Here is a 72,089-nt window from a genome sequence, read left to right as displayed (position 1 = left end):
AGTGGGATTGGGGTACTGATCATTACCTGAAAGTGTCATCAAGTTTGGGTCAAAAAATGTGTGCTGAGATATCAGGAAACTCGTAGTTTTTTGGAAGCTTGGCAACCCCTTTCCATTCAAGTGATTTGCGCCGGTCTCTGCTTATGGCTACATGAATAGGAAACAAACCATAGAGATAGAACTTGGAACTACTTTATTGTGTCAAGTTTCAAAGAGCTAGCACAAACCGTGTTTTATTTAGAGTTCCAACTACGTGTATCCATATCGGAGAAAACAGAGTGAAACCTAAAAATTCAAACTGTTACTGCCATCGAACTGTTTAACCTAGAAGAACGAAATTTGGTGAGCCAAGTTGGATTGGCATACTGATAATTACCTGAAAGTGTCATCAAGATTGGGTGAAAAAATGTATGCTGAGATTTCAGGAAACTCGTAGTTTTTTGGAAGCTTGGCAACCCCTTTCCATGTAGTGATTTGCGCCGGTCTCTGCTTAGGGCTACATCAATAGGAAACAAACCATAGAGATAGAACTTGGAACTACTTTATTGTGTCAAGTTTCAAAGAGCTAGCACAAACCGTGTTTGATTTAGAGTTCCAACTACATGTATCCATATTGGAGAAAACAGAGTGAAACCTAAAAATTAAAACTGTTACTGCCAACGAACGGTTTAACCTAGAAGAACGAAATTTGGTGAGCCAAGTTGGATTGGCATACTGATCATTACCTGAAACTGTCATCAAGTTTGGGTGAAAAAATGTGTGCTGAGATTTCAGGAAACTCGTAGTTTTTTGGAAGCTTGGCAACCCATTTCCATGCAAGTGATTTGCCCTGCTCTCTGCTTAGGGCTACATCAATAGGAAACAAACCATAGAGATAGAACTTGGAACTACTTTATTGTGTCAAGTTTCAAAGAGCTAGCACAAACCGTGTTTGATTTAGAGTTCCAACTACATGTATCCATATAGGAGAAAACAGAGTGAAACCTAAAAATTAAAACTGTTACTGCCAACGAACGGTTTTTACTAGAAGAACAAAATTTGGTGAGCCAAGTGGGATTGGGGTACTGATCATTACCTGAAAGTGTCATCAAGATTGGTTGAAAAAATGTATGCTGAGATTTCACGAAACTCGTTTTTTGGAAGCTTGGCAACCCCTTTCCATGAAAGTGATTTGCGCCGGAATCTGGTTAGGCCTACATCCATAGGAAACAAACCATAGAGATAGAACTTGGAACTACTTTATTGTGTCAAGTTTCAAAGAGCTAGCACAAACCGTTTTTGATTTAGAGTTCCAACTACATGTATCCATATAGGAGAAAACAGAGTGAAACCTAAAAATTAAAACTGTTACTGCCACCCAACGGTTTAACCTAGAGGAACGAAATTTGGTGAGCCAAGTGGGATTGCAGTACTGATCATTACCTGAAAGTGTCATCAAGATTGGGTGAAAAATGTGTGCTGAGATTTCACGAAACTCGTAGTTTTTTGGAAGCTTGGCAACCCCTTTACATATAAGTGATTTGCGCCGGTATCTGCTTTGGGCTACATCAATAGGAAACAAACCATAGAGATAGAACTTGGAACTACTATATTGTGTCAAGTTTGAAAGAGCTAGCACAAACCGTGTTTGATTTAGAGTTCCAACTACATGTATCCATATAGGAGAAAACAGAGTGAAAGATAAAAATTAAAACTGTTACTGCCAACGAACGGTTTAACCTAGAAGAACGAAATTTGGTGAGCCAATTGGGATTGGGGTACTGATCATTACCTGAAAGTGTCATCAAGATTGGGTGAAAAAATGTATGCTGAGATATCAGGAAACTCGTAGTTTTTTGGAAGCTTGGCAACCCCTTTCCATTTAAGTGATTTGCGCCGGTCTCTGCTTAGGGCTACATCAATAGGAAACAATCCATAGAGATAGAACTTGGAACTACTTTATTGTGTCAAGTTTCAGAGAGCTAGCACAAACCGTTTTTGATTTAGAGTTCCAACTACATGTGTCCATATAGGAGAAAACAGAGTGAAAGATAAAAATTAAAACTGTTACTGCCACCCAACGGTTTAACCTAGAGGAACGAAATTTGGTGAGCCAAGTGGGATTGGGGTACTGATCATTAAGTGAAAGTGTCATCAAGATTGGGTGAAAAAATGTATGCTGAGATTTCAGGAAACTCGTTTTTTGGAAGCTTGGCAACCCGTTTCCATGAAAGTGATTTGCGCCGGAATCTGCTTAGGCCTACATCAATAGGAAACAAACCATAGAGATAGAACTTGGAACTACTTTATTGTGTCAAGTTTCAAAGAGCTAGCACAAACCGTGTTTGATTTAGAGTTCCAAATACATGTATCATTATTGTAGAAAACAGAGTGAAAGATAATAATTAAAACTGTTACTGCCAACGAACGGTTTAACCTAGAAGAACGAAATTTGGTGAGCCAAGTGGGATTGGGGTACTGATCATTACCTGAAAGTGTCATCAAGTTTGGGTCAAAAAATGTGTGCTGAGATATCAGGAAACTCGTAGTTTTTTGGAAGCTTGGCAACCCCTTTCCATTCAAGTGATTTGCGCCGGTCTCTGCTTATGGCTACATGAATAGGAAACAAACCATAGAGATAGAACTTGGAACTACTTTATTGTGTCAAGTTTCAAAGAGCTAGCACAAACCGTGTTTGATTTAGAGTTCCAACTACGTGTATCCATATCGGAGAAAACAGAGTGAAACCTAAAAATTCAAACTGTTACTGCCATCGAACTGTTTAACCTAGAAGAACGAAATTTGGTGAGCCAAGTTGGATTGGCATACTGATAATTACCTGAAAGTGTCATCAAGATTGGGTGAAAAAATGTATGCTGAGATTTCAGGAAACTCGTAGTTTTTTGGAAGCTTGGCAACCCCTTTCCATGTAGTGATTTGCGCCGGTCTCTGCTTAGGGCTACATCAATAGGAAACAAACCATAGAGATAGAACTTGGAACTACTTTATTGTGTCAAGTTTCAAAGAGCTAGCACAAACCGTGTTTGATTTAGAGTTCCAACTACATGTATCCATATTGGAGAAAACAGAATGAAACCTAAAAATTAAAACTGTTACTGCCAACGAACGGTTTAACCTAGAAGAACGAAATTTGGTGAGCCAAGTTGGATTGGCATACTGATCATTACCTGAAAGTGTCATCAAGTTTGGGTGAAAAAATGTGTGCTGAGATTTCAGGAAACTCGTAGTTTTTTGGAAGCTTGGCAACCCATTTCCATGCAAGTGATTTGCCCCGCTCTCTGCTTAGGGCTACATCAATAGGAAACAAACCATAGAGATAGAACTTGGAACTACTTTATTGTGTCAAGTTTCAAAGAGCTAGCACAAACCGTGTTTGATTTAGAGTTCCAACTACATGTATCCATATAGGAGAAAACAGAGTGAAACCTAAAAATTAAAACTGTTACTGCCAACGAACGGTTTTTACTAGAAGAACAAAATTTGGTGAGCCAAGTGGGATTGGGGTACTGATCATTACCTGAAAGTGTCATCAAGATTGGTTGAAAAAATGTATGCTGAGATTTCACGAAACTCGTTTTTTGGAAGCTTGGCAACCCCTTTCCATGAAAGTGATTTCCGCCGGAATCTGGTTAGGCCTACATCCATAGGAAACAAACCATAGAGATAGAACTTGGAACTACTTTATTGTGTCAAGTTTCAAAGAGCTAGCACAAACCGTTTTTGATTTAGAGTTCCAACTACATGTATCCATATAGGAGAAAACAGAGTGAAACCTAAAAATTAAAACTGTTACTGCCACCCAACGGTTTAACCTAGAGGAACGAAATTTGGTGAGCCAAGTGGGATTGCAGTACTGATCATTACCTGAAAGTGTCATCAAGATTGGGTGAAAAATGTGTGCTGAGATTTCACGAAACTCGTAGTATTTTGGAAGCTTGGCAACCCCTTTACATATAAGTGATTTGCGCCGGTATCTGCTTTGGGCTACATCAATAGGAAACAAACCATAGAGATAGAACTTGGAACTACTATATTGTGTCAAGTTTGAAAGAGCTAGCACAAACCATGTTTGATTTAGAGTTCCAACTATATGTATCCATATTGGAGAAAACAGAGTGAAAGATAATAATTAAAACTCTTACTGCCAACGAACGGTTTAACCTAGAAGAACGAAATTTGGTAAGCCAAGTGGGATTGGTGTACTGATCATTACCTGAAAGTCTCATCAAGATTGGGTGAAAAAATGTATGCTGAGATTTCAGGAAACTCGTTTTTTGGAAGCTTGGCAACCCCTTTCCATGAAAGTGATTTGCGCCGGAATCTGCTTAGGCCTACATCAATAGGAAACAAACCATAGAGATAGAACTTGGAACTACTTTATTGTGTCAAGTTTCATAGAGCTAGCACAAACGGTTTTTGATTTAGAGTTCCAACTACATGTATCCATATAGGAGAAAACAGAGTGAAACCTAAAAATTAAAACTGTTACTGCCAACGAACGGTTTAACCTAGAAGAACGAAATTTGGTGAGCCAAGTGGGATTGGGGTACTGATCATTACCTGAAAGTGTCATCAAGATGGGTGAAAAAAGTGTGCTGAGATTTCAGGAAACTCGTAGTTTTTTGGAAGCTTGGCAACCCTTTTCCATGCAAGTGATTTGCGCCGGTCTCTGCTTAGGGCTACATCAATAGGAAACAAACTATAGAGATAGAACTTGGAACTAATTTATTGTGTCAAGTTTCAAAGAGCTAGCACAAACCGTGTTTGATTTAGAGTTCCAACTACATGTATCCATATAGGAGAAAACAGAGTGAAACCTAAAAATTAAAACTGTTACTGCCAATGAACGGTTTAACCTAGAAGAAGGAAATTTGGTGAGCCAAGTGGGATTGCAGTACTGATCATTACCTGAAAGTGTCATCAAAATTGGGTGAAAAAATCTGTGCTGAGATTTCAGGAAACTTGTAGTTTTTTGGAAGCTTGGCAACCCCTTTCCATGAAAGTGATTTGCGCCGGTCTCTGCTTAGGGCTATATCAATAGGAAACAAACCATAGAGATAGAACTTGGAACTACTTTATTGTGTCAAGTTTCAAAGAGCTAGCACAAACCGTTTTTGATTTAGAGTTCCAAATTCATGTATCCATATAGGAGAAAACAGAGTGAAACCTAAAAATTAAAACTGTTACTGCCACCCAACGGTTAAACCTAGAGGAACGAAATTTGGTGAGCCAAGTGGGATTGTGGTACTGATCATTACCTGAAAGTGTCATCAAGATTGGTGTAAAATATGTGCTGAGATTTCAGGAAATTCGTAGTTTTTTGGAAGCTTGGCAACCCCTTTCCATATAAGTGATTTGCGCTGGTCTCTGCTTAGGGCTACATCAATAGGAAACAAACCATAGAGAAAGAACTTGGAACTACTTTATTGTGTCAAGTTTCAAAGAGCTAGCACAAACCGTGTTTGATTTAGAGTTCCAAATACATGTATCCATATAGGAGAAAATAGAGTGAAACCTAAAAATTAAAACTGTTACTGCCAACGAACGGTTTAACCTAGAAGAACGAAATTTGGTGAGCAAAGTGGGATTGGGGTTCTGATCATTACCTGAAAGTGTCATCAAGTTTGGGTGAAAAAATGTGTGCTGACATTTCAGGAAACTCGTAGTTTTTTGGAAGCTTGGCAACCCCTTTCCATATGAGTGATTTGCGCAGGTCTCTGCTTAGGGCTACATCAATAGGAAACAAACCATAGAGAAAGAACTTGGAACTACTTTATTGTGTCAAGTTTCAAAGAGCTAGCACAAACCGTGTTTGATTTAGAGTTCCAACTACATGTATCCATATAGGAGAAAACAGAGTGAAACCTAAAAATTAAAACTGTTACTGCCAACGAACGGTTTAAACTAGAAGAACGAAATTTGGTAAGCCAAGTGGGATTGGGGTACTGATCATTACGTGAAAGTGTCCTCAAGATTGGGTGAAAAAATGTGTGCTGAGATTTCAGGAAACTCGTTGTTTTTTGGAAGCTTGGCAACCCCTTTCCATGAAAGTGATTTGCGCAGGTCTCTGCTTAGGGCTACATCCATAGGATTCAAACCATAGAGATAGAACTTGGAACTACTTTATTGTGTCAAGTTTCAAAGAGCTAGCACAAACCGTTTTTGATTTAGAGTTCCAACTACATGTATCCATATAGGAGAAAACAGAGTGAAACCTAAAAATTAAAACTGTTACTGCCACACAACGGTTTAACCTAGAGGAACTAAATTTGGTGAGCCAAGTGGGATTGTGGTACTGATCATTACCTGAAAGTGTCATCAAGATTGGGTGAAAAATGTGTGCTGAGATTTCACGAAACTCGTAGTTTTTTGGAAGCTTGGCAACCCCTTTCCATATAAGTGATTTGCGCCGGTCTCTGCTTAGGGCTACATCAATAGGAAACAAACCATAGAGATAGAACTTGGAACTACTTTATTGTGTCAAGTTTCAAAGAGCTAGCACAAACCGTGTTTGATTTAGAGTTCCAACTACATGTATCCATATAGGAGAAAATAGTGTGAAACCTAAAAATTAAAACTGTTACTGCCAACGGACGGTTTAACCTAGAAGAACGAAATTTGGTGAGCCAAGTGGGATTGGGGTACTGATCATTCCCTGAAAGTGTCATCAATTTTGGGTGAAAAAATGTGTGCTGAGATTTCAGGAAACTCGTAGTTTTTTGGAAGCTTGGCAACCCCTTTCTATGCAAGTGATTTGCCGCGCTCTCTGCTTAGGGCTACATCAATAGGAAACAAACCATAGAGATAGAACTTGGAACTACTTTATTGTGTCAAGTTTCAAAGAGCTAGCACAAACCGTGTTTGATTTAGAGTTCCAACTACATGTATCCATATAGGAGAAAACAGAGTGAAACCTAAAAATTAAAACTGTTACTGCCAACGAACGGTTTAAACTAGAAGAACGAAATTTGGTGAGCCAAGTGGGATTGGGGTATTGATCATTACCTGAAAGTGTCATCAAGATTGGGTGAAAAAATGTATGCTGAGATTTCAGGAAACTCGTTGTTTTTTGGAAGCTTGGCAATCCCTTTCCATATAAGTGATTTGCGCCGGTCTCTGCTTAGGGCTACATCAATAGGAAACAAACCATAGAGATAGAACTTGGAACTACTTTATTGTGTCAAGTTTCAAAGAGCTAGCACAAACCGTGTTTGATTTAGAGTTCCAACTACATGTATCCATATTGGAGAAAACAGAGTGAAAGATAAAAATTAAAACTCTTACTGCCAACGAACGGTTTAACCTAGAAGAACGAAATTTGGAGAGCCAAGTGGGATTGGGGTACTGATCATTACCTGAAAGTGTCATCAATATTGGGTGAAAAAATGTGTGCTGAGATATCAGGAAACTCGTAGTTTTTTGGAAGCTTGGCAATCTTTTTCCATGCAAGTGAATTGCGCCAGTCTCTGCTTAGGGCTACATCAATAGGAAACAAACCATAGAGATAGAACTTGGAACTACTTTATTGTGTCAAGTTTCAAAGAGCTAGCACAAACCGTGTTTGATTTAGAGTTCCAACTACATGTATCCATATAGGAGAAAACAGAGTGAAACCTAAAAATTAAAACTGTTACTGCCAACGACGGTTTAACCTAGAAGAATGAAATTTGGTGAGCCAAGTGGGATTGGGGTACTGATCATTACCTGAAAGTGTCATCAAGATTGGGTGAAAAAATGTGTGCTGAGATTTCAGGAAACTCGTAGTTTTTTGGAAGCTTGGCAACCCCTTTCCATAAAAGTGATTTGTGCCGGTCTCTGCTTAGGGCTACATCAATAGGAAACAAACCATAGAGATAGAACTTGGAACTACTTTATTGTGTCAAGTTTCAAAGAGCTTGCACAAACCGTGTTTGATTTAGAGTTCCAACTACATGTATCCATATTGGAGAAAACAGAGTGAAAGATAAAAATTAAAACTCTTACTGCCAACGAACGGTTTAACCTAGAAGAATGAAATTTGGAGAGCCAAGTGGGATTGGGGTACTGATCATTACCTGAAAGTGTCATCAAGATTGGGTGAAAAAATGTGTGCTGAGATTTCAGGAAACTCGTAGTTTTTTGAAGCTTGGCAACCCCTTTCCATGCAAGTGATTTGCGCCGGTCTCTCCTTAGGGCTACATCAATAGGAAACAAACCATAGAGATAGAACTTGGAACTACTTTATTGTGTCAAGTTTCAAAGAGCTAGCACAAACCGTGTTTGATTTAGAGTTCCAACTACATGTATCCATATTGGAGAAAACAGAGTGAAAGATAAAAATTAAAACTCTTACTGCCAACGAACGGTTTAACCTAGAAGTACGAAATTTGGTGAGCCAAGTGGGATTGGGGTACTGATCATTACCTGAAAGTGTCACCAAGATTGGGTGAAAAAATGTGTGCTGAGATATCAGGAAACTCGTAGTTTTTTGGAAGCTTGGCAACCCCTTTCCATGCAAGTGATTTGCGCCGGTCTCTGCTTAGGGCTACATCAATAGGAAACAAACCATAGAGATAGAACATGGAACTACTTTATTGTGTCAAGTTTCAAAGAGCTAGCACAAACCGTGTTTGATTTAGAGTTCCAACTACATGTATCCATATAGTAGAAAACACAGTGGAACCTAAAAATTAAAACTGTTACTGCCAACGAACGGTTTAACCTAGAAGAACGAAATTTGTTGAGCCAAGTGGGATTGGGGTACTGATCATTACCTGAAAGTGTCATCAAGATTGGGTGAAAAAATGTATGCTGAGATTTCAGGAAACTCGTTTTTTGGAAGCTTGGCAACCCCTTTCCATGAAAGTGATTTGCGCCGGAATCTGCTTAGGCCTACATCAATAGGAAATAAACCATAGAGATAGAACTTGGAACTACTTTATGGTGTCAAGTTTCAAAGAGCTAGCACAAACCGTGTTTGATTTAGTTTTCCAACTACATGTATCCATATAGGAGAAAACAGAGTGAAACCTAAAAATTAAAACTGTTACTGCCAACGAACGGTTTAACCTAGAAGAACGAAATTTGGTGAGCCAAGTGTGATTGGGGTACTGATCATTACCTGAAAGTGTCATCAAGATTGGGTGAAAAAATGTATGCTGAGATTTCAGGGAACTCGTTGTTTTTTGGAAGATTGGCAACCCCTTTCCATGAAACTGATTTGCGCCGAAATCTGCTTAGGCCTACATCAATAGGAAACAAACCATAGAGATAGAACATGGAACTACTTTATTGTGTCAAGTTTCAAAGAGCTAGCACAAACCGTGTTTGATTTAGAGTTCCAACTACATGTATCCATATAGGAGAAAACAGAGTGAAACCTAAAAATTAAAACTGTTACTGCCAACGAACGGTTTAACCTAGAAGAACGAAATTTGGTGAGCCAAGTAGGATTGCAGTACTGATCATTACCTGAACGTGTCATCAAGATTGGGTGAAAAAATGTATGCTGAGATTTCAGGAAACTCGTTGTTTTTTGGAAGCTTGGCAACCCCTTTCCTTGAAAGTGATTTGCGCCGGAATCTGCTTAGGCCTACATCAATAGGAAACAAACCATAGAGATAGAACTTGGAACTACTTTATTGTGTCAAGTTTCAAAGAGCTAGCACAAACCGTGTTTGATTTAGAGTTCCAACTACATGTATCCATATAGGAGAAAACAGAGAGAAACCTAAAAATTAAAACTGTTACTGACAACGAAAGGTTTAAAATAGAAGAACGAAATTTGGTAAGCCAAGTGGGATTGGGGTACTGATCATTACCTGAAAGTGTCATCAAGATTGGGTGAAAAAATGTGTGCTGAGATTTCAGGAAACTCGTTGTTTTTTGGAAGCTTGGCAACCACTTTCCTTGAAAGTGATTTGAGCCGGTCTCTGCTTAGGGCTACATCAATAGGAAACAAACCATAGAGATAGAACTTTGGACTACATTATTGTGTCAAGTTTGAAAGAGCTAGCAAAACCGTGTTTGATTTAGAGTTCCAAGTACATGTTTCCATATAGGAGAAAACAGAGTGAAAGATAAAAATTAAAACTGTTACTGCCAACGAACGGTTTAACAAGAAGAACGAAATTTGGTGAGCCAAGTGGGATTGGGGTACTGATCATTACCTGAAAGTGTCATCAAGTTTGGGTGAAAAAATCTGTGCTGAGATATCAGGAAACTCGTAGTTTTTTGGAAGCTTGGCAACCCCTTTCCATGCAAGTGATTTGCGCCGGTCTCTGCTTAGGGCTACATCAATAGGAAAAAAACCATAGAGATAGAACTTGGAACTACTTTATTGTGTCAAGTTTCAAAGAGCTAGCACAAACCGTGTTTGATTTAGAGTTCCAACTACATGTATCCATATCAGAGAAAACAGAGTGAAACCTAAAACTTCAAACTGTTACTGCCAACGAACGGTTTAACCTAGAAGAACGAAATTTGGTGAGCCAAGTGGGATTGGCATACTGATCATTACCTGAAAGTGTCATCAAGATTGGTTGAAAAAATGTGTGCTGAGATTTCACGAAACTCGTAGTTTTTTGGAAGCTTGGCAACCCCTTTCCTTGTAAGTGATTTGCGCCGGTCTCTGCTTAGGGCTACATCAATAGGAAACAAACCATAGAGATAGAACTTGGAACTACTTTATGGTGACAAGTTTCAAAGAGCTAGCACAAACCGTGTTTGATTTAGAGTTCCAACTACATGTATCCATATAGGAGAAAACAGAGTGAAACCTAAAAATTAAAACTGTTACTGCCAACGAACGGTTTAACCTAGAAGAACGAAATTTGGTGAGCCAAGTGGGATTGGGGTACTGATCATTACCTGAAAGTGTCATCAATTTTGGGTGAAAAAATGTGTGCTGAGATTTCAGGAAACTCGTAGTTTTTTGGAAGCTTGGCAACCCCTTTCCATGCAAGTGATTTGCCGCGCTCTCTGCTTAGGGCTACATCAATAGGAAACAAACCATAGAGATAGAACTTGGAACTACTTTATTGTGTCAAGTTTCAAAGAGCTAGCACAAACCGTGTTTGATTTAGAGTTCCAACTACATGTATCCATATAGGAGAAAACAGAGTGAAACCTAAAAATTAAAACTGTTACTGCTAACGAATGGTTTAAACTAGAAGAACGAAATTTGGTAAGCCAAGTGGGATTGGGGTACTGATCATTACCTGAAAGTGTCATCAAGATTGGGTGAAAAAATGTGTGCTGAGAATTCAGGAAACTCGTTTTTTGTAAGCTTGGCAACCCCTTTCCATGAAAGTGATTTGCAACGGTCTCTGCTTAGGGCTACATCAATAGGAAACAAACCATAGAGATAGAACTTGGAACTACTTTATTGTGTCAAGTTTGAAAGAGCTAGCACAAACCGTGTTTGATTTAGAGTTCCAACTACATGTATCCATATAGGAGAAAACAGAGTGAAAGATAAAAATTAAAACTGTTACTGCCAACGAACGGTTTAACCTAGAAGAACGAAATTTGGTTAGCCAAGTGGGATTGGGGTACTGATCATTACCTGAAAGTGTCATCAAGATTGGGTGAAAAAATGTATGCTGAGATTTCAGGAAACTCATTGTTTTTTGGAAGCTTGGCAACCCCTTTCCATGAAAGTGATTTGCGCTGGAATCTGCTTAGGCCTACATCAAAAGGAAACAAACCATAGAGATAGAACTTGGAACTACTTTATTGTGTCAAGTTTCAAAGAGCTAGCACAAACCGTGTTTAATTTAGAGTTCCAACTACATGTATCCATATTGGAGAAAACAGAGTGAAAGATAATAATTTAAACACTTTCTGCCAACGAACGGTTTAACCTAGAAGAACGAAATTTGGTGAGCCAAGTGGGATTGGGGTACTGATCATTACCTGAAAGTCTCATCAAGATTGGGTGAAAAAATGTATGCTGAGATTTCAGGAAACTCGTTTTTTGGAAGCTTGGCAACCCCTTTCCATGAAAGTGATTTGCGACAGTCTCTGCTTAGGGCTACATCAATAGGAAACAAACCATAGAGATAGAACTTGGAACTACTTTATTGTGTCAAGTTTCAAAGAGCTAGCACAAACCGTGTTTGATTTAGAGTTCGAACTACATGTATCCATATAGGAGAAAACAGAGTGAAACCTAAAAATTAAAACTGTTACTGCCAACGAACGGTTTAACCTAGAAGAACTAAATTTGGTGAGCCAAGTGGGATTGGGGTACTGATCATTACCTGAAAGTGTCATCAAGTTTGGGTGAAAAAATGTGTGCTGAGATTTCAGGAAACTCGTAGTTTTTTGGAAGCTTGGCAACCCCTTTCCATGCAAGTGATTTGCCGCGCTCTCTGCTTAGGGCTACATCAATAGGAAACAAACCATAGAGATAGAACTTGGAACTACTTTATTGTGTCAAGTTTCAAAGAGCTAGCACAAACCGTTTTTGATTTAGAGTTCCAACTACATGTATCCATATAGGAGAAAACAGAGTGAAACCTAAAAATTAAAACTGTTACTGCCAACGAACGGTTTAACCTAGAAGAAGGAAATTTGGTGAGCCAAGTGGGATTGGGGTACTGATCATTACCCGAAAGTGTCATCAAGATTGGGTGAAAAAATGTGTGCTGAGATTTCAGGAACCTCGTAGTTTTTTGGAAGCTTGGCAACCCCTTTCCATGAAAGTGATTTGCGCCGGTCTCTGCTTAGGGCTATATCAATTTGAAACAAACCATAGAGATAGAACTTGGAACTACTATATTGTGTCAAGTTTCAAAGAGCTAGCACAAACCGTTTTTGATTTAGAGTTCCAACTTCATGTATCCATATAGGAGAAAACAGAGTGAAACCTAAAAATTAAAACTGTTACTGCCACCCAACGGTTAAACCTAGAGGAACGAAATTTGGTGAGCCAAGTGGGATTGTGGTACTGATCATTACCTGAAAGTGTCATCAAGATTGGGTGAAAAATATGTGCTGTGATTTCAGGAAACTCGTAGTTTTTTGGAAGCTTGGCAACCCCTTTCCATATAAGTGATTTGCGCCGGTCTCTGCTTAGGGCTACATCAATAGGAAACAAACCATAGAAAAAGAACTTGGAACTACTTTATTGTGTCAAGTTTCAAAGAGCTAGCACAAACCGTGTTTGATTTAGAGTTCCAACTACATGTATCCATATAGGAGAAAATAGAGTGAAACCTAAAAATTAAAACTGTTACTGCCAATGAACGGTTTAAACTAGAAGAACGAAATTTGGTAAGCCAAGTGGGATTGGGGTACTGATCATTACCTGAAAGTGTCCTCAAGATTGGGTGAAAAAATGTGTGCTGAGATTTCAGGAAACTCGTTGTATTTTGGAAGCTTGGCAACCCCTTTCCATAAAAGTGATTTGCGCAGGTCTCTGCTTAGGGCTACATCAATAGGAAACACACCATAGAGATAGAACTTGGAACTACTTTATTGTGTCAAGTTTGAAAGAGCTAGCACAAACCGTGTTTGATTTAGAGTTCCAACTACATGTATCCATATTGGAGAAAACAGAGTGAAAGATAAAAATTAAAACTGTTACTGCCAACGAACGGTTTAACCTAGAAGAACGAACTTTGGTGAGCTAAGTGGGACTGGGGTACTGATCATTACCTGAAAGTCTCATCAAGATTGGGTGAAAAAATGTATGCTGAGATTTCAGGAAACTCGTTTTTTGGAAGCTTGGCAACCCCTTTCCATGAAAGTGATTTGCGCCGGAATCTGCTTAGGCCTACATCAATAGGAAACAAACCATAGAGATAGAACTTGGAACTACTTTATTGTGTCAAGTTTCAAAGAGCTAGCACAAACCGTTTTTGATTTAGAGTTCCAACTACATGTATCCATATAGGAGAAAACCGAGTGAAACCTAAAAATTAAAACTGTTACTGCCACACAACGGTTTAACCTAGAGCAACGAAATTTGGTGAGCCAAGTGGGATTGTGGTACTGATCATTACCTGAAAGTGTCATCAATATTGGGTGAAAAATGTGTGCTGAGATTTCACGAAACTCGTAGTTTTTTGGAAGCTTGGCAACCCCTTTCCATATAAGTGATTTGCGCCGGTCTCTGCTTAGGGCTACATCAATAGGAAACAAACCATAGAGAAAGAACTTGGAACTACTTTATTGTGTCAAGTTTCAAAGAGCTAGCACAAACCCTGTTTGATTTAGAGTTCCAACTACATGTATCCATATAGGAGAAAATAGAGTGAAACCTAAAAATTAAAACTGTTACTGCGAACGAACGGTTTAAACTAGAAGAACGAAATTTGGTAAGCCAAGTGGGATTGGGTTACTGATCATTACCTGAAAGTGTCCTCAAGATTGGGTGAAAAAATGTGTGCTGAGATTTCAGGAAACTCGTTGTTTTTTGGAAGCTTGGCAACCCCTTTCCATGAAAGTGATTTGCGCAGGTCTCTGCTTAGGGCTACATCGATAGGAAACAAACCATAGAGATAGAACTTGGAACTACTTTATTGTGTCAAGTTTGAAAGAGCTAGCACAAACCGTGTTTGATTTAGAGTTCCAACTACATGTATCCATATTGGAGTAAACAGAGTGAAAGATAAAAATTAAAACTGTTACTGCCAACGAACGGTTTAACCTAGAATAACGAACTTTGGTGAGCTAAGTGGGACTGGGGTACTGATCATTACCTGAAAGTCTCATCAAGATTGGGTGAAAAAATGTATGCTGAGATTTCAGGAAACTCGTTTTTTGGAAGCTTGGCAACCCCTTTCCATGAAAGTGATTTGCGCCGGAATCTGCTTAGGCCTACATCAATAGGAAACAAACCATAGAGATAGAACTTGGAACTACTTTATTGTGTCAAGTTTCAAAGAGCTAGCACAAACCGTTTTGATTTAGAGTTCCAACTACATGTATCCATATAGGAGAAAACCGAGTGAAACCTAAAAATTAAAACTGTTACTGCCACAAAACAGTTTAACCTAGAGGAACGAAATTTGGTGAGCCAAGTGGGATTGGGGTACTGATCATTACCTGAAAGTGTCATCAAGATTGGGTGAAAAATGTGTGCTGAGATTTCATGAAACTCGTAGTTTTTTGGAAGCTTGGCAACCCCTTTCCATATAAGTGATTTGCGCCGGTCTCTGCTTAGGGCTACATCAATAGGAAACAAACCATAGAGATAGAACTTGGAACTACTTTATTGTGTCAAGTTTCAAAGAGCTAGCACAAACCGTGTTTGATTTAGAGTTCCAACTACATGTATCCATATAGGAGAAAACAGAGTGAAACCTAAAAATTAAAACTGTTACTGCCAACGAACGGTTTAACCTAGAAGAACGAAATTTGGTGAGCCAAGTGGGATTGGGGTACTGATCATTACCTGAAAGTGTCATCAAGATTGGGTGAAAAAATGTATGCTGAGATTTCAGGAAACTCATTGTTTTTTGGAAGCTTGGCAACCCCTTTCCATGAAAGTGATTTGCGCCGGAATCTGCTTATGCCTACATCAAAAGGAAACAAACCATAGAGATAGAACTTGGAACTACTTTATTGTGTCAAGTTTCAAAGAGCTAGCACAAACCGTGTTTGATTTAGAGTTCCAACTACATGTATCCATATAGGAGAAAACAGAGTGAAACCTAAAAATTAAAACTGTTACTGCCACCCAACGGTTTAACCTAGAGGAACGAAATTTGGTGAGCCAAGTGGGATTGTGGTACTGATCATTACCTGAAAGCGACATCAAGATTGGGTGAAAAATGTGTGCTGAGATATCAGGAAACTCGTAGTTTTTTGGAAGCTTGGCAACCATTTTCCATGAAAGTGATTTGCGCCAGTCTCTGCTTAGGGCTACATCAATAGGAAACAAACCATAGAGATAGAACTTGGAACTACTTTATTTTGTCAAGTTTCAAAGAGCTAGCACAAACCGTGTTTGATTTAGAGTTCCAACTACATGTATCCATATAGGAGAAAACAGAGTGAAACCTAAAAATTAAAACTGTTACTGCCAACGACGGTTTAAACTAGAAGAATGAAATTTGGTGAGCCAAGTGGGATTGGGGTACTGATGATTACCTGAAAGTGTCATCAAGATTGGGTGAAAAAATGTGTGCTGAGATTTCAGGAAACTCGTAGTTTTTTGGAAGCTTGGCAACCCCTTTCCATGAAAGTGATTTGCGCCGGTCTCTGCTTAGGGCTACAGCAATAGGAAACAAACCATAGAGATAGAACTTGGAACTACTTTATTGTGTCAAGTTTCAAAGAGCTAGCACAAACCGTGTTTGATTTAGAGTTCCAACTACATGTATCCATATAGGAGAAAACAGAGTGAAAGATAAAAATTAAAACTCTTACTGCCAACGAACGGTTTAACCTAGAAGAACGAAATTTGGAGAACCAAGTGGGATTGGGGTACTGATCATTACCTGAAAGTGTCATCAAGATTGGGTGAAAAAATGTGTGCTGAGATTTCAGGAAACTCGTAGTTTTTTGAAGCTTGGCAACCCCTTTCCATGCAAGTGATTTGCGCCGGTCTCTGCTTAGGGCTACATCAATAGGAAACAAACCATAGAGATAGAACATGGAACTACTTTATTGTGTCAAGTTTCAAAGAGCTAGCACAAACCGTGTTTGATTTACAGTTCCAACTACATGTATCCATATTGGAGAAAACAGAGTGAAAGATAAAAATTAAAACTGTTACTGCCAACGAACGGTTTAAGCTAGAAGAACGAAATTTGGTGAGCCAAGTGGGATTGGGGTACTGATCATTACCTGAAAGTGTCATCAAGATTGGGTGAAAAAATGTGTGCTGAGATTTCAGGAAACTCGTAGTTTTTTGGAAGCTTGGCAACCCCTTTCCATGAAAGTGATTTGCCCCGCTCTCTGTTTAGGGCTACATCAATAGGAAACAAACCATAGAGATAGAACTTGGAACTACTTTATTGTGTCAAGTTTCAAAGAGCTAGCACAAACCGTGTTTGATTTAGAGTTCCAACTACATGTATCCATATAGGAGAAAACAGAGTGAAACCTAAAAATTAAAACTGTTACTGCCAACGAACGGTTTAACTTAGAAGATCGAAATTTGGTGAGCCAAGTGGGATTTCTGTACTGATCATTACCTGAAAGTGTCATCAAGATTGGGTGAAAAAATGTGTGCTGAGATATCAGGAAACTCGTAGTTTTTTGGAAGCTTGGCAACCCCTTTCCATGCAAGTGATTTGCGCCGGTCTCTGCTTAGGGCTACATCAATAGGAAACAAACCATAGAGATAGAACTTGGAACTACTTTATTGTGTCAAGTTTCAAAGAGCTAGCACAAACCGTGTTTGATTTAGAGTTCCAACTACATGTATCCATATAGGAGAAAACAGAGTGAAACCTAAAAATTAAAACTATTCCTGCCAAGGAACGGTTATTACTAGAAGAACGAAATTTGGTGAGCCAAGTGGGATTGGGGTACTGATCATTACCTGAAAGTGTCATCAAGATTGGGTGAAAAAATGTATGCTGAGATTTCAGGAAACTCGTTTTTTGGAAGCTTGGTAACCCCTTTCCATGAAAGTGATTTGCGCCGGAATCTGCTTAGGCCTACATCCATAGGAAACAAACCATAGAGATAGAACTTGGAACTACTTTATTGTGTCAAGTTTCAAAGAGCTAGCACAAACCGTTTTTGATTTAGAGTTCCAACTACATGTATCCATATAGGAGAAAACAGAGTGAAACCTAAAAATTAAAACTGTTACTGCCACCCAACGGTTTAACCTAGAGGTACGAAATTTGGTGAGCCAAGTGGGATTGCAGTACTGATCATTACCTGAAAGTGTCATCAAGATTGGGTGAAAAAAGTGTGCTGAGATTTCAGGAAACTCGTAGTTTTTTGGAAGCTTGGCAACCCATTTCCATGAAAGTGATTTGCGCCGGTGTCTGCTTAGGGCTACATCAATAGGAAACAAACCATAGTGATAGAACTTGGAACTACTTTATTGTGTCAAGTTTCAAAGAGCTAGCACAAACCGTGTTTGATTTAGAGTTCCAACTACATGTATTTATATTGGAGAAAACAGAGTGAAAGATAAAAATTAAAACTGTTACTGCCAACGAACGGTTTAACCTAGAAGAACGAACTTTGGTGAGCTAAGTGGGACTGGGGTACTGATCATTACCTGAAAGTCTCATCAAGATTGGGTGAAAAAATGTATGCTGAGATTTCAGGAAACTCGTTTTTTGGAAGCTTGGCAACCCCTTTCCATGAAAGTGATTTGCGCCGGAATCTGCTTAGGCCTACTACAATAGGAAACAAACCATAGAGATAGAACTTGGAACTACTTTATTGTGTCAAGTTTCAAAGAGCTAGCACAAACCGTGTTTGATTTAGAGTTCCAACTACATGTATCCATATAGGAGAAAACAGAGTGAATCCTAAAAATTAAAACTGTTACTGCCACACAACAGTTTAACCTAGAGGAACGAAATTTGGTGAGCCAAGTGGGATTGTTGTACTGATCATTACCTGAAAGTGTCATCAAGATTGGGTGAAAAATGTGTGCTGAGATTTCACGAAACTCGCAGTTTTTTGGAAGCTTGGCAACCCCTTTCCATATAAGTGATTTGCGCCGGTCTCTGCTTAGGGCTACATCAATAGGAAACAAACCATAGAGATAGAACTTGGAACTACTTTATTGTGTCAAGTTTCAAAGAGCTAGCACAAACCGTGTTTGATTTAGAGTTCCAACTACATGTATCCATATAGGAGAAAATAGAGTGAAACCTAAAAATTAAAACTGTTACTGCCAATGGACGGTTTAACCTAGAAGAACGAAATTTGGTGAGACAAGTGGGATTGGGGTAATGATCATTACTTGAAAGTGTCATCAATTTTGGGTGAAAAAATGTGTGCTGAGATTTCAGGAAACTCGTAGTTTTTTGGAAGCTTGGCAACCCCTTTCTATGCAAGTGATTTGCCGCGCTCTCTGCTTAGGGCTACATCAATAGGAAACAAACCATAGAGATAGAACTTGGAACTACTTTATTGTGTCAAGTTTCAAAGAGCTAGCACAAACCGTGTTTGATTTAGAGTTCCAACTACATGTATCCCTATAGGAGAAAACAGAGTGAAACCTAAAAATTAAAACTGTTACTGCCAACGAACGGTTTAACCTAGAAGAACGAAATTTGTTGAGCCAAGTAGGATGCAGTAGTGATCATTACCTGAACGTGTCATCAAGATTGGGTGAAAAAATGTATGCTGAGATTTCAGGAAACTCGTTGTTTTTTGGAAGCTTGGCAACCCCTTTCCTTGAAAGTGATTTGCGCCGGAATCTGCTTATGCCTACATCAAAAGGAAACAAACCATAGAGATAGAACTTGGAACTACTTTATTGTGTCAAGTTTCAAAGAGCTAGCACAAACCGTGTTTGATTTAGAGTTCCAACTACATGTATCCATATAGGAGAAAACAGAGTGAAACCTAAAAATTAAAACTGTTACTGCCACCCAACGGTTTAACTTAGAGGAACGAAATTTGGTGAGCCAAGTGGGATTGTGGTACTGATCATTACCTGAAAGCATCATCAAGATTGGGTGAAAAATGTGTGCTGAGATTTCACAAAAATCGTAGTTTTTTGGAAGCTTGGCAACCCCTTTCCATGTAAGTGATTTGCGCCGGTCTCTGCTTAGGGCTACATCAATAGGAAACAAACCATAGAGATAGAACTTGGAACTACTTTATTTTGTCAAGTTTCAAAGAGCTAGCACAAACCGTGTTTGATTTACAGTTCCAACTACATGTATCCATATTGGAGAAAACAGAGTGAAAGATAAAAATTAAAACTCTTACTGCCAACGAACGGTTTAACCAAGAAGAACGAAATTTGGAGAGCCAAGTGGGATTGGGGTACTGATCATTACCTGAAAGTGTCATCAAGATTGGGTGAAAAAATGTGTGCTGAGATTTCAGGAAACTCGTAGTTTTTTGAAGCTTGGCAACCCCTTTCCATGCAAGTGATTTGCGCCGGTCTCTGCTTAGGGCTACATCAATAGGAAACAAACCATAGAGATAGAACTTGGAACTACTTTATTGTGTCAAGTTTCAAAGAGCTAGCACAAACCGTGTTTGAATTAGAGTTCCAACTATATGTATCCATATTGGAGAAAACAGAGTGAAAGATAAAAATTAAAACTCTTACTGCCAACGAACGGTTTAACCTAGAAGAACGAAATTTGGTGAGCCAAGTGGGATTGGGGTACTGATCATTACCTGAAAGTGTCATCAAGATTGGGTGAAAAAATGTATGCTGATATTTCAGGAAACTCGTTGTTTTTTGGAAGCTTGGCAACCCCTTTCCTTGAAAGTGATTTGCGCCGGAAGCTGCTTAGGCCTACATCAATAGGAAACAAACCATAGAGATAGAACTTAGAACTATTTATTGTGTCACGTTTCAAAGAGCTAGCACAAACCGTGTTTGATTTAGAGTTCCAACTACATGTATCCGTATAGGAGAAAACAGAGTGAAACCTAAAAATTTAAACTGTTACTGCCAACGAACGGTTTAAGCTAGAAGAACGAAATTTGGTGAGCCAAGTGGGATTGGGGTACTGATCATTACCTGAAAGTGTCATCAAGATTGGGTGAAAAAATGTGTGCTGAGATTTCAGGAAACTCGTAGTTTTTTGGAAGCTTGGCAACCCCTTTCCATGAAAGTGATTTGCCCAGCTCTCTGTTTAGGGCTACATCAATAGGAAACAAACCATAGAGATAGAACTGGGAACTACTTTATTGTGTCAAGTTTCAAAGAGCTAGCACAAACCGTGTTTCATTTAGAGTTCCAACTACATGTATCCATATAGGAGAAAACAGAGTGAAACCTAAAAATTAAAACTGTTACTGCCAACGAACGGTTTAACCTAGAAGAACGAAATTTGGTGAGCCAAGTAGGATTGCAGTACTGATCATTACCTGAACGTGTCATCAAGATTGGGTGAAAAAATGTATGCTGAGATTTCAGGAAACTCGTTGTTTTTTGGAAGCTTGGCAACCCCTTTCCTTGAAAGTGATTTGCGCCAGTCTCTGCTTAGGCCTACATCAATAGGAAACAAACCATAGAGATAGAACTTGGAACTACTTTATTGTGTCAAGTTTCAAAGAGCTAGCACAAACCGTGTTTGATTTAGAGTTCCAACTACATGTATTCATATAGGAGAAAACAGAGTGAAACCTAAAAATTAAAACTGTTACTGCCACCCAACAGTTTAACCTAGAAGATCGAAATTTGGTGAGCCAAGTGGGATTTCTGTACTGATCATTACCTGAAAGTGTCATCAAGATTGGGTGAAAAAATGTGTGCTGAGATATCAGGAAACTCCTAGTTTTTTGGAAGCTTGGCAACCCCTTTCCATGCAAGTGATTTGCGCCGGTCTCTGCTTAGGGCTACATCAATAGGAAACAAACCATAGAGATAGAACTTGGAACTACTTTATTGTGTCAAGTTTCAAAGAGCTAGCACTAACCGTGTTTGATATAGAGTTCCAACTACATGTATCCATATCGGAGAAAACAGAGTGGAACCTAAAAATTAAAACTGTTACTGCCAACGAACGGTTTAACCTAGAAGAACGAAATTTGGTGAGCCAAGTGGGATTGGGGTACTGATCATTACCTGAAAGTGTCATCAAGATTGGGTGAAAATATGTGTGCTGAGATATCAGGAAATTCGTAGTATTTTGGAAGCTTGGCAACTCCTATCCATGAAAGTGATTTGCGCGGGTCTCTGCTTAGGGCTACATCAATAGGAAACAAACCATAGAGATAGAACTTGGAACTACATTATTGTGTCAATTTTGAAAGAGCTAGCACAAATCCGGTTTGATTTAGAGTTCCAACTACATGTATCCATATAGGAGAAAACAGAGTGAAACCTAAAAATTAAAACTGTTACTGCCAAGGAACGGATTTACTAGAAGAACGAAATTTGGTGAGCCAAGTGGGATTGGGGTACTGATCATTACCTGAAAGTGTCATCAAGATTGGGTGAAAAAATGTATGCTGAGATTTCAGGAAACTCGTTTTTTGGAAGCTTGGCAACCCCTTTCCATGAAAGTGATTTGCGCCGGAATCTGCTTATGCCTACATCCATAGGAAACAAACCATAGAGATAGAACTTGGAACTACTTTATTGTGTCAAGTTTCAAAGAGCTAGCACAAACCGTTTTTGATTTAGAGTTCCAACTACATGTATCCATATAGGAGAAAACAGAGTGAAACCTAAAAATTAAAACTGTTACTGCCACCCAACGGTTTAACCTAGAGGAACGAAATTTGGTGAGCCAAGTGGAATTGCAGTAGTGATCATTACCTGAAAGTGTCATCAAGATTGGGTGAAAAAAGTGTGCTGAGATTTCAGGAAACTCGTAGTTTTTTGGAAGCTTGGCAACCCATTTCCATGAAAGTGATTTGTGCTGGTGTCTGCTTAGGGCTACATCAATAGGAAACAAACCATAGTGATAGAACTTGGAACTACTTTATTATGTCAAGTTTCAAAGAGCTAGCACAAACCGTGTTTGATTTAGAGTTCCAACTACATGTATCCATATAGGAGAAAACAGAGTGAAACCTAAAAATTAAAACTGTTACTGCCAACGAACGGTTTAACCTAGAAGAACGAAATTTGGTGAGCCAAGTGGGATTGGGGTACTGATCATTACCTGAAAGTGTCATCAAGTTTGGGTGAAAAAATGTGTGCTGACATTTCAGGAAACTCGTAGTTTTTTGGAAGCTTGGCAACCCCTTTCCATGCAAGGGATTTGCCGCGCTCTCTGCTTAGGGCTACATCAATAGGAAACAAACCATAGAGATAGAACTTGGAACTACTTTATTGTGTCAAGTTTCAAAGAGCTAGCACAAACCGTGTTTGATTTAGAGTTCCAACTACATGTATCCATATAGGAGAAAACAGAGTGAAACCTAAAAATTAAAACTGTTACTGCCACCCAACGGTTTAACCTAGATGAACGAAATTTGGTGAGCCAAGTGGGATTGCAGTACTGATCATTACCTGAAAGTGTCATCAAAATTGGGTGAAAATATCTGTGCTGAGATTTCAGGAAACTTGTAGTTTTTTGGAAGCTTGGCAACCCCTTTCCATGAAAGTGATTTGCGCCGGTCTCTGCTTAGGGCTATATCAATAGGAAACAAACCATAGAGATAGAATTTGGAACTACTTTATTGTGTCAAGTTTCAAAGAGCTAGCACAAACCGTGTTTAATTTAGAGTTCCAACTACATGTATCCATACAGGAGAAAACAGAGTGAAAGATAATAATTAAAACTGTTACTGTCAACGAACGGTTTAACCTAGAAAAACGAAATTTGGTGAGCCAAGTGGGATTGGGGTACTGTTCATTACATGAAAGTCTCATCAAGATTGGGTGAAAAAATGTATGCTGAGATTTCAGGAAACTCGTTGTTTTTTGGAAGCTTGGCAACCCCTTTCCATGAAAGTGATTTGAGCAGGTCTCTGCTTAGGGCTACATCCATAGGAAACAAACCATAGAGATAGAACTTGGAACTACTTTATTGTGTCAAGTTTGAAAGAGCTAGCACAAACCGTGTTTGATTTAGAGTTCCAACTACATGTATCCATATTGGAGAAAACAGAGTGAAAGATAAAAATTAAAACTGTTACTGCCACCCAACGGTTTAACCTAGAGGAACGAAATTTGGTGACCCAAGTGGGATTGTGTTACTGATCATTACCTGAAAGTGTCATCAAGATTGGGTGAAAAATGTGTGATGAGATTTCATGAAACTCGTAGTTTTTTGGAAGCTTGGCAACCCCTTTCCATATAAGTGATTTGCGCCGGTCTCTGCTTAGGGCTACATCAATAGGAAACAAACCGTAGAGATAGAACTTGGAACTACTTTATTGTGTCAAGTTTCAAAGAGCTAGCACAAACCGTGTTTGATTTAGAGTTCCAACTACATGTATCCATATAGGAGAAAACAGAATGAAACCTAAAAATTAAAACTGTTACTGCCAACGACGGTTTAACCTAGAAGAATGAAATTTGGTGAGCCAAGTGGGATTGGGGTACTGATCATTAACTGAAAGTGTCATCAAGATTGGCTGAAAAAATGTGTGCTGAGATTTCAGGAAACTCGTAGTCTTTTGAAGCTTGGCAACCCCTTTCCATGCAAGTGATTTGCTCCGGTCTCTGCTTAGGGGTACATCAATAGGAAACAAACCATAGAGATAGAACTTGGAACTACTTTATTGTGTCAAGTTTGAAAGAGCTAGCACAAACCGTGTTTGATTTAGAGTTCCAACTACTTGTATCCATATAGGAGAAAATAGAGTGAAAGATAAAAATTAAAACTGTTACTGCCAACGGACGGTTTAACCTAGAAGAAGGAAATTTGGTGAGCCAAGTGGGATTTGGGTACTGATCATTACCTGAAAGTGTCATCAAGATTGGGTGAAAAAATGTATGCTGAGATATCAGGAAACTCGTAGTTTTCTGGAAGCTTGGCAACCCCTTTCCATGCAAGTGATTTGCGCCGGTCTCTGCTTAGGGCTACATCAATAGGAAACAAACCATAGAGATAGAACCTGGAACTACTTTATTGTGTCAAGTTTCAAAGAGCTAGCACACACCGTGTTTGATTTAGAGTTCCAAATACATGTATCCATATAGTACAAAACAGAGTGGAACCTAAAAATTAAAACTGTTACTGCCAACGAACGGTTTAACCTAGAAGAACGAAATTTGGTGAGCCAAGTGGGATTGGGGTACTGATCATTACCTGAAAGTGTCATCAATATTGGGTGAAAAAATGTATGCTGAGATTTAGGGAAACTCATTGTTTTTTGGAAGCTTGGCAACCCCTTTCCATGAAAGTGATTTGCGCCGGAATCTGCTTAGGACTACATCAAAAGGAAACAAACCATAGAGATAGAACTTGGAACTACTTTATTGTGTCAAGTTTCAAAGAGCTAGCACAAAACGTGTTTAATTTAGAGTTCCAACTACATGTATCCATATTGGAGAAAACAGAGTGAAAGATAATAATTAAAACTCTTACTGCCAACGAACGGTTTAACCTAGAAGAACAAAATTTGGTGAGCCAAGTGGGATTGGTGTACTGATCATTACCTGAAAGTCTCATCAAGATTGGGTGAAAAATGTGTGCTGAGATTTCATGAAACTCGTAGTTTTTTGGAAGCTTGGCAACCCCTTTCCATATAAGTGATTTGCGCCGGTCTCTGCTTAGGGCTACATCAATAGGAAACAAACCATAGAGATAGAACTTGGAACTACTTTATTGTGTCAAGTTTCAAAGAGCTAGCACAAACCGTGTTTGATTTAGAGTTCCAACTACATGTATCCATATAGGAGAAAATAGAGTGAAACCTAAAAATTCAAACTGTTACTGCCAACGGACGGTTTAACCTAGAAGAACGAAATTTGGTGAGCCAAGTGGGATTGGGGTACTGATCATTACCTGAAAGTGTCATCAATTTTGGGTGAAAAAATGTGTGCTGAGATTTCAGGAAACTCGTAGTTTTTTGGAAGCTTGGCAACCCCTTTCTATGCAAGTGATTTGCCGCGCTCTCTGCTTAGGGCTACATCAATAGGAAACAAACCATAGAGATAGAACTTGGAACTACTTTATTGTGTCAAGTTTGAAAGAGCTAGCACAAACCGTGTTTGATTTAGAGTTCCAAATACATGTATCCATATAGGAGAAAACAGAGTGAAACCTAAAAATTAAAACTGTTACTGCCAACGAACGGATTAAACTAGAAGAACGAAATTTGGTGAGCCAAGTGGGATTGGGGTACTGATCATTACGTGAAAGTGTCATCAAGATTGGGTGAAAAAATGTATGCTGAGATTTCAGGAAACTCATTGTTTTTTGGAAGCTTGGCAACCCCTTTCCATGAAAGTGATTTGCGCCGGAATCTGCTTAGGCCTACATCAAAAGGAAACAAACCATAGAGATAGAACTTGGAACTACTTTATTGTGTCAAGTTTCAAAGAGCTAGCACAAACCGTGTTTGATTTAGAGTTCCAACTACATGTATCCATATAGGAGAAAACAGAGTGAAACCTAAAAATTAAAACTGTTACTGCCACCCAACGGTTTAACCTAGAGGAACGAAATTTGGTGAGCCAAGTGGGATTGTGGTACTGATCATTACCTCAAAGCGTCATCAAGATTGGGTGAAAAATGTGTGCTGAGATTTCACGAAACTCGTAGTTTTTTGGAAGCTTGGCAACCCCTTTCCATATCTTTCCATATAAGTGATTTGCGCCGGTCTCTGCTTAGGGCTACATCAATAGGAAACAAACCATAGAGATAGAACTTGGAACTACTTTATTGTGTCAAGTTTCAAAGAGCTAGCACAAACCGTGTTTGATTTAGAGTTCCAACTACATGTATCCATATTGGAGAAAACAGAGTGAAAGATAAAAATTAAAACTCTTACTGCCAATGAACGGTTTAACCTAGAAGAACGAAATTTGGTGAGCCAAGTGGGATTGGGGTACTGATCATTACCTGAAAGTGTCATCAAGATTGGGTGAAAAAATGTGTGCTGAGATATCAGGAAACTCGTAGTTTTTTGGAAGCTTGGCAACCCCTTTCCATGCAAGTGATTTGCGCCGGTCTCTGCTTAGGGCTACATCAATAGGAAACAAACCATAGAGATAGAACATGGAACTACTTTATTGTGTCAAGTTTCAAAGAGCTAGCACAAACCGTGTTTGATTTAGAGTTCCAACAACATGTATCCATATAGTAGAAAACAGAGTGGAACCTAAAAATTAAAACTGTTACTGCCAACGAACGGTTTAACCTAGAAGAACGAAATTTGTTGAGCCAAGTGGGATTGGGGTACTTATCAATACTTGAAAGTGTCATCAAGATTGGGTGAAAAAATGTATGCTGAGATTTCAAGAAACTCGTTTTTTGGAAGCTTGGCAACCCCTTTCCATGAAAGTGATTTGCGCCGGAATCTGCTTAGGCCTACATCAATAGGAAATAAACCATAGAGATAGAACTTGGAACTACTTTATTGTGTCAAGTTTCAAAGAGCTAGCACAAACCGTGTTTGATTTAGTTTTCCAACTACATGTATCCATATAGGAGAAAACAGAGTGAAACCTAAAAATTAAAACTGTTACTGCCACCCAACGGTTTAACCTAGAGAAACGAAATTTGGTGAGCCAAGTGGGATTGGGGTACTGATCATTACCTGAAAGTGTCATCAAGATTGGGTAAAAAATGTGTGCTGAGATTTCACGAAACTCGTAGTTTTTTGGAAGCTTGGCAACCCCTTTCCATGCAAGTGATTTGCCCCGCTCTCTGCTTAGGGCTACATCAATAGGAAACAAACCATAGAGATAGAACGTGGAACTACTGTATTGTGTCAAGTTTCAAAGAGCTAGCACAAACCGTGTTTGATTTAGAGTTCCAACTACATGTATCCATATAGGAGAAAACAGAGTGAAAGATAAAAATTAAAACTCTTACTGTCAACGAACGGTTTAACCTAGAAGAATGAAATTTGGAGAGCCAAGTGGGATTGGGGTACTGATCATTACCTAAAAGTGTCATCAAGATTGGGTGAAAAAATGTGTGCTGAGATATCAGGAAACTCGTAGTTTTTTGGAAGCTTGGCAACCCCTTTCCACGCAAGTGATTGCGCCAGTCTCTGCTTAGGGCTATATCAATAGGAAACAAACCATAGAGATAGAACTTGGAACTACTTTATTGTGTCAAGTTTCAAAGAGCTAGCAGAAATCGTGTTTGATTTAGAGTTCCAACTACATGTATCCATATAGTAGAAAACAGAGTGGAACCTAAAAATTAAAACTGTTACTGCCAACGAACGGTTTAACCTAGAAGAACGAAATTTGTTGAGCCAAGTGGGATTGGGGTACTGATCATTACCTGAAAGTGTCATCAAGATTGGGTGAAAAAATGTATGCTGAGATTTCAGGAAACTCGTTTTTTGGAAGCTTGGCAACCCCTTTACATGAAAGTGATTTGCGCCGGAATCTGCTTAGGCCTACATCAATAGGAAATAAACCATAGAGATAGAACTTGGAACTACTTTATTGTGTCAAGTTTCAAAGAGCTAGCACAAACCGTGTTTGATTTAGTTTTCCAACTACATGTATCCATATAGGAGAAAACAGAGTGAAACCTAAAAATTAAAACTGTTACTGCCACCCAACGGTTTAACCTAGAGGAACGAAATTTGGTGATCCAAGTGGGATTGGGGTACTGATCATTACCTGAAAGTGTCATCAAGATTGGGTGAAAAATGTATGCTGAGATTTCACGAAACTCGTAGTTTTTTGGAAGCTTGGCAACCCCTTTCCATGAAAGTGATTTGTGCTGGTCTCTGCTTAGGGCTACATCAATAGGAAACAAACCATAGAGATTCAACTTGGAACTACTTTATTGTGTCAAGTTTCAAAGAGCTAGCACAAACCGTGTTTGATTTAGAGTTCCAACTACATGTATCCTTATAGGAGAAAACAGAGTGAAACCTAAAAATTAAAACTGTTACTGCCAACGAACGGTTTAAACCAGAAGAACGAAATTTGGTGAGCCATGTGGGATTGGGGTACTGATCATTATCTGAAAGTGTCCTCAATATTGGGTGAAAAAATGTGTGCTGAGATTTCAGTAAACACGTAGTTTTTTGGAAGCTTGGCAACCCCTTTCCATGAAAGTGATTTGCGCTGGTCTCTGCTTAGGGCTACATCAATAGAAAAAAAACCATAGAGATAGAACTTGGAACTACTTTATTGTGTCAAGTTTCAAAGAGCTAGCACAAACCGTTTTTGATTTAGAGTTCCAACTACATGTATCCATATAGGAGAAAACAGAATGAAACCTAAAAATTTAAACTATTACTGCCAACGAACGGTTTAACCTAGAAGAACAAAATTTGGTAAGCCAAGTGGGATTGGGGTACTGATCAATACCTGAAAGTGTCATCCAGATTTGGTGAAAAAATGTGTGCTGAGATTTCAGGAAACTCGTAGTTTTTTGGAAGCTTGGCAACCCCTTTCCATGAAAGTGATTTGCGCTGGTCTCTGCTTAGGGCTACATCAATAGGAAACAAAACATAGGGATAGAACTAGGAATTATTTTATTGTGTCAAGTTTCAAAGAGCTAGCACAAACCGTGTTTGATTTAGAGTTCCAACTACATGTATCCATATAGGAGAAAAAAGAGTGAAACCTAAAAATTTCAACTGTTACTGCCAACGAACGGTTTAACCTAGAAGAACGATATTTGGTAAGCCAAGTGGGATTGGGGTACTGATCAATACATGAAAGTGTCATCCAGATTTGGTGAAAAAATGTGTGCTGAGATTTCAGGAAACTCGTAGTTTTTTGGAAGCTTGGCAACCCCTTTCCATGAAAGTGATTTGCGCCAGTCTCTGCTTAGGGCTACATCAATAAGAAAAAAACCATAGAGATAGAACTTGGAACTACTTTATTGTGTCAAGTTTCAAAGAGCTACCACAAACCGTGTTTGATTTAGAGTTCCAAATACATGTATCCATATAGGAGAAAACAGAGTGAAACCTAAAAATTTAAACTGTTACTGCCAACGAACGGTTTAACCTAGAAGAACGAAATTTGGTGAGCCACGTAAGATTGGGGTACTGATCATTACCTGAAAGTTTCATCAATATTGGGTGAAAAAATGTGTGCTGAGATTTCAGGAAACTCGGAGTTTTTTGGAAGCTCTGCAACCCTTTCCATGAAAGTGATTTGCGCCGGTCTCTTTTTAGGGCTACATCAATAGGAAACAAACCATAGAGATAGAACATGGAACTACTTTATTGTGTCAAGTTTCAAAGAGCTACCACAAACCGTGTTTGATTTAGAGTTCCAACTACATGTATCAATATAGAAGAAGACAGAGTGAAACCTAAAAATTTCAACTGTTACTGCCAACGAACGGTTTAACCTAGAAGAACGAAATTTGGTGAGCCACGTAAGATTGGGGTACTGATCATTACCTGAAAGTTTCATCAAGATTGGGTGAAAAAATGTGTGCTGAGATTTCAGGAAACTCGGAGTTTTTTGGAAGCTTGGCAACCCTTTCCATGAAAGTGATTTGCGCCGGTCTCTGCTTAAGGCTACATGAATAGGAAACAAACCATAGAGATAGAACTTGGAACTACTTTATTGTGTCAAGTTTCAAAGACCTAGCACAAACCATGTTTGATTTCGTGTTCCAACTACATTTTTACATATAGCAGAAAACAGAGTGAAATCTAAAATTTAAAACTGTCACAGCCACCTAACGCTTTAACCTAGAAGAATGAAATTTGGTGAACCAAGTGGGATTGGGGTACTGATCATTACCTGAAAGTGTCATCAAGATTGGGTGAAAAAATGTGTGCTGAGATTTCAGAAAATTCGTAGTTTTTTGGAAGCTTGGCAACCCCTTTCCATGAAAGTGATTTGCGCCGGTCTCTGCTTAGGCTACATCAATAGGAAACAAACCATAGAGATAGAACTTGGAACGACTTTATTATATCAAGTTTCAAAGAGCTAGCACAAAACGTGTTTGATTTAGAGTTCCAACTACATGTATCCATATAGGAGAAAACAGAGTGAAACCTAAAAATTAAAACTGTTCCTGCCAACGAACGGTCTAACCTAGAAGAAGGAAATTTGGTGAGCCAAGTGGGATTGGGGTACTGATCATTACCTGAAAGTGTCATCAAGATTGGGTGAAAAAATGTGTGCTGAGATTTCAGGAAACTCGTAGTTTTTTGGAAGCTTGGCAACCCCTTTCCTAGAAAGTGATTTGTGCCGGTCTCTGTTTAGGGCTACATCAATAGGAAACAAACCATAGAGATGGAACTGGGAACTACTTTATTGTGTCAAGTTTCAAAGAGCTAGCACAAACCGTCTTTGATTTAGAGTTCCAAATACATGTATCCATATAGGAGAAAACAGAGTGAAACCTAAAAATTAAAACTGTTACTGCTAACGAACGGTTTAAACTAGAAGAACGAAATTTGGTGAGCCATGTGGGATTGGGGTACGGATCATTACCTGAAAGTGTAATCAAGATTGGGAAAAAAATGTGTGCTGAGATTTCAGGAAACTCGTAGTTTTTTGGAAGCTTGGCAACCCCTTTCCATGAAAGTGATTTGCGCCACTCTCTGCTTAGGGCTACATCAATAGGAAACAAACCATAGAGATAGAACTTGGAACTACTTTATTGTGTCAAGTTTCAAAGAGCTAGCACAAACCGTGTTTGATTTAGAGTTCCAACTACATGTATCCATATTGGATAAAACAGTGAAACCTAAAAATTAAAACTGTTACTGCCACCCAACGGTTTAACCTAGAAGAATGAAATTTGGTGAGCCAAGTGGGATTGGGGTACTGATCATTACCTGAAAATGTCATCAAGATTGGGTGAAAAAATGTGTGCTGAGATTTCAGAAAATTCGTAGTTTTTTGGAAGCTTGGCAACCCCTTTCCATGAAAGTGATTTGCGCTGGTCTCTGCTTAGGGCTACAACAATATGAAACAAACCATAGAGATAGAACTTGGAACGACTTTATTGTGTCAAGCTTCTAAGAGTTAGCACAAACCATGTTTGATTTAGAGTTCCAACTACATGTATCCATATAGGAGAAAACAGAGTGAAACCTAAAAATTAAAACTGTTACTGCCAATGAACGGTTTAACCTATATGAACGAAATTTGGTGAGCCAAGTGGGATTGGGGTACTGATCATTACCTGAAAGTGTCATCAAGATTGGGTGAATAAATGTATGCTGAGATTTCAGGAAACTCGTAGTTTTTTGGAAGCTTGGCAACCCCTTTCCATGAAAGTGATTTGCGCCTGTCTCTGCTTAGGGCTACATCAATAGGAAACAAACCATAGAGATAGAACTTGGAACTACATTATTGTGTCAAGTTTGAAAGATCTAGCCCAATCCGTGTTTGATTTCGTGTTCCAACTACATGTATCCATATTGGAGAAAACAGAGTGAAAGATAAAAATTAAAACTGTTACAGCCAACGAACGGTTTAACCTAGAAGAACGAAATTTGGTGAGCCAAGTGGGATTGGGGTACTGATCATTACCTGAAAGTGTCATCAAGATTGGGTGAACAAATGTATGCTGAGATTTCAGGAAACTCGTTTTTTGGAAGCCTGGCAACCCCTTTCCATGAAAGTGATTTGCGCCGGAATCTGCTTAGGCCTACATCAATAGGAAACAAACCATAGAGATAGAACTTGGACCTACTTTATTGTGTCAAGTTTCAAAGAGCTAGCACAAACCGTGTTTGATTTAGAGTTCCAACTACATGTATCCATATAGGAGAAAACAGAGTGAAACCTAAAAATTAAAACTGTTACTGCCACCCAACGGTTTAACCTAGAAGAACGAAATTTGGTGAGCCAAGTGGGATTGCGGTACTGATCATTACCTGAAAGTGTCATCAAGATTCGGTGAAAAAATCTGTGCTGAGATTTCAGGAAACTCGTAGTTTTTTGGAAGCTTGGCAACCCATTTCCATGAAAGTGATTTGCGTCGGTCTCTGCTTAGCGCTACATCAATAGGAAACAAACCATAGAGAAAGAACTTGGAACTACTTTATTGTGTCAAGTTTCAAAGAGCTAGCACAAACCGTGTTTGATTTAGAGTTCCAACTACATGTATCCATATAGGAGAAAACAGAGTGAAACCTAAAAATTAAAACAGTCACTGCCAAGGAACGGTTTAACTTAGAAGAACGAAATTTGGTGAGCCAAGTGGGATTGGGGTACTGATCATTACCTGAAAGTGTCATCAAGATTGGGTGAAAAAATATGTGCTGAGATTTCAGGAAACTCGTAGTTTTATGGAAGCTTGGCAACCCCTTTCCATGAAAGTGATTTGCGCCAATCTCTGTTAGGGCTACATCAATAGGAAACAAACCATAGAGATAGAACTTGGAACTACTTTATTGTGCCAAGTTTCAAAGAGCTAACACAAACCGTGTTTGATTTAGAGTTCCAACTACATGTATCCTTATAGGAGAAAACAGAGTGAAACTTAAAAATTAAAACTGTTACTGCCAACGAACGGCTTAACCTAGAAGAACGAAATTTGGTGAGCCATGTGGGATTGGGGTACTGATCATTACCTGAAAGTGTCATCAAGATTGGGTGAAAAAATGTGTGCTGAGATTTCAGGAAACTCGTAGTTTTTTGGAAGCTTTTCAACCCCTTTCCATGAAAGTGATTTGCGCCAGTCTCTGCTTAGGGCTACATCATTAGGAAACAAACCATAGTGATAGGACATGGAACTACTTTATTGTGTCAAGTTTGAAAGAGCTAGCACAAACCGTCTTTGATTTAGAGTTCCAACTACATGTATCCATATAGGAGAAAACAGAGTGAAACCTAAAAATTTAAACTGTTACTGCCAACGAATGGTTTAACCTAGAAGAACGAAATTTGGTAAGCCAAGTGGATTGGGGTACTGATCAATACCTGAAAGTGTCATCCATATTTGGTGAAAAAATGTGTGCCTACATTTCAGGAAACTCGTAGTTTTTTGGAAGCTTGGCAACCCCTTTCCATGAAAGTGATTTGTGCTGGTCTCTGCTTAGGGCTACATCAATAGGAAACAAAACATAGGGATAGAACTTGCAATTATTTTATTGTGTCAAGTTTCAAAGAGCTAGCACAAACCGTGTTTGATTTAGAGTTCCAACTACATGTATCCATATAGGAGAAAACAGAGTGAAACCTAAAAATTAAAACTATTACTGCCAACGCACGGTTTAACCTAGAAGAACGAAATTTGGTGAGCCAAGTGGGATTGGTGTACTGAGCATTACCTGAAAGTGTCATCAAGATTGGGTGAAAAAATGTGTGCTGAGATTTCAGGAAACTCATAGTTTTATGGAAGCTTGGCAACCCCTTTCCATGAAAGTGATTTGCGCTGGTCTCTGCTTAGGGCTACATCAATAGGAAACACACCATAGAGATAGAACTTGGAACTACTTTAGTTGTCAAGTTTCAAAGAGCTAGCACAAACCGTGTTTGATTTAGAGTTCCAACTACATGTATTCATATAGGAGAAAACAGAAAGAAACCTAAAAATTAAAACTGTTACTGCCAACGAACGGTTTAACCTAGAAGAACAAAATTTGGTAAGCCAAGTGGGATTGGGGTACTGATCAATACCTGAAAGTGTCATCCAGCTTTGGTGAAAAAATGTGTGCTGAGATTTCAGGAAACTCGTAGTTTTATGGAAGCTTGGCAACCCCTTTCCATGAAAGTGATTTGTGCTGGTCTCTGCTTAGGGCTACATCAATAGGAAACAAACCATAGAGATTCAACTTGGAACTACTTTATTGTGTCAAGTTTCAAAGAGCTAGCACAAACCGTGTTTGATTTAGAGTTCCAACTACATGTATCCTTATAGGAGAAAACAGAGTGAAACCTAAAAATTAAAACTGTTACTGCCAACGAACGGTTTAAACCAGAAGAACGAAATTTGGTGAGCCATGTGGGATTGGGGTACTGATCATTATCTGAAAGTGTCCTCAATATTGGGTGAAAAAATGTGTGCTGAGATTTCAGTAAACACTTAGTTTTTTGGAAGCTTGGCAACCCCTTTCCATGAACGTGATTTGCGCTGTTCTCTGCTTAGGGCTACATCAATAGAAAAAAAACCATAGAGATAGAACTTGGAACTACTTTATTGTGTCAAGTTTCAAAGAGCTAGCACAAACCGTTTTTGATTTAGAGTTCCAACTACATGTATCCATATAGGAGAAAACAGAATGAAACCTAAAAATTTCAACTATTACTGCCAACGAACGGTTTAACCTAGAAGAACAAAATTTGGTAAGCCAAGTGGGATTGGGGTACTGATCAATACCTGAAAGTGTCATCCAGATTTGGTGAAAAAATGTGTGCTGAGATTTCTGGAAACTCGTAGTTTTTTGGAAGCTTGGCAACCCCTTTCCATGAAAGTGATTTGCGCTGGTCTCTGCTTAGGGCTACATCAATAGGAAACAAAACATAGGGATAGAACTAGGAATTATTTTATTGTGTCAAGTTTCAAAGAGCTAGCACAAACCGTGTTTGATTTAGAGTTCCAACTACATGTATCCATATAGGAGAAAAAAGAGTGAAACCTAAAAATTTAAACTGTTACTGCCAACGAACGGTTTAACCTAGAAGAATGAAATTTGGTGAGCCAAGTGGGATTGGGATACTGATCATTACCTGAAAGTGTCATCAAGCTTGGGTGAAAAAATGTGTGCTGAGATTTCAGGAAACTTGTAGTTTTTTGGAAGCTTTTCAACCCCTTTCCATGAAAGTGATTTGCGCCAGTCTCTGCTTAGGGCTACATCAATAGGAAACAAACCATAGTGATAGGACTTGGAACTACTTTATTCTGTCAAGTTTCAAAGAGCTAGCACAAACCGTGTTTGATTTAGAGTTCCAACTACATGTATCCATATAGGAGAAAACAGAGTGAAACCTAAAAATTTAAACTGTTACTGCCAACGAACGGTTTAACCTAGAAGAACGAAATTTGGTAAGCCAAGTGGGATTGGGGTACTGAACAATATTTAAAGTGTCATCCAGCTTTGTTGAAAAAATGTGTGCTGAGATTGCAGGAAACTCGTAGTTTTTTGGAAGCTTGGCAACCCCTTTCCATGAAAGTGATTTGCGCTGGTCTCTGCTTAGGGCTACATCAATAGGAAACAAAACATAGAGATAGAACTTGGTATTATTTTATTGTGTGAAGTTTCAAAGAGCTAGCACAAACCGTGTTTGATTTAGAGTTCCAACTACATGTATCCATATAGGAGAAAACAGAGTGAAACCTAAAAATTTAAACTGTTACTGCCAACGAACGGTTTAACCTAGAAGAACGAAATTTGGTGAGCCAAGTGGGATTGGGGTACTGATCATTACCTGAAAATGTCATCAAGATTGGGTGAAAAAATGTGTGCTGAGAATTCAGGAAACTCGTAGTTTTTTGGAAGCTTTTCAACCCCTTTTCATGAAAGTGATTTGCGCCGGTCTCTACTTAAGGCTACATCAATAGGAAACAAACCATAGTGATACGACTTGGAACTACTTTATTGTGTCAAGTTTCAAAGAGCTAGCACAAACCGTGGTTGATATAGAGTTCCAACTACATGTATCCATATAGGAGAAAACAGAGTGAAACCTAAAAATTTAAACTGTTACTGCCAACGAACGGTTTAACCTAGAAGAACGATATTTGGTAAGCCAAGTGGGATTGGGGTACTGATCAATACATGAAAGTGTCATCCAGATTTGGTGAAAAAATGTGTGCTGAGATTTCAGGAAACTCGTAGTTTTTTGGAAGCTTGGCAACCCCTTACCATGAAAGTGATTTGCGCCAGTCTCTGCTTAGGGCTACATCAATAAGAAAAAAACCATAGAGATAGAACTTGGAACTACTTTATTGTGTCAAATTTCAAAGAGCTAGCACAAACCGTGTTTGATTTAGAGTTCCAACTACATGTATCCATATAGGAGAAAACAGAGTGAAACTTAAAAATTAAAACTGTTACTGCCAACGAACGATTTAACCTAGAAGAACGAAATTTGGTGAGCTAAGTTGGATAGGGGTCCTGATCATTACCTGAAAATGTCATCAAGATTGGGTGAAAAAATGTGTGCTGAGATTTCAGGAAATTCGTAGTTTTTTGGAAGCTTGGCAACCCCTTTCCATGAAAGTGATTTGCGGCGGTCTATGCTTAGGGCTACATCAATAGGAAACAAACCATAGAGATAGAACTTGGAACTACTTTATTGTTTCAAGTTTCAAAGAGCTACCACAAACCGTGTTTGATTTAGAGTTCCAAATACATGTATCCATATAGGAGAAAACAGAGTGAAACCTAAAAATTTAAACTGTTACTGCCAACGAATGGTTTAACCTAGAAGAACGAAATTTGGTGAGACAAGTTGGATTGGGGTACTGATCATTACCTCAAAGTGTCATCAAGATGGGTTGAAAAAATGTGTGCTGAGATTTCAGGAAACTCGTAGTTTTTGGGAAGCTTGGCAACCCTTTCCATGAAAGTGATTTGCGCCGGTCTCTTTTTAGGGCTACATCAATAGGAAACAAACCATAGAGATAGAACTTGGAACTACATTATTGTGTCAAGTTTCAAAGAGCTAGCACAAACCGTGTTTGATTTAGAGTTCCAACTACATGTATCCATATAGGAGAAAACAGAGTGAAACCTAAAAATTTAAACTGTTACTGCCAACGAACGGTTTAACCTAGAAGAACGAAATTTGGTGAGCCACGTAAGATTGGGGTACTGATCATTACCTGAAAGTTTCATCAAGATTGGGTGAAAAAATGTGTGCTGAGATTTCAGGAAACTCGGAGTTTTTTGGAAGCTTGGCAACCCTTTCCATGAAAGTGATTTGCGCCGGTCTCTGCTTAAGGCTACATGAATAGGAAACAAACCATAGAGATAGAACTTGGAACTACTTTATTGTGTCAAGTTTCAAAGACCTAGCACAAACCGTGGTTGATTTAGAGTTCCAACTACGTGTATCCATATAGCAGAAAACAGAGTGAAACCTAAAAATTAAAACTGTTACTGCCAACGAACGGTTTAAACCAGAAGAACGAAATTTGGTGAGCCATGTGGGATTGGGGTACTGATCATTATCTGAAAGTGTCCTCAATATTGGGTGAAAAAAATGTGTGCTGAGATTTCAGTAAACACGTAGTTTTTTGGAAGCTTGGCAACCCCTTTCCATGAAAGTGATTTGCGCTGGTCTCTGCTTAGGGCTACATCAATAGAAAAAAAACCATAGAGATAGAACTTGGAACTACTTTATTGTGTCAAGTTTCAAAGAGCTAGCACAAACCGTTTTTGATTTAGAGTTCCAACTACATGTATCCATATAGGAGAAAACAGAATGAAACCTAAAAATTTAAACTATTACTGCCAACGAACGGTTTAACCTAGAAGAACAAAATTTGGTAAGCCAAGTGGGATTGGGGTACTGATCAATACCTGAAAGTGTCATCCAGATTTGGTGAAAAAATGTGTGCTGAGATTTCAGGAAACTCGTAGTTTTTTGGAAGCTTGGCAACCCCTTTCCATGAAAGTGATTTGCGCTGGTCTCTGCTTAGGGCTACATCAATAGGAAACAAAACATAGGGATAGAACTAGGAATTATTTTATTGTGTCAACTTTCAAAGAGCTAGCACAAACCGTGTTTGATTTAGAGTTCCAACTACATGTATCCATATAGGAGAAAAAAGAGTGAAACCTAAAAATTTAAACTGTTACTGCCAACGAACGGTTTAACCTAGAAGAATGAAATTTGGTGAGCCAAGTGGGATTGGGATACTGATCATTACATGAAAGTGTCATCAAGCTTGGGTGAAAAAATGTGTGCTGAGATTTCAGGAAACTTGTAGTTTTTTGGTAGCTTTTCAACCCCTTTCCATGAAAGTGATTTGCGCCAGTCTCTGCTTAGGGCTACATCAATAGGAAACAAACCATAGTGATAGGACTTGGAACTACTTTATTCTGTCAATTTTCAAAGAGCTAGCACAAACCGTGTTTGATTTAGAGTTCCAACTACATGTATCCATATAGGAGAAAAAAGAGTGAAACCTAAAAATTTAAACTGTTACTGCCAACGAACGGTTTAACCTAGAAGAACGAAATTTGGTAAGCCAAGTGGGATTGGGGTACTGAACAATATTTAAAGTGTCATCCAGCTTTGGTGAAAAAATGTGTGCTGAGATTTCAGGAAACTCGTAGTTTTTTGGAAGCTTGGCAACCCCTTTCCATGAAAGTGATTTGCGCTGGTCTCTGCTTAGGGCTACATCAATAGGAAACAAAACATAGAGATAGAACTTGGTATTATTTTATTGTGTGAAGTTTCAAAGAGCTAGCACAAACCGTGTTTGATTTAGAGTTCCAACTACATGTATCCATATAGGAGAAAACAGAGTGAAACCTAAAAATTTAAACTGTAACTGCCAACGAACGGTTTAACCTAGAAGAACGATATTTGGTAAGCCAAGTGGGATTGGGGTACTGATCAATACATGAAAGTGTCATCCAGATTTGGTGAAAAAATGTGTGCTGAGATTTCAGGACACTCGTAGTTTTTTGGAAGCTTGGCAACCCCTTTCCATGAAAGTGATTTGTGCCAGTCTCTGCTTAGGGCTACATCAATAAGAAAAAAACCATAGAGATAGAACTTGGAACTACTTTATTGTGTCAAATTTCAAAGAGCTAGCACAAACCGTGTTTGATTTAGAGTTCCAACTACATGTATCCATATAGGAGAAAACAGAGTGAAACCTAAAAATTAAAACTGTTACTGCCAACGAACGATTTAACCTAGAAGAACGAAATTTGGTGAGCCAAGTTGGATAGGGGTACTGATCATTACCTGAAAATGTCATCAAGATTGGGTGAAAAAATGTGTGCTGAGATTTCAGGAAACTCGTAGTTTTTTGGAAGCTTGGCATCCCCTTTCCATGAAAGTGATTTGCGGCGGTCTATGCTTAGGGCTACATCAATAGGAAACAAACCATAGAGATAGAACTTGGAACTACTTTATTGTGTCAAGTTTCAAAGAGCTACCACAAACCGTGTTTGATTTAGAGTTCCAAATACATGTATCCATATAGGAGAAAACAGAGTGAAACCTAAAAATTTAAACTGTTACTGCCAACGAACGGTTTAACCTGGAAGAACGAAATTTGGTGAGCCAAGTTGGATTGGGGTACTGATCATTACCTCAAAGTGTCATCAAGATGGGTTGAAAAAATGTGTGCTGAGATTTCAGGAAACTCGTAGTTTTTGGGAAGCTTGGCAACCCTTTCCATGAAAGTGATTTGCGCCGGTCTCTTTTTAGGGCTACATCAATAGGAAACAAACCATAGAGATAGAACATGGAACTACTTTATTGTGTCAAGTTTCAAAGAGCTACCACAAACCGTGTTTGATTTAGAGTTCCAACTACATGTATCAATATAGGAGAAGAGAGAGTAAAACCTAAAAATTTCAACTGTTACTGCCAAGGAACGGTTTAACCTAGAAGAACGAAATTTGGTGAGCCACGTAAGTTTGGGGTACTGATCATTACCTGAAAGTATCATCAAGATTGGGTGAAAAAATGTGTGCTGAGATTTCAGGAAACTCGGAGTTTTTTGGAAGCTTGGCAACCCTTTCCATGAAAGTGATTTGCGCCGGTCTCTGCTTAAGGCTACATGAATAGGAAACAAACCATAGAGATAGATCTTGGAACTACTTTATTGTGTCAAGTTTCAAAGACCTAGCACAAACCGTGTTTGATTTCGTGTTCCAACTACATTTTTACATATAGCAGAAAACAGAGTGAAACCTAAAAATTAAAACTGTTACTGCCAACGAACGGTTTAACCTAGAAGAACAAAATTGGGTGAGCCAAGTGGGATTTGTGTACTGATCATTACCTGAAAGTGTCATCAAGATTGGGTGAAAAAATGTGTGCTGAGATTTCAGGAAACACGTAGTTTTTTGGAAGCTTGGCAACCCCTTTCTATGAAAGTGATTTGCGCCAGTCTCTGCTTAGGGCTACATCAATAGGAAACAAACCATAGAGATAGAACTTGGAACTACTTTATTGTGTCAAGTTTCAAAGAGCTAGCACAAACCGTGTTTGATTTAGAGTTCCAACTACATGTATCCATATTGGATAAAACAGTGAAACCTAAAAATTTAAACTGTTACTGCCACCTAACGCTTTAACCTAGAAGAATGAAATTTGGTGAACCAAGTGGGATTGGGGTACTAATCATTACCTGAAAGTGTCATCAAGATTGGGTGAAAAAATGTGTGCTGAGATTTCAGGAAACTCGTAGTTTTTTTGAAGCTTGGCAACCCCTTTCTATGAAAGTGATTTGTGCTGGTCTCTGCTTAGGGCTACATCAATAGGAAACAAACCATAGAGATTCAACTTGGAACTACTTTATTGTGTAAAGTTTCAAAGAGCTAGCACAAACCGTGTTTGATTTAGAGTTCCAAATACATGTATCCTTATAGGAGAAAACAGAGTGAAACCTAAAAATTAAAACTGTTACTGCCAACGAACGGTTTAAACCAGAAGAACGAAATTTGGTGAGCCATGTGGGATTGGGGTACTGATCATTACCTGAAAGTGTCCTCAATATTGGGTGAAAAAATGTGTGCTGAGATTTCAGTAAACACGTAGTTTTTTGGAAGCTTGGCAACCCCTTTCCATGAAAGTGATTTGCGCTGGTCTCTGCTTAGGGCTACATCAATAGAAAAAAAACCATAGAGATAGAACTTGGAACTACTTTATTGTGTCAAGTTTCAAAGAGCTAGCACAAACCGTTTTTGATTTAGAGTTCCAACTACATGTATCCATATAGGAGAAAACAGAATGAAACCTAAAAATTTAAACTATTACTGCCAACGAACGGTTTAACCTAGAAGAACAAAATTTGGTAAGCCAAGTGGGATTGGGGTACTGATCAATACCTGAAAGTGTCATCCAGATTTGGTGAAAAAATGTGTGCTGAGATTTCAGGAAACTCGTAGTTTTTTGGAAGCTTGGCAACCCCTTTCCATGAAAGCGATTTGCGCTGGTCTCTGCTTAGGGCTACATCAATAGGAAACAAAACATAGGGATAGAACTAGGAATTATTTTATTGTGTCAAGTTTCAAAGAGCTAGCACAAACCGTGTTTGATTTAGAGTTCCAACTACATGTATCCATATAGGAGAAAACAGAGTGAAACCTAAAAATTTAAACTGTTACTGCCAACGAATGGTTTAACCTAGAAGAACGAAATTTGGTAAGCCAAGTGGATTGGGGTACTGATCAATACCTGAAAGTGTCATCCATATTTGGTGAAAAAATGTGTGCCTACATTTCAGGAAACTCGTAGTTTTTTGGAAGCTTGGCAACCCCTTTCCATGAAAGTGATTTGTGCTGGTCTCTGCTTAGGGCTACATCAATAGGAAACAAAACATAGGGATAGAACTTGCAATTATTTTATTGTGTCAAGTTTCAAAGAGCTAGCACAAACCGTGTTTGATTTAGAGTTCCAACTACATGTATCCATATAGGAGAAAACAGAGTGAAACCTAAAAATTAAAACTATTACTGCCAACGCACGGTTTAACCTAGAAGAACGAAATTTGGTGAGCCAAGTGGGATTGGTGTACTGAGCATTACCTGAAAGTGTCATCAAGATTGGGTGAAAAAATGTGTGCTGAGATTTCAGGAAACTCATAGTTTTATGGAAGCTTGGCAACCCCTTTCCATGAAAGTGATTTGCGCTGGTCTCTGCTTAGGGCTACATCAATAGGAAACACACCATAGAGATAGAACTTGGAACTACTTTAGTTGTCAAGTTTCAAAGAGCTAGCACAAACCGTGTTTGATTTAGAGTTCCAACTACATGTATTCATATAGGAGAAAACAGAAAGAAACCTAAAAATTAAAACTGTTACTGCCAACGAACGGTTTAACCTAGAAGAACAAAATTTGGTAAGCCAAGTGGGATTGGGGTACTGATCAATACCTGAAAGTGTCATCCAGCTTTGGTGAAAAAATGTGTGCTGAGATTTCAGGAAACTCGTAGTTTTATGGAAGCTTGGCAACCCCTTTCCATGAAAGTGATTTGTGCTGGTCTCTGCTTAGGGCTACATCAATAGGAAACAAACCATAGAGATTCAACTTGGAACTACTTTATTGTGTCAAGTTTCAAAGAGCTAGCACAAACCGTGTTTGATTTAGAGTTCCAACTACATGTATCCTTATAGGAGAAAACAGAGTGAAACCTAAAAATTAAAACTGTTACTGCCAACGAACGGTTTAAACCAGAAGAACGAAATTTGGTGAGCCATGTGGGATTGGGGTACTGATCATTATCTGAAAGTGTCCTCAATATTGGGTGAAAAAATGTGTGCTGAGATTTCAGTAAACACTTAGTTTTTTGGAAGCTTGGCAACCCCTTTCCATGAACGTGATTTGCGCTGTTCTCTGCTTAGGGCTACATCAATAGAAAAAAAACCATAGAGATAGAACTTGGAACTACTTTATTGTGTCAAGTTTCAAAGAGCTAGCACAAACCGTTTTTGATTTAGAGTTCCAACTACATGTATCCATATAGGAGAAAACAGAATGAAACCTAAAAATTTCAACTATTACTGCCAACGAACGGTTTAACCTAGAAGAACAAAATTTGGTAAGCCAAGTGGGATTGGGGTACTGATCAATACCTGAAAGTGTCATCCAGATTTGGTGAAAAAATGTGTGCTGAGATTTCAGGAAACTCGTAGTTTTTTGGAAGCTTGGCAACCCCTTTCCATGAAAGTGATTTGCGCTGGTCTCTGCTTAGGGCTACATCAATAGGAAACAAAACATAGGGATAGAACTAGGAATTATTTTATTGTGTCAAGTTTCAAAGAGCTAGCACAAACCGTGTTTGATTTAGAGTTCCAACTACATGTATCCATATAGGAGAAAAAAGAGTGAAACCTAAAAATTTAAACTGTTACTGCCAACGAACGGTTTAACCTAGAAGAATGAAATTTGGTGAGCCAAGTGGGATTGGGATACTGATCATTACCTGAAAGTGTCATCAAGCTTGGGTGAAAAAATGTGTGCTGAGATTTCAGGAAACTTGTAGTTTTTTGGAAGCTTTTCAACCTTTTTCCATGAAAGTGATTTGCGCCAGTCTCTGCTTAGGGCTACATCAATAGGAAACAAACCATAGTGATAGGACTTGGAACTACTTTATTCTGTCAAGTTTCAAAGAGCTAGCACAAACCGTGTTTGATTTAGAGTTCCAACTACATGTATCCATATAGGAGAAAACAGAGTGAAACCTAAAAATTTAAACTGTTACTGCCAACGAACGGTTTAACCTAGAAGAACGAAATTTGGTAAGCCAAGTGGGATTGGGGTACTGAACAATATTTAAAGTGTCATCCAGCTTTGTTGAAAAAATGTGTGCTGAGATTTCAGGAAACTCGTAGTTTTTTGGAAGCTTGGCAACCCCTTTCCATGAAAGTGATTTGCGCTGGTCTCTGCTTAGGGCTACATCAATAGGAAACAAAACATAGAGATAGAACTTGGTATTATTTTATTGTGTGAAGTTTCAAAGAGCTAGCACAAACCGTGTTTGATTTAGAGTTCCAACTACATGTATCCATATAGGAGAAAACAGAGTGAAACCTAAAAATTTAAACTGTTACTGCCAACGAACGGTTTAACCTAGAAGAACGAAATTTGGTGAGCCAAGTGGGATTGGGGTACTGATCATTACCTGAAAATGTCATCAAGATTGGGTGAAAAAATGTGTGCTGAGAATTCAGGAAACTCGTAGTTTTTTGGAAGCTTTTCAACCCCTTTTCATGAAAGTGATTTGCGCCGGTCTCTACTTAAGGCTACATCAATAGGAAACAAACCATAGTGATACGACTTGGAACTACTTTATTGTGTCAAGTTTCAAAGAGCTAGCACAAACCGTGGTTGATATAGAGTTCCAACTACATGTATCCATATAGGAGAAAACAGAGTGAAACCTAAAAATTTAAACTGTTACTGCCAACGAACGGTTTAACCTAGAAGAACGATATTTGGTAAGCCAAGTGGGATTGGGGTACTGATCAATACATGAAAGTGTCATCCAGATTTGGTGAAAAAATGTGTGCTGAGATTTCAGGAAACTCGTAGTTTTTTGGAAGCTTGGCAACCCCTTACCATGAAAGTGATTTGCGCCAGTCTCTGCTTAGGGCTACATCAATAAGAAAAAAACCATAGAGATAGAACTTGGAACTACTTTATTGTGTCAAATTTCAAAGAGCTAGCACAAACCGTGTTTGATTTAGAGTTCCAACTACATGTATCCATATAGGAGAAAACAGAGTGAAACTTAAAAATTAAAACTGTTACTGCCAACGAACGATTTAACCTAGAAGAACGAAATTTGGTGAGCTAAGTTGGATAGGGGTCCTGATCATTACCTGAAAATGTCATCAAGATTGGGTGAAAAAATGTGTGCTGAGATTTCAGGAAACTCGTAGTTTTTTGGAAGCTTGGCAACCCCTTTCCATGAAAGTGATTTGCGGCGGTCTATGCTTAGGGCTACATCAATAGGAAACAAACCATAGAGATAGAACTTGGAACTACTTTATTGTTTCAAGTTTCAAAGAGCTACCACAAACCGTGTTTGATTTAGAGTTCCAAATACATGTATCCATATAGGAGAAAACAGAGTGAAACCTAAAAATTTAAACTGTTACTGCCAACGAATGGTTTAACCTAGAAGAACGAAATTTGGTGAGACAAGTTGGATTGGGGTACTGATCATTACCTCAAAGTGTCATCAAGATGGGTTGAAAAAATGTGTGCTGAGATTTCAGGAAACTCGTAGTTTTTGGGAAGCTTGGCAACCCTTTCCATGAAAGTGATTTGCGCCGGTCTCTTTTTAGGGCTACATCAATAGGAAACAAACCATAGAGATAGAACTTGGAACTACATTATTGTGTCAAGTTTCAAAGAGCTAGCACAAACCGTGTTTGATTTAGAGTTCCAACTACATGTATCCATATAGGAGAAAACAGAGTGAAACCTAAAAATTTAAACTGTTACTGCCAACGAACGGTTTAACCTAGAAGAACGAAATTTGGTGAGCCACGTAAGATTGGGGTACTGATCATTACCTGAAAGTTTCATCAAGATTGGGTGAAAAAATGTGTGCTGAGATTTCAGGAAACTCGGAGTTTTTTGGAAGCTTGGCAACCCTTTCCATGAAAGTGATTTGCGCCGGTCTCTGCTTAAGGCTACATGAATAGGAAACAAACCATAGAGATAGAACTTGGAACTACTTTATTGTGTCAAGTTTCAAAGACCTAGCACAAACCGTGGTTGATTTAGAGTTCCAACTACGTGTATCCATATAGCAGAAAACAGAGTGAAACCTAAAAATTAAAACTGTTACTGCCAACGAACGGTTTAAACCAGAAGAACGAAATTTGGTGAGCCATGTGGGATTGGGGTACTGATCATTATCTGAAAGTGTCCTCAATATTGGGTGAAAAAATGTGTGCTGAGATTTCAGTAAACACGTAGTTTTTTGGAAGCTTGGCAACCCCTTTCCATGAAAGTGATTTGCGCTGGTCTCTGCTTAGGGCTACATCAATAGAAAAAAAACCATAGAGATAGAACTTGGAACTACTTTATTGTGTCAAGTTTCAAAGAGCTAGCACAAACCGTTTTTGATTTAGAGTTCCAACTACATGTATCCATATAGGAGAAAACAGAATGAAACCTAAAAATTTAAACTATTACTGCCAACGAACGGTTTAACCTAGAAGAACAAAATTTGGTAAGCCAAGTGGGATTGGGGTACTGATCAATACCTGAAAGTGTCATCCAGATTTGGTGAAAAAATGTGTGCTGAGATTTCAGGAAACTCGTAGTTTTTTGGAAGCTTGGCAACCCCTTTCCATGAAAGTGATTTGCGCTGGTCTCTGCTTAGGGCTACATCAATAGGAAACAAAACATAGGGATAGAACTAGGAATTATTTTATTGTGTCAAGTTTCAAAGAGCTAGCACAAACCGTGTTTGATTTAGAGTTCCAACTACATGTATCCATATAGGAGAAAAAAGAGTGAAACCTAAAAATTTAAACTGTTACTGCCAACGAACGGTTTAACCTAGAAGAATGAAATTTGGTGAGCCAAGTGGGATTGGGATACTGATCATTACATGAAAGTGTCATCAAGCTTGGGTGAAAAAATGTGTGCTGAGATTTCAGGAAACTTGTAGTTTTTTGGTAGCTTTTCAACCCCTTTCCATGAAAGTGATTTGCGCCAGTCTCTGCTTAGGGCTACATCAATAGGAAACAAACCATAGTGATAGGACTTGGAACTACTTTATTCTGTCAATTTTCAAAGAGCTAGCACAAACCGTGTTTGATTTAGAGTTCCAACTACATGTATCCATATAGGAGAAAAAAGAGTGAAACCTAAAAATTTAAACTGTTACTGCCAACGAACGGTTTAACCTAGAAGAACGAAATTTGGTAAGCCAAGTGGGATTGGGGTACTGAACAATATTTAAAGTGTCATCCAGCTTTGGTGAAAAAATGTGAGCTGAGATTTCAGGAAACTCGTAGTTTTTTGGAAGCTTGGCAACCCCTTTCCATGAAAGTGATTTGCGCTGGTCTCTGCTTAGGGCTACATCAATAGGAAACAAAACATAGAGATAGAACTTGGTATTATTTTATTGTGTGAAGTTTCAAAGAGCTAGCACAAACCGTGTTTGATTTAGAGTTCCAACTACATGTATCCATATAGGAGAAAACAGAGTGAAACCTAAAAATTTAAACTGTAACTGCCAACGAACGGTTTAACCTAGAAGAACGATATTTGGTAAGCCAAGTGGGATTGGGGTACTGATCAATACATGAAAGTGTCATCCAGATTTGGTGAAAAAATGTGTGCTGAGATTTCAGGACACTCGTAGTTTTTTGGAAGCTTGGCAACCCCTTTCCATGAAAGTGATTTGTGCCAGTCTCTGCTTAGGGCTACATCAATAAGAAAAAAACCATAGAGATAGAACTTGGAACTACTTTATTGTGTCAAATTTCAAAGAGCTAGCACAAACCGTGTTTGATTTAGAGTTCCAACTACATGTATCCATATAGGAGAAAACAGAGTGAAACCTAAAAATTAAAACTGTTACTGCCAACGAACGATTTAACCTAGAAGAACGAAATTTGGTGAGCCAAGTTGGATAGGGGTACTGATCATTACCTGAAAATGTCATCAAGATTGGGTGAAAAAATGTGTGCTGAGATTTCAGGAAACTCGTAGTTTTTTGGAAGCTTGGCATCCCCTTTCCATGAAAGTGATTTGCGGCGGTCTATGCTTAGGGCTACATCAATAGGAAACAAACCATAGAGATAGAACTTGGAACTACTTTATTGTGTCAAGTTTCAAAGAGCTACCACAAACCGTGTTTGATTTAGATTTCCAAATACATGTATCCATATAGGAGAAAACAGAGTGAAACCTAAAAATTTAAACTGTTACTGCCAACGAACGGTTTAACCTGGAAGAACGAAATTTGGTGAGCCAAGTTGGATTGGGGTACTGATCATTACCTCAAAGTGTCATCAAGATGGGTTGAAAAAATGTGTGCTGAGATTTCAGGAAACTCGTAGTTTTTGGGAAGCTTGGCAACCCTTTCCATGAAAGTGATTTGCGCCGGTCTCTTTTTAGGGCTACATCAATAGGAAACAAACCATAGAGATAGAACATGGAACTACTTTATTGTGTCAAGTTTCAAAGAGCTACCACAAACCGTGTTTGATTTAGAGTTCCAACTACATGTATCAATATAGGAGAAGACAGAGTAAAACCTAAAAATTTCAACTGTTACTGCCAAGGAACGGTTTAACCTAGAAGAACGAAATTTGGTGAGCCACGTAAGTTTGGGGTACTGATCATTACCTGAAAGTTTCATCAAGATTGGGTGAAAAAATGTGTGCTGAGATTTCAGGAAACTCGGAGTTTTTTGGAAGCTTGGCAACCCTTTCCATGAAAGTGATTTGCGCCGGTCTCTGCTTAAGGCTACATGAATAGGAAACAAACCATAGAGATAGATCTTGGAACTACTTTATTGTGTCAAGTTTCAAAGACCTAGCACAAACCGTGTTTGATTTCGTGTTCCAACTACATTTTTACATATAGCAGAAAACAGAGTGAAACCTAAAAATTAAAACTGTTACTGCCAACGAACGGTTTAACCTAGAAGAACAAAATTGGGTGAGCCAAGTGGGATTTGTGTACTGATCATTACCTGAAAGTGTCATCAAGATTGGGTGAAAAAATGTGTGCTGAGATTTCAGGAAACACGTAGTTTTTTGGAAGCTTGGCAACCCCTTTCTATGAAAGTGATTTGCGCCAGTCTCTGCTTAGGGCTACATCAATAGGAAACAAACCATAGAGATAGAACTTGGAACTACTTTATTGTGTCAAGTTTCAAAGAGCTAGCACAAACCGTGTTTGATTTAGAGTTCCAACTACATGTATCCATATTGGATAAAACAGTGAAACCTAAAAATTTAAACTGTTACTGCCACCTAACGCTTTAACCTAGAAGAATGAAATTTGGTGAACCAAGTGGGATTGGGGTACTAATCATTACCTGAAAGTGTCATCAAGATTGGGTGAAAAAATGTGTGCTGAGATTTCAGGAAACTCGTAGTTTTTTTGAAGCTTGGCAACCCCTTTCTATGAAAGTGATTTGTGCTGGTCTCTGCTTAGGGCTACATCAATAGGAAACAAACCATAGAGATTCAACTTGGAACTACTTTATTGTGTAAAGTTTCAAAGAGCTAGCACAAACCGTGTTTGATTTAGAGTTCCAAATACATGTATCCTTATAGGAGAAAACAGAGTGAAACCTAAAAATTAAAACTGTTACTGCCAACGAACGGTTTAAACCAGAAGAACGAAATTTGGTGAGCCATGTGGGATTGGGGTACTGATCATTACCTGAAAGTGTCCTCAATATTGGGTGAAAAAATGTGTGCTGAGATTTCAGTAAACACGTAGTTTTTTGGAAGCTTGGCAACCCCTTTCCATGAAAGTGATTTGCGCTGGTCTCTGCTTAGGGCTACATCAATAGAAAAAAAACCATAGAGATAGAACTTGGAACTACTTTATTGTGTCAAGTTTCAAAGAGCTAGCACAAACCGTTTTTGATTTAGAGTTCCAACTACATGTATCCATATAGGAGAAAACAGAATGAAACCTAAAAATTTAAACTATTACTGCCAACGAACGGTTTAACCTAGAAGAACAAAATTTGGTAAGCCAAGTGGGATTGGGGTACTGATCAATACCTGAAAGTGTCATCCAGATTTGGTGAAAAAATGTGTGCTGAGATTTCAGGAAACTCGTAGTTTTTTGGAAGCTTGGCAACCCCTTTCCATGAAAGTGATTTGCGCTGGTCTCTGCTTAGGGCTACATCAATAGGAAACAAAACATAGAGATAGAACTTGGTATTATTTTATTGTGTGAAGTTTCAAAGAGCTAGCACAAACCGTGTTTGATTTAGAGTTCCAACTACATGTATCAATATAGGAGAAAACAGAGTGAAACCTAAAAATTTAAACTGTTACTGCCAACGAACGGTTTAACCTAGAAGAACGAAATTTGGTGAGCCAAGTGGGATTGGGGTACTGATCATTACCTGAAAGTGTCATCAAGATTGGGTGAAAAAATGTGTGCTGAGATTTCAGGAAACTCGTAGTTTTTTGGAAGCTTTTCAACCCCTTTCCATGAAAGTGATTTGCGCCGGTCTCTACTTAAGGATACATCAATAGGAAACAAACCATAGTGATAGGACTTGGAACTACTTTATTGTGTCACGTTTCAAAGAGCTAGCACAAACCGTGGTTGATTTAGAGTTCCAACTACATGTATCCATATAGGAGAAAACAGAGTGAAACCTAAAAATTTAAACTGTTACTGCCAACGAACGGTTTAACCTAGAAGAACGATATTTGGTAAGCCAAGTGGGATTGGGGTACTGATCAATACATGAAAGTGTCATCCAGATTTGGTGAAAAAATGTGTGCTGAGATTTCAGGACACTCGTAGTTTTTTGGAAGCTTGGCAACCCCTTTCCATGAAAGTGATTTGCGCCAGTCTCTGCTTAGGGCTACATCAATAAGAAAAAAAACCATAGAGATAGAACTTGGAACTACTTTATTGTGTCAAATTTCAAAGAGCTAGCACAAACCGTGTTTGATTTAGAGTTCCAACTACATGTATCCATATAGGAGAAAACAGAGTGAAACCTAAAAATTTAAACTGTTACTGCCAACGAACGGTTTAACCTAGAAGAACGAAATTTGGTGAGCCAAGTTGGATTGGGGTACTGATCATTACCTCAAAGTGTCATCAAGATGGGTTGAAAAAATGTGTGCTGAGATTTCAGGAAACTCGTAGTTTTTTGGAAGCTTGGCAACCCTTTCCATGAAAGTGATTTGCGCCGGTCTCTTTTTAGGGCTACATCAATAGGAAACAAACCATAGAGATAGAACATGGAACTACTTTATTGTGTCAAGTTTCAAAGACCTAGCACAAACCGTGTTTGATTTCGTGTTCCAACTACATTTTTACATATAGCAGAAAACAGAGTGAAACCTAAAAATTAAAACTGTTACTGCCAACGAACGGTTTAACCTAGAAGAACAAAATTGGGTGAGCCAAGTGGGATTTGTGTACTGATCATTACCTGAAAGTGTCATCAAGATTGGGTGAAAAAATGTGTGCTGAGATTTCAGGAAACACGTAGTTTTTTGGAAGCTTGGCAACCCCTTTCTATGAAAGTGATTTGCGCCAGTCTCTGCTTAGGGCTACATCAATAGGAAACAAACCATAGAGATAGAACTTGGAACTACTTTATTGTGTCAAGTTTCAAAGAGCTAGCACAAACCGTGTTTGATTTAGAGTTCCAACTACATGTATCCATATTGGATAAAACAGTGAAACCTAAAAATTTAAACTGTTACTGCCACCTAACGCTTTAACCTAGAAGAATGAAATTTGGTGAACCAAGTGGGATTGGGGTACTAATCATTACCTGAAAGTGTCATCAAGATTGGGTGAAAAAATGTGTGCTGAGATTTCAGGAAACTCGTAGTTTTTTTGAAGCTTGGCAACCCCTTTCTATGAAAGTGATTTGTGCTGGTCTCTGCTTAGGGCTACATCAATAGGAAACAAACCATAGAGATTCAACTTGGAACTACTTTATTGTGTAAAGTTTCAAAGAGCTAGCACAAACCGTGTTTGATTTAGAGTTCCAAATACATGTATCCTTATAGGAGAAAACAGAGTGAAACCTAAAAATTAAAACTGTTACTGCCAACGAACGGTTTAAACCAGAAGAACGAAATTTGGTGAGCCATGTGGGATTGGGGTACTGATCATTACCTGAAAGTGTCCTCAATATTGGGTGAAAAAATGTGTGCTGAGATTTCAGTAAACACGTAGTTTTTTGGAAGCTTGGCAACCCCTTTCCATGAAAGTGATTTGCGCTGGTCTCTGCTTAGGGCTACATCAATAGAAAAAAAACCATAGAGATAGAACTTGGAACTACTTTATTGTGTCAAGTTTCAAAGAGCTAGCACAAACCGTTTTTGATTTAGAGTTCCAACTACATGTATCCATATAGGAGAAAACAGAATGAAACCTAAAAATTTAAACTATTACTGCCAACGAACGGTTTAACCTAGAAGAACAAAATTTGGTAAGCCAAGTGGGATTGGGGTACTGATCAATACCTGAAAGTGTCATCCAGATTTGGTGAAAAAATGTGTGCTGAGATTTCAGGAAACTCGTAGTTTTTTGGAAGCTTGGCAACCCCTTTCCATGAAAGCGATTTGCGCTGGTCTCTGCTTAGGGCTACATCAATAGGAAACAAAACATAGGGATAGAACTAGGAATTATTTTATTGTGTCAAGTTTCAAAGAGCTAGCACAAACCGTGTTTGATTTAGAGTTCCAACTACATGTATCCATATAGGAGAAAAAAGAGTGAAACCTAAAAATTTAAACTGTTACTGCCAACGAACGGTTTAACCTAGAAGAATGAAATTTGGTGAGCCAAGTGGGATTGGGATACTGATCATTACCTGAAAGTGTCATCAAGCTTGGGTGAAAAAATGTGTGCTGAGATTTCAGGAAACTTGTAGTTTTTTGGTAGCTTTTCAACCCCTTTCCATGAAAGTGATTTGCGCCAGTCTCTGCTTAGGGCTACATCAATAGGAAACAAACCATAGTGATAGGACTTGGAACTACTTTATTCTGTCAATTTTCAAAGAGCTAGCACAAACCGTGTTTGATTTAGAGTTCCAACTACATGTATCCATATAGGAGAAAACAGAGTGAAACCTAAAAATTTAAACTGTTACTGCCAACGAACGTTTTAACCTAGAAGAACGAAATTTGGTAAGCCAAGTGGGATTGGGGTACTGAACAATATTTAAAGTGTCATCCAGCTTTGGTGAAAAAATGTGTGCTGAGATTTCAGGAAACTCGTAGTTTTTTGGAAGCTTGGCAACCCCTTTCCATGAAAGTGATTTGCGCTGGTCTCTGCTTAGGGCTACATCAATAGGAAACAAAACATAGAGATAGAACTTGGTATTATTTTATTGTGTGAAGTTTCAAAGAGCTAGCACAAACCGTGTTTGATTTAGAGTTCCAACTACATGTATCAATATAGGAGAAAACAGAGTGAAACCTAAAAATTTAAACTGTTACTGCCAACGAACGGTTTAACCTAGAAGAACGAAATTTGGTGAGCCAAGTGGGATTGGGGTACTGATCATTACCTGAAAGTGTCATCAAGATTGGGTGAAAAAATGTGTGCTGAGATTTCAGGAAACTCGTAGTTTTTTGGAAGCTTTTCAACCCCTTTCCATGAAAGTGATTTGCGCCGGTCTCTACTTAAGGATACATCAATAGGAAACAAACCATAGTGATAGGACTTGGAACTACTTTATTGTGTCAAGTTTCAAAGAGCTAGCACAAACCGTGGTTGATTTAGAGTTCCAACTACATGTATCCATATAGGAGAAAACAGAGTGAAACCTAAAAATTTAAACTGTTACTGCCAACGAACGGTTTAACCTAGAAGAACGATATTTGGTAAGCCAAGTGGGATTGGGGTACTGATCAATACATGAAAGTGTCATCCAGATTTGGTGAAAAAATGTGTGCTGAGATTTCAGGACACTCGTAGTTTTTTGGAAGCTTGGCAACCCCTTTCCATGAAAGTGATTTGCGCCAGTCTCTGCTTAGGGCTACATCAATAAGAAAAAAAACCATAGAGATAGAACTTGGAACTACTTTATTGTGTCAAATTTCAAAGAGCTAGCACAAACCGTGTTTGATTTAGAGTTCCAACTACATGTATCCATATAGGAGAAAACAGAGTGAAACCTAAAAATTTAAACTGTTACTGCCAACGAACGGTTTAACCTAGAAGAACGAAATTTGGTGAGCCAAGTTGGATTGGGGTACTGATCATTACCTCAAAGTGTCATCAAGATGGGTTGAAAAAATGTGTGCTGAGATTTCAGGAAACTCGTAGTTTTTTGGAAGCTTGGCAACCCTTTCCATGAAAGTGATTTGCGCCGGTCTCTTTTTAGGGCTACATCAATAGGAAACAAACCATAGAGATAGAACATGGAACTACTTTATTGTGTCAAGTTTCAAAGAGCTACCATAATCCGTGTTTGATTTAGAGTTCCAACTACATGTATCAATATAGGAGAAGACAGAGTGAAACCTAAAAATTTCAACTGTTACTGCCAACGAACGGTTTAACCTAGAAGAACGAAATTTGGTGAGCCACGTAAGATTGGGGTACTGATCATTACCTGAAAGTTTCATCAAGATTGGGTGAAAAAATGTGTGCTGAGATTTCAGGAAACTCGGAGTTTTTTGGAAGCTTGGCAACCCTTTCCATGAAAGTGATTTGCGCCGGTCTCTGCTTAAGGCTACATGAATAGGAAACAAACCATAGAGATAGAACTTGGAACTACTTTATTGTGTCAAGTTTCAAAGACCTAGCACAAACCGTGTTTGATTTCGTGTTCCAACTACATTTTTACATATAGCAGAAAACAGAGTGAAACCTAAAAATTAAAACTGTTCCTGCCAACGAACGGTCTAACCTAGAAGAAGGAAGTTTGGTGAGCCAAGTGGGATTGGGGTACTGATCATTACCTGAAAGTGTCATCAAGATTGGGTGAAAAAATGTGTGCTGAGATTTCAGGAAACTCGTAGTTTTTTGGAAGCTTGGCAACCCCTTTCCTTGAAAGTGATTTGTGCCGGTCTCTGCTTAGGGCTACATCAATAGGAAACAAACCATAGAGATAGAACTGGGAACTACTTTATTGTGTCAAGTTTCAAAGAGCTAGCACAAACCGTCTTTGATTTAGAGTTCCAAATACATGTATCCATATAGGAGAAAACAGAGTGAAACCTAAAAATTAAAACTGTTACTGCCAACGAACGGTTTAAACTAGAAGAACGAAATTTGGTGAGCCATGTGGGATTGGGGTACGGATCATTACCTGAAAGTGTCATCAAGATTGGGTGAATAAATGTGTGCTGAGATTTCAGGAAACTGGTAGTTTTTTGGAAGCTTGGCAACCCCTTTCCATGAAAGTGATTTGCTCCGGTCTCTGCTTAGGGCTACATCAATAGGAAACAAACCATAGAGATAGAACTTGGAACTACTTTATTGTGTCAAGTTTCAAAGAGCTATAACAAACCGTGTTTGATTTAGAGTTCCAACTACATGTATTCCTATAGGAGAAAACAGAAAGAAACCTAAAAATTAAAACTGTTACTGCCAACGAACGGTTTAACCTGGAAGAACGAAATTTGATGAGCCCACTTGGATTGGGGTACTGATCATTACCTGAAAGTGTCATCAAGATTGGGAGAAAAAATGTGTGCTGAGATTTCAGGAAACTCGTAGTTTTTTGGAAGCTTGGCAACCCCTTTCCATGAAAGTGATTTGCGCCACTCTCTGCTGAGGGCTACATCAATAGGAAACAAACCATAGAGATAGAACTTGGAACTACTTTATTGTGTCAAGTTTCAAAGAGCTAGCACAAACCGTGTTTGATTTAGAGTTCCAACTACATGTATCCATATTGGATAAAACAGTGAAACCTAAAAATTTAAACTGTTACTGCCACCCAACGGTTTAACCTAGAAGAATGAAATTTGGTGAGCCAAGTGGGATTGGGGTACTGATCATTACCTGAAAATGTCATCAAGATTGGGTGAAAAAATGTGTGCTGAGATTTCAGAAAATTCGTAGTTTTTTGGAAGCTTGGCAACCCCTTTCCATGAAAGTGATTTGCGCTGGTCTGTGCTTAGGGCTACAACAATATGAAACAAACCATAGAGATAGAACTTGGAACGACTTTATTGTGTCAAGCTTCTAAGAGTTTGCACAAACCGTGTTTGATTTAGAGTTCCAACTACATGTATCAATATAGGAGAAACAGTGTGAAACCTAAAAATTAAAACTGTTACTACCACTGAACGGGTTAACCTAGATAACGAAATTTGGTGAGCCAAGTTGGATTGGGGTACTGGTCATTACCTGAAAGTGTCATCAAGATTGGGTGAAAAAATGTGTGCTGAGATTTCAGGAAACTCGTAGTTTTTTGGAAGCTTGGCAACCCCTTTCCATGAAAGTGATTTGCGCTGGTCTCTGCTTAGGGCTACATCAATAGGAAACAAAACATAGGGATAGAACTAGGAATTATTTTATTGTGTCAAGTTTCAAAGAGCTAGCACAAACCGTGTTTGATTTAGAGTTCCAACTACATGTATCCATATAGGAGAAAAAAGAGTGAAACCTAAAAATTTAAACTGTTACTGCCAACGAACGGTTTAACCTAGAAGAATGAAATTTGGTGAGCCAAGTGGGATTGGGATACTGATCATTACCTGAAAGTGTCATCAAGCTTGGGTGAAAAAATGTGTGCTGAGATTTCAGGAAACTTGTAGTTTTTTGGTAGCTTTTCAACCCCTTTCCATGAAAGTGATTTGCGCCAGTCTCTGCTTAGGGCTACATCAATAGGAAACAAACCATAGTGATAGGACTTGGAACTACTTTATTCTGTCAAGTTTCAAAGAGCTAGCACAAACCGTGTTTGATTTAGAGTTCCAACTACATGTATCCATATAGGAGAAAACAGAGTGAAACCTAAAAATTTAAACTGTTACTGCCAACGAACGGTTTAACCTAGAAGAACGAAATTTGGTAAGCCACGTGGGATTGGGGTACTGAACAATATTTAAAGTGTCATCCAGCTTTGGTGAAAAAATGTGTGCTGAGATTTCAGGAAACTCATAGTTTTTTGGAAGCTTGGCAACCCCTTTCCATGAAAGTGATTTGCGCTGGTCTCTGCTTAGTGCTGCATCAATAGGAAACAAACCGTAGAGATAGAACTCGGTACTACTTTATTGTGTCAAGTTTCAAAGAGCTAGCACCAACCATGTTTGATTTAGAGTTCCAAATACATGTATCCATATAGCAGAAAACAGAGTGAAACCTAAAAATTTAAACTGTTACTGCCAACGAACGGTTTAACCAAAAGAACGAAATTTGGTAAGCCAAGTGGGATTGGGGTACTGATCATTACGTGAAAGTGTCATCAAGATTGGGTGAAAAATTGTGTGCTGAGATTTCAGGAAACTTGTAGTTTTTTGGAAGCTTGGCAACCCCTTTCCATGAAAGTGATTTGCGCCGGTCTCTGCTTAGGGCTACATCAATAGAAAACAAACCATTGAGATAGAACTTGGAACTACTTTATTGTGTCGTGTCAAGTTTCAAAGAGCTAGAACAAACTGTGTTTCATTTAGAGTTCCAACTACATGGATCCATATAGGAGAAAACAGAGTGAAACCTAAAAATTAAAACTGTTAGTGAAAATGAACAGTTTATCCTAGAAGAACGAAATTTGGTGAGCCAAGTGGGATTTGGGTACTGATCATTACGTGAAAGTGTCATCAAGATTGGGTGAAAAAATGTGTGCTGAATTTTCAGGAAACTCGTAGTTTTTTGGAAGATTGGCAACCCCTTTCAATGAAAGTGATTTGAGCCGGTCTCTGCTTAGGGCTACATCAATATGAAACAAACCATAGAGATAGAACTTGGAACTACTTTATTGTGTCAAGTTTCAAATAGCTAGCACAAACCGTGTATGATTTAGAGTTCCAACTACATATATCCATATAGGAGAAAACAGAGTGAAACGTAAAAATTAAGACTGTTACTGCCATCGAATGGTTTAAACTAGAAGAACGAAATTTGGTGAGCCATGTGGTATTGGGGTACTGATCATTACCTGAAAGTGTCATCAAGATTGGGTGAAAAATATGTGCTGAGATGTCAGGAAATTCGTAGTTTTTTGGAAGCTTGGCAACCCCTTCCCTTGAAAGTGATTTGCGCCGGTCTCTGCTTAGGGCTACATCAATAGGAAACAAACCATAGAGATAGAACTTGGAACTACTTTATTGTGTCAAGTTTCAAAGAGCTAGCACAAACCGTGTTTGATTTAGAGTTCCAACTACATGTATCCATATAGGAGAAAACAGAGTGAAACCTAAAAATTAAAACTGTTACTGCCATCGAACGGTTTAACATAGAAGAAGGAAATTTGGTGAGCCAAGTGGGACTGGCGTACTGATCATTACCTGAAAGTGTCATCAAGATTGGGAGAAAAAATGTGTGCTGAGATTTCAGGAAACTCGTAGTTTTTTGGAAGCTTGGCAACCCCTTTCCATGAAAGTGATTTGTGCCAGTCTCTGCATAGGGCTACATCAATAGGAAACAAACCATAGAGATAGAACTTGGAACTACATTATTTGGTCAAGTTTCAAAGAGCTAGCAGAAACCGTGTTTGATTTAGAGTTCCAAATATATTTATTCAATAGGAGAAAACAGAGTGAAACCTAAAAATTAAAACTGTTCCTGCCAACGAACGGTTTAACCTGGAAGAACGTTATTTGGTGAGCCAAGTGGGATTGGGGTACTGATCATTACGTGAAAGTGTCATCAAGATTGGGTGAAAAAATGTGTGCTAAGATTTCAGGAAACTCGTATTTTTTTTGAAGCTTGGCAACCCCTTTCAATGAAAGTGATTTGAGTCCGTCTCTGCTTAGGGCTACATCAATAGGAAACAAACCATAGAGATAGAACTTGGAACTACTTTATTGTGTCAAGTTTCAAAAAGCTAGCACAAACCGTGTTTGATTTAGAGTTCCAACTACATGTATCCATATAGGAGAAAACAGATTGAAACCTAAAAATTAAAACTGTTACTGCCAACGAACGGTTTAACCTAGAAGAACGAAATTTGGTGAGCCAAGTGGGATTGGGGTACTGATCATTACCTGAAAGTGTCATCAAGAATGGGAGAAAAAATGTGCGCTGAGATTTCAGGAAACTCGTAGTTTTTTGGAAGCTTGGCAACCCCTTTCCATGAAAGTGATTTCCGCCGGTCTCTGCTTAGTGTTACATCAATAGGAAACAAACCGTAGAGATAGAACTCGGTACTACTTTATTGTGTCAAGTTTCAAAGAGCTAGCACCAACCATGTTTGATTTAGAGTTCCAAATACATGTATCCATATAGCAGAAAACAGAGTGAAACCTAAAAATTTAAACTGTTACTGCCAACGAACGGTTTAACCTAGAAGAATGAAATTTGGTGAGCCAAGTGGGATTGGGGTACTGATCATTACCTGAAAGTGTCATCAAGACTGGGTGAAAAAATGTGTGCTGAGATGTCAGGAAATTCGTAGTTTTTTGGAAGCTTGGCAACCCCTTTCCATGAAAGTGATATGCACCATTCTCTGCTTAGTGCTACATCAATAGGAAACAAACCATAGAGATACAACTTGGAAGTACTTTATTGTGTCAAGTTTCAAAGAGCTAGAAGAAACTGTGTTTCATTTAGAGTTCCAACTACATGGATCCATATAGGAGAAAACAGAGTGAAACCTAAGAATTAAAACTGTTAGTGCCAACGAACAGTTTATCCTAGAAGAACGAAATTTGGTGAGCCATGTGGGATTGGGGTACTGATCATTACGTGAAACTGTCATCAAGATTGGGTGAAAAAATGTGTGCTGAGATTTAAGGAAACTCGTAGTTTTTAGGAAGCTTGGCAACCCCTTTCAATGAAAGTGATTTGAGCCCGTCTCTGCTTAGGGCTACATCAATAGGAAACATACCATAGAGATAGAACTTGGAACTACTTGATTGTGTGAAGTTTCAAAAAGCTAGCACAAACCGTGTTTGATTTAGAGTTCCAACTACATGTATCCATATAGAAGAAAACAGAGTGAAACCTAAAAATTAAAACTGTTACTACCAACGAATGGTTTAACCTGGAAGAACGAAATTTGGTGAGCCAAGTGGGATTGGAGTACTGATCATTACCTGAAAGTGTCATCAAGATTGGGTGAAAAAATGTGCGCTGAGATTTCAGGAAACTCGTAGTTTTTTGGAAGCTTGGCAACCCCTTTCCATGAAAGTGATTTGCGCCGGTCTCTGCTTAGTGCTACATCTGTTGGAAACAAACCATTGAGATAGAACTCGGTACTACTTTATTGTGTCAAGTTTCAAAGAGCTAGCACAAACCATGTTTGATTTAGAGTTCCAACTACATGTATCCATATAGCAGAAAACAGAGTGAAACCTAAAAATTAAAACTGTTACTGCCAACGAACGGTTTAACCAAAAGAAAGAAATTTGGTAAGCCAAGTGGGATTGGGGTACTGATCGTTACCTGAAAGTGTCATCAAGATTGAGTGAAAAAATGTGTGCTGATATTTCAGGAAACTTGTAGTTTTTTGGAAGCTTGGCAACCCCTTTCCATGAAAGTGATTTGCGCCGGTCTCTGCTTAGGGCTACATCAATAGAAAACAAACCATTGAGATAGAACTTGGAACTACTTTATTGTGTCAAGTTTCAAAGAGCTAGAACAAACCGTATTTCATTTAGAGTTCCAACTACATGGATCCATATAGGAGAAAACAGAGTGAAAGCTAAAAATTAAAACTGTTTGTGCCAACGAACAGTTTATCCTAGGAGAACGAAATTGGTGAGCCAAGTGGGATTGGGGTACTGATCATTACCTGAAAGTGTCATCAAGATTGAGTGAAAAAATGTGTGCTGAGATTTCAGGAAACTCGTAGTTTTTTGGAAGCTTGGCAACCCCTTTCAATGAAAGTGATTTGAGCCGGTCTCTGCTTAGTGTTACATCAATAGGAAACAAACCGTAGAGATAGAACTCGGTACTACTTTATTGTGTCAAGTTTCAAAGAGCTAGCACCAACCATGTTTGATTTAGAGTTCCAAATACATGTATCCATATAGCAGAAAACAGAGTGAAACCTAAAAATTTAAACTGTTACTGCCAACGAACGGTTTAACCTAGAAGAATGAAATTTGGTGAGCCAAGTGGGATTGGGGTACTGATCATTACCTGAAAGTGTCATCAAGACTGGGTGAAAAAATGTGTGCTGAGATGTCAGGAAATTCGTAGTTTTTTGGAAGCTTGGCAACCCCTTTCCATGAAAGTGATATGCACCATTCTCTGCTTAGTGCTACATCAATAGGAAACAAACCATAGAGATACAACTTGGAAGTACTTTATTGTGTCAAGTTTCAAAGAGCTAGAAGAAACTGTGTTTCATTTAGAGTTCCAACTACATGGATCCATATAGGAGAAAACAGAGTGAAACCTAAGAATTAAAACTGTTAGTGCCAACGAACAGTTTATCCTAGAAGAACGAAATTTGGTGAGCCATGTGGGATTGGGGTACTGATCATTACGTGAAACTGTCATCAAGATTGGGTGAAAAAATGTGTGCTGAGATTTAAGGAAACTCGTAGTTTTTAGGAAGCTTGGCAACCCCTTTCAATGAAAGTGATTTGAGCCCGTCTCTGCTTAGGGCTACATCAATAGGAAACATACCATAGAGATAGAACTTGGAACTACTTGATTGTGTGAAGTTTCAAAAAGCTAGCACAAACCGTGTTTGATTTAGAGTTCCAACTACATGTATCCATATAGAAGAAAACAGAGTGAAACCTAAAAATTAAAACTGTTACTACCAACGAATGGTTTAACCTGGAAGAACGAAATTTGGTGAGCCAAGTGGGATTGGAGTACTGATCATTACCTGAAAGTGTCATCAAGATTGGGTGAAAAAATGTGCGCTGAGATTTCAGGAAACTCGTAGTTTTTTGGAAGCTTGGCAACCCCTTTCCATGAAAGTGATTTGCGCCGGTCTCTGCTTAGTGCTACATCTGTTGGAAACAAACCATTGAGATAGAACTCGGTACTACTTTATTGTGTCAAGTTTCAAAGAGCTAGCACAAACCATGTTTGATTTAGAGTTCCAACTACATGTATCCATATAGCAGAAAACAGAGTGAAACCTAAAAATTAAAACTGTTACTGCCAACGAACGGTTTAACCAAAAGAAAGAAATTTGGTAAGCCAAGTGGGATTGGGGTACTGATCGTTACCTGAAAGTGTCATCAAGATTGAGTGAAAAAATGTGTGCTGATATTTCAGGAAACTTGTAGTTTTTTGGAAGCTTGGCAACCCCTTTCCATGAAAGTGATTTGCGCCGGTCTCTGCTTAGGGCTACATCAATAGAAAACAAACCATTGAGATAGAACTTGGAACTACTTTATTGTGTCAAGTTTCAAAGAGCTAGAACAAACCGTATTTCATTTAGAGTTCCAACTACATGGATCCATATAGGAGAAAACAGAGTGAAAGCTAAAAATTAAAACTGTTTGTGCCAACGAACAGTTTATCCTAGGAGAACGAAATTGGTGAGCCAAGTGGGATTGGGGTACTGATCATTACCTGAAAGTGTCATCAAGATTGAGTGAAAAAATGTGTGCTGAGATTTCAGGAAACTCGTAGTTTTTTGGAAGCTTGGCAACCCCTTTCAATGAAAGTGATTTGAGCCGGTCTCTGCTTAGGGCTACATCAATACAAAACAAACCATAGAGATAGAACTTGGAACTACTTTATTGTGTCAAGTTTCAAAGAGCTAGCACAAACCGTGTATGATTTAGAGTTCCAAATACATGTATCCATATAGGAGAAAACAGAGTGAAACCTAAAAATAAAAACTGTTACTGCCATCGAATGTTTTAACCTAGATGAACGAAATTTGGTGAGCCATGTAGTATTGGGGTACTGATCATTACCTGAAAGTGTCATCAAGATTGGGTGAAAAATATGTGCTGAGATTTCAGGAAATTCTTAGTTTTTTGGAAGGTTGGCAACTCCTTCCCTTGAAAGTGATTTGCGCCGGTCTCTGCTTAGGGCTACATCAATAGGAAACAAACCATAGAGATAGAACTTGGAACTACTTTATTGTGTCAAGTTTCAAAGAGCTAGCACAAACCGTGTTTGATTTAGATTTCCAACTACATGTATCCATATAGGAGAAAACAGAGTGAAACCGAAAAATTAAAACTGTTACTGCCATCGAACGGTTTAACATAGAAGAAGGAAATTTGGTGAGCCAAGTGGGACTGGCGTACTGATCATTACCTGAAAGTGTCATCAATATTGGGTGAAAAAATGTATGCTGAGATTTCAGGAAACTCGTAGTTTTTTGGAAGCTTGGCAACCCCTTTCCATGAAAGTGATTTGTGCCAGTCTCTGCTTAGGGCTACATCAATAGGAAACAAACCATAGAGATAGAACTTGGAACTACTTTATTGTGTCAAGTTTCAAAGAGCTAGCAGAAACCGTGTTTGATTTAGAGTTCCAAATATATTTATTCATATAGGAGAAAACAGAGTGAAACCTAAAAATTAAAACTGTTACTGCCAACGAACGGTTTAACCTGGAAGAACGAAATTTGGTGAGCCAAGTTGGATTGGGGTACTGATCATTACCTGAAAGTGTCATCAAGATTGGGTGAAAAAATGTGTGCTGAGATTTCAGGAAACTCATAGTTTTTTGGAAGCTTGGCAACCCCTTTCCATGAAAGTGATTTGGGCCAGTCTCTGCTTAGGGCTACATCAATAGGAAACAAACCATAGAGATAGAACTTGGAACTACATTATTGTGTCAAGTTTCAAAGAGTTAGCACAAATCGTGTTTGATTTAGAGTTCCAACTACATGTATCCATATAGGAGAAAACAGAGTGAAACCTAAAAATTAAAACTGTTACTGCCACCGAACGGTTTAACCTAGAAGAATGAAATTTGGTGAGCCAAGTGGGATTGGGGTACTGATCATTACCTGAAAGTGTCATCAAGATTGGGTGAAAAAATGTGTGCTGAGATTTCAGGAAACTCGTAGTTTTTTGGAAGCTTGGCAACCCCTTTCCATGAAAGGGATTTGCGCCGGTCTCTGCTAAGGGCTACATCAATAGGAAACAAACCATAGAGATAGAACTTGGAACTACTTTATTGTGTCGAGTTTCAAAGAGCTAGCACAAACCGCGTTTGATTGAGAGTTCCAACTACATGTATCCACATAGGAGAAAACAGAGTGAAACCTAAAAATTAAAACTGTTACTGCCAATGAACGGTTTAACCTAGAAGAACGAAATTTGGTGAGCCAAGTGGGATTGGGGTACTGATCATTACCTGAATGTGTCATCAAGATTGGGTGAAACAAAGTGTGCTGAGGTTTCAGGAATCTCGTATTTATTTGGAAGCTTGGCATCCCCTTTCCTTGAAAGTGATTTGCGCCAGTCTCTGCTTAGGGCTACATCAATAGGAAACAAACCATAGAGATAGAACTTGGAACTACTTTATTGTGTCAAGTTTCAAAGAGCTAGCACAAACCGTGTTTGTTTTAGAGTTCCAACTACATGTATCCATGTAGGAAAAAACAGAGTGAAACCTAAAAATTTAAACTGTTACTGCCAACGAATGGTTTAACCTAGAAGAACGAAATTTGGTGAGCCAAGTGGGATTGGGGTACTGATAATTACCTGAAAGTGTCATCAAGATTGGGTGAAAAAATGTGTGCTGAGATTTCAGGAAACTCGCAGTTTTTTGGAACCTTGACAACCCCTTTCCATGAAACTGATTTGCGCCAGTCTCTGCTTAGGGAGACATCAGTAGGAAACAAACCATAGAGATAGACCTTGGAACTACTTTATTGTGTCTAGTTTCAAAGAGCTAGCACAAACCGTCTTTGATTTAGAATTCCAACTACATGTATCCATATAGGATAAAACAGAGTGAAACCTAAAAATTAAAACTGTTACTGCCAACGAACGGTTTAACCTGGAAAAACGAAATTTGGTGAGCCAAGTGGGCTTGGGGTACTGATCATTACCTGAAAGTGTCATCAAGATTGGGTGAAAAAATGTGTGCTGAGATTTCAGGAAACTCGTAGTTTTTTGGAAGCTGGCAACCCCTTTCCATGAAAGTGATTTGCGCTGGTCTCTGCTTAGGGCTACATCAATAGGAAAAAAACCATAGAGATAGACCTTGGAACTACTTTATTGTGTCAAGTTTCAAAGAGCTAGAACAAACCGTGTTTGAATTAGAGTTCCAACAACATGTATCCATATAAGAGAAAACAGAGTGAAACCTAAAAATTAAAACTGTTACTGCCAACGAACGGTTTAACCTGGAAGAACGAAATTTGGTGAGCCAAGTGGGATTGGCGTACTGATCATTACCTGAAAGTGTCATCAATATTGGGTGAAGAAATGTGTGCTGAGATTTCAGGAAACTCGTAGTATTTGGAAGCTTGGCAACCCCTTTCCATGAAAGTGATTTGCGCCGGTCTCTGCTAAGGGCTACATCAATAGGAAACAAACCATAGAGATAGAACTTGGAACTACTTCATTGTGTCGAGTTTCAACGAGCTAGCAAAAACCATGTTTGATTTAGAGTTCCAACTACAGGTATCCATATAGGAGAAAACAGAGTGAAACCTAAAAATTAAAACTGTTACTGCCAAAGAACGGTTTAACCTACAAGAACGAAATTTGGTGAGCCAAGTGGGATTGGGGTACTGATCATTACCTGAAAGTGTCAACAAGATTGGGTGAAAAAATGTGTGCTGAGGTTTCAGCAAACTCATAATTATTTGGAAGCTTGGTATCCCCTTTCCTGGAAAGTGATTTGCGCTGGTCTCTGCTTAGTGCTACATCAATAGGAAACAAACCATAGAGATAGAACTTGGAACTACATTATTGTGTCAAGTTTCAAAGAGCTAGCACAAACCGTGTTTGATTTAGAGTTCCAACTACATGTATCCATGTAGGAGAAAACAGAGTGAAACCTAAAAATTGAAACTGTTACTGCCAACGAACTGTTTAACCTAGAAGAACGAAATTTGGTGAGCCACGTGGGATTGGGGTACTGATCATTACCTGAAAGTGTCATCAAGATTAGGTGAAAAATGTGTGCTGAGATTTCAGGAAACTCGAGGTTTTTTGGAAGCTTGGCAACCCCTTTCCATGAAAGTGATTTGCTCCGGTCTCTGCTTAGGGCTACATCAATAGGAAACAAACCGTAGAGATAGAACTTGAAACTACTTTATTGTGTCAAGTTTCAAAGAGCTTGCACAAACCATGTTTGATTTAGAGTTCCGAATACATGTATCCATATAGGAGAAAACAGAGTGAAACCTAAAAATTAAAACTGTTACTGCCAACGAAAGGTTTAACCTAGAAGAACGAAATTTGGTGAGCCAAGTGGGATTGGGGTACTGATCATTACCTGAAAGTGTCATCAATTTGGGTGAAAAAATGTGTGCTTAGATTTCAGGAAACTCGTAGTTGTTTGGAAGCTTGGCAACCCCTTTCCAAGAAAGTGATTTGAGCCAGTCTCTGCTTAGGGCTACATCAATAGGAAACAAACCATAGAGATAGAACTTGGAACTACTTCATTGTGTCAAGTTTCAAGGAGCTAGCACAAACCGTGTTTGATTTAGAGTTCCAACTACATGTATCCATATAGGAGAAAACAGAGTGAAACCTAAAAATTAAAACTGTTACTGCCAACCAACGGTTTAACCAAAAAGAACGAAATTTGGTGAGCCAAGTGGGATTGGTGTGCTGATCCATACCTGAAAGTGTCATCCAGATTGGGTGAAAAAATGTGTGCTGAGATTTCAGGAAACTCGTAGTTCTTTGGAAGCTTGGCAACCCCTTTCCATGAAAGTGATTTCCGCCAGTCTCTGCTTATTGCTACATCAATAGGAAACAAACCATAGAGATAGAACTTGGAACTACTTTATTGTGTCAAGTTTCAAAGAGGTAGCACAAACCGTGTTTGATTTAGAGTTCCAACTACATGTATCCATATAGGAGAAAACAGAGTGAAACCTAAAAATTAAAACTGTTACTGCCAACGAACGGTTTAACCTGGAAGGACGAAATTTGGTGAGCCAAGTGGGATTGGGGTACTGATCATTACCTGAAAGTGTCATCAAGAGTGGGTGAAGAAATGTGTGCTGAGATTTCAGGAAACTCGTAGTTTTTTGGAAGCTTGGCAACCCCTTTCCATGAAAGAGATTTGCGCCGGTCTCTGCTAAGGGCTACATCAACAGGAAACAAACCATAGAGAGAGAACTTGGAACTACTTTATTGTGTCGAGTTTCAAAGAGCTAGCACAAACCGTGTTTGATTGAGAGTTCCAACTACATGTATCCACATAGGAGAAAACAGAGTGAAACCTAAAAATTAAAACTGTTACTGCCAATGAACGGTTTAACCTAGAAGAAGGAAATTTGGTGAGCCAAGTGGGATTGGGGTACTGATCATTACCTGAATGTGTCATCAAGATTGGGTGAAACAAAGTGTGCTGAGGTTTCAGGAATCTCGTAGTTATTTGGAAGCTTGGCATCCCCTTTACATGAAAGTGATTTGCGCCAGTCTCTGCTTAGGGCTACATCAATAGGAAACAAACCATAGAGATAGAACTTGGAACTACTTTATTGTGTCAAGTTTCAAAGAGCTAGCACAAACCGTGTTTGTTTTAGAGTTCCAACTACATGTATCCATGTAGGAAAAAACAGAGTGAAACCTAAAAATTTAAACTGTTACTGCCAACGAACGGTTTAACCTAGAAGAACGAAATTTGGTGAGCCAAGTGGGATTGGGGTACTGATCATTACCTGAAAGTGTCATCAAGATTGGGTGAAAAAATGTGTGCTGAGATTTCAGGAAACTCGCAGTTTTTTGGAAGTTTGACAACCCCTTTCCATGAAACTGATTTGTGCCAGTCTCTGCTTAGGAAGACATCAGTAGGAAACAAACCATAGAGATAGAACTTGGAACTACTTTATTGTGTCAAGTTTCAAAGAGGTAGCACAAACCGTGTTTGATTTAGAGTTCCAACTACATGTATCCATATAGGAGAAAACAGAGTGAAACCTAAAAATTAAAACTGTTACTGCCAACGAACGGTTTAACCTGGAAGAACGAAATTTGGTGAGCCAAGTGGGATTGGGGTACTGATCATTACCTGAAAGTGTCATCAATATTGGGTGAAGAAATGTGTGCTGAGATTTCAGGAAACTCGTAGTTTTTTGGAAGCTTGGCAACCCCTTTCCATGAAAGTGATTTGCGCCGGTCTCTGCTAAGGGCTACATCAATAGGAAACAAACCATAGAGATAGAACTTGGAACTACTTCATTGTGTCGAGTTTCAACGAGCTAGCAAAAACCATGTTTGATTTAGAGTTCAAACTACAGGTATCCATATAGGAGAAAACAGAGTGAAACCTAAAAATTAAAACTGTTACTGCCAATGAACGGTTTAACCTACAAGAACGAAATTTGGTGAGCCAAGTGGGATTGGGGTACTGATCATTACCTGAAAGTGTCATCAAGATTGGGTGAAAAAATGTGTGCTGAGGTTTCAGCAAACTCATAATTATTTGGAAGCTTGGTATCCACTTTCCTTGAAAGTGATTTGTGCCGGTCTCTGCTTAGTGCTACATCAAGAGGAAACAAACCATAGAGATAGAACTTGGAACTACATTATTGTGTCAAGTTTCAAAGAGTTAGCACAAACCGTGTTTGATTTAGAGTTCCAACTACATGTATCCATGTAGGAGAAAACAGAGTGAAACCTAAAAATTGAAACTGTTACTGCCAACGAACTGTTTAAACTAGAAGAACGAAATTTGGTGAGCCACGTGGGATTGGGGTACTGATCATTACCTGAAAGTGTCATCAAGATTAGGTGAAAAATGTGTGCTGAGATTTCAGGAAACTCGAGGTTTTTTGGAAGCTTGGCAACCCCTTTTCATGAAAGTGATTTGCTCCGGTCTCTGCTTAGGGCTACATCAATAGGAAACAAACCGTAGAGATAGAACTTGGAACTACTTTGTTGTGTCAAGTTTCAAACAGCTAGCACAAACCGTGTTTGATTTAGAGTTCCAACTACATGTATCCATATAGGAGAAAACAGAGTGAAACCTAAAAATTAAAACTGTTACTGCCACCGAACGGTTTAACCTGAAAGAACGAAATTTGGTGAGCCAAGTGGGATTGGGGTACTGATCATTACCTGAAAGTGTCATCAAGATTGGGTGAAGAAATGTGTGCTGAGATTTCAGGAAACTCGTAGTATTTTGGAAGCTTGGCTACCCCTTTCCATGAAAGTGATTTGCGCCAGTCTCTGCTTAGGGCTACATCTATAGGAAACGAACCATAGAGATAGAACTTGGAAATAATTCATTGTGTCAAGTTTCAAAGAGCTTGCACAAACCGTGTTTGATTTAGAGTTCCAACTTAATGTATCCATATAGGAGAAAACAGAGTGAAACCTAAAATTTAAAACTGTTACTGCCAAAGAACGGTTTAACCAAGAAGAACGAAATTTGGTGAGCCAAGTGGGATTGGGGTACTGATCATTATCTGTGAGTGGCATCAAGATTGGGTGAAAAAATGTGTGCTGAGATTTCAGGAAACTCGTAGTTTTTTGGAAGCTTGGCAACCCCTTTCCATGAAACTGATTTGCGCTGGTCTCTGCTTAGGGCTACATCAATAGGAAACAAACCATAGAGATAGAACTTGGAACTACTTTATTGTGTCAAGTTTCAAAGAGCTAGCATAAACCGTGTTTTATTTAGAGTTCCAACTACATGTATCCATATAGGAGAAAACAGAGTGAAACCTAAACATTTAAACTGTTACTGCCAATGAACGGTTTAACCTAGAAGAACAAAATTTGGTGAGCCAAGTTGAATTGGTGTACAGATCATTACCTGAACGTGTCATCAAGATTGGGTGAAAAAATGTGTGCTGAGATTTCAGGAAACTCGCAGTTTTTTGGAAGCTTGACAACCCCTTTCCATGAAACTGATTTGCGCCAGTCTCTGCTTAGGGAGACATCAGTAGGAAACAAACCATAGAGATAGACCTTGGAACTACTTTATTGTGTCAAGTTTCAAAGAGCTAGCACAAACCGTGTTTGATTTAGAGTTCCAACTACATGTATCCATATAGGAGAAAACAGAGTGAAACCTAAAAATTAAAACTGTTACTGCCAATGAACGGTTTAACCTGGAAAAACGAAATTTGGTGAGCCAAGTGGGATTGGGGTACTGATCATTACCTGAAAGTGTCATCAAGATTGGGTGAAAAAATGTGTGCTGAGATTTCAGGAAACTCGTAGTTTTTTGGAAGCTGGCAACCCCTTTCCATGAAAGTGATTTGCGCTGGTCTCTGCTTAGGGCTACATCAATAGGAAAAAAACCATAGAGATAGACCTTGGAACTACTTTATTGTGTCAAGTTTCAAAGAGCTAGAACAAACCGTGTTTGAATTAGAGTTCCAACAACATGTATCCATATAAGAGAAAACAGAGTGAAAACTAAAAATTAAAACTGTTACTGCCAACGAAAGGTTTAACCTAGAAGAACGAAATTTGGTGAGCCACGTCGGATTGGGGTACTGATCATTACCTGAAAGTGTCATCAAGATTAGGTGAAAAATGTGTGCTGAGATTTCAGGAAACTCGAGGTTTTTTGGAAGCTTGGCAACCCCTTTCCATGAAAGTGATTTGCTCCGGTCTCTGCTTAGGGCTACATCAATAGGAAACAAACCGTAGAGATAGAACTTCAAACTACTTTATTGTGTCAAGTTTCAAAGAGCTAGCACAAACCATGTTTGATTTAGAGTTCCGAATACATGTATCCATATAGGAGAAAACAGAGTGAAACCTAAAAATTAAAACTGTTACTGCCAACGAAAGGTTTAACCTAGAAGAACGAAATTTGGTGAGCCAAGTGGGATTGGGGTACTGATCATTACCTGAAAGTGTCATCAAGTTTGGGTGAAAAAATGTGTGCTTAGATTTCAGGAAACTCGTAGTTGTTTGGAAGCTTGGCAACCCCTTTCCAAGTAAGTGATTTGAGCCAGTCTCTGCTTAGGGCTACATCAATAGGAAACAAACCATAGAGATAGAACTTGGAACTACTTCATTGTGTCAAGTTTCAAGGAGCTAGCACAAACCGTGTTTGATTTAGAGTTCCAACTACATGTATCCATATAGGAGAAAACGGAGTGAAACCTAAAAATTAAAACTGTTACTGCCAACCAACGGTTTAACCAAAAAGAACGAAATTTGGTGAGCCAAGTGGGATTGGTGTGCTGATCCATACCTGAAAGTGTCATCCAGATTGGGTGAAAAAATGTGTGCTGAGATTTCAGGAAACTCGTAGTTCTTTGGAAGCTTGGCAACCCCTTTCCATGAAAGTGATTTCCGCCAGTCTCTGCTTATTGCTACATCAATAGGAAACAAACCATAGAGATAGAACTTGGAACTACTTTATTGTGTCAAGTTTCAAAGAGGTAGCACAAACCGTGTTTGATTTAGAGTTCCAACTACATGTATCCATATAGGAGAAAACAGAGTGAAACCTAAAAATTAAAACTGTTACTGCCAACGAACGGTTTAACCTGGAAGGACGAAATTTGGTGAGCCAAGTGGGATTGGGGTACTGATCATTACCTGAAAGTGTCATCAAGATTGGGTGAAGAAATGTGTGCTGAGATTTCAGGAAACTCGTAGTTTTTTGGAAGCTTGGCAACCCCTTTCCATGAAAGAGATTTGCGCCGGTCTCTGCTAAGGGCTACATCAATAGGAAACAAACCATAGAGAGAGAACTTGGAACTACTTTATTGTGTCGAGTTTCAAAGAGCTAGCACAAACCGTGTTTGATTGAGAGTTCCAACTACATGTATCCACATAGGAGAAAACAGAGTGAAACCTAAAAATTAAAACTGTTACTGCCAATGAACGGTTTAACCTAGAAGAAGGAAATTTGGTGAGCCAAGTGGGATTGGGGTACTGATCATTACCTGAATGTGTCATCAAGATTGGGTGAAACAAAGTGTGCTGAGGTTTCAGGAATCTCGTAGTTATTTGGAAGCTTGGCAT

This window comes from Spermophilus citellus, assembly GCF_964194105.1.
Source record: "Spermophilus citellus genome assembly, chromosome: 11".
Classification (NCBI taxonomy): domain Eukaryota; kingdom Metazoa; phylum Chordata; class Mammalia; order Rodentia; family Sciuridae; genus Spermophilus; species Spermophilus citellus.
The sequence above is the reverse complement of the archived record's forward strand: the minus strand, read 5'-3'. Positions refer to the sequence as shown.